This window comes from Myotis myotis, unplaced genomic scaffold (genome assembly GCF_014108235.1).
Source record: "Myotis myotis isolate mMyoMyo1 unplaced genomic scaffold, mMyoMyo1.p scaffold_m19_p_61, whole genome shotgun sequence".
Taxonomy (NCBI): Eukaryota; Metazoa; Chordata; class Mammalia; order Chiroptera; family Vespertilionidae; genus Myotis; species Myotis myotis.
In genome coordinates this window covers 349-67,097 of record NW_023416370.1, presented here as the reverse complement: position 1 = coordinate 67,097, position 66,749 = coordinate 349, and the positions used below count along the sequence as shown (strand labels likewise).

At 65.0% G+C, this 66,749-nt stretch overlaps 3 protein-coding genes across 5 annotated transcripts; 2 read left to right on the top strand and 1 right to left on the bottom strand.

Moving 5' to 3' along the window:
• Positions 1 to 25,803: 25,803 nt before the first annotated feature.
• CD81 (CD81 molecule) lies at positions 25,804 to 41,735 on the top strand. 2 transcript variants are annotated; one of them, XM_036315826.1, is made up of 8 exons: positions 25,804 to 25,950; positions 34,979 to 35,093; positions 38,238 to 38,335; positions 39,553 to 39,627; positions 39,848 to 39,952; positions 40,313 to 40,411; positions 40,957 to 41,043; positions 41,221 to 41,735. In XM_036315826.1, exons 1-8 carry the CDS (start codon positions 25,885 to 25,887, stop codon positions 41,281 to 41,283), a joined length of 708 nt encoding a protein of 235 aa, XP_036171719.1. In that variant the 5' UTR covers positions 25,804 to 25,884; the 3' UTR covers positions 41,284 to 41,735. The 2 variants fall into 2 exon arrangements, with proteins under 2 accessions (XP_036171719.1, XP_036171720.1); XM_036315827.1 differs by lacking the exon at positions 25,804 to 25,950 and adding an exon at positions 31,483 to 31,703.
• Positions 41,736 to 42,574: 839 nt separating this feature from the next.
• TSSC4 (tumor suppressing subtransferable candidate 4) lies at positions 42,575 to 45,460 on the top strand. Of its 2 annotated transcripts, none has more exons than XM_036315824.1 (3): positions 42,575 to 43,180; positions 44,089 to 44,253; positions 44,326 to 45,460. In XM_036315824.1, exon 3 carries the CDS (start codon positions 44,344 to 44,346, stop codon positions 45,277 to 45,279), a length of 936 nt encoding a protein of 311 aa, XP_036171717.1. In that variant the 5' UTR covers positions 42,575 to 43,180; positions 44,089 to 44,253; positions 44,326 to 44,343; the 3' UTR covers positions 45,280 to 45,460. The 2 variants fall into 2 exon arrangements, with proteins under 2 accessions (XP_036171717.1, XP_036171718.1); XM_036315825.1 differs by lacking the exon at positions 42,575 to 43,180 and adding an exon at positions 43,189 to 43,557.
• Positions 45,461 to 46,086: 626 nt separating this feature from the next.
• Positions 46,087 to 60,272, bottom strand: TRPM5 (transient receptor potential cation channel subfamily M member 5). The gene is given in 24 exon segments (XM_036315829.1): positions 46,087 to 46,246; positions 46,249 to 46,298; positions 46,517 to 46,583; positions 46,846 to 46,918; positions 47,436 to 47,568; positions 47,765 to 47,946; positions 48,364 to 48,517; positions 50,617 to 50,791; positions 50,866 to 50,998; positions 51,135 to 51,253; positions 54,201 to 54,459; positions 54,562 to 54,654; positions 54,816 to 54,928; positions 55,240 to 55,385; positions 55,622 to 55,745; positions 55,849 to 55,989; positions 56,061 to 56,363; positions 56,725 to 56,843; positions 57,145 to 57,247; positions 57,646 to 57,837; positions 57,924 to 57,988; positions 58,830 to 59,013; positions 59,514 to 59,680; positions 60,143 to 60,272. Coding segments are annotated over 24 exon segments (3,279 nt in total). The 3' UTR covers positions 46,087 to 46,192.
• Between the last annotated feature and the right edge of the window lie 6,477 nt (positions 60,273 to 66,749).

Genomic DNA, 66,749 nt, shown 5'->3' with positions numbered 1-66,749 from the left:
CATGCACGGAGGCTTTTGCATATGAAAGGCCCAGTCCTTTGTAATCTGAAAATTACTTAACAAACTGCAGCTGCCCAAGGCCCCAGGGCAACTTGCATTGCTTTACAGCTGGCTTCTGCAGGGTAGCCTCAGGCAGAGACTAAATTAGCACCTCCTTAGATCCAAGAGCCAGTGTACCCAGAGGTCAGAGTGGGACCATCCAGATTACAACTCCTCAGATCCATAAGGGACACACTCAGGGGGCAGACTCAGTGAGCACCAAAGCCCCACTGAAGCAAGTCTTGCCCCAGAAGGGTGTCTCCAGCACAGAAGTCCTCCCACTATAACCACAGCTGATTCTCACAGCCAATTGGCCTGGAGGTCAATTCCTCCCAGTGATACCTACAACAATCAAGGCATAACTACAACAAGACTGTGCACAAAGCCCACAAGGGGGTGCACCAAGAGTGTCCACCTCAGGTAACTGGGGAGGCTGAGCCACTGGGCCCTATAGGACACCAAGCACAGAAAGCCACTCTATCGACACAGGGAAGCATAAAAAATGCGGAAACAAAGCAACAGGTCACAAATGACAGAAATGGAGGAAAGCAAACTACTGGATATAAAGTTCAAAACCACACTTTTAAGGTTTTTCAAGAACTTTCTAGAAACCGCCGATAAATGTAGTGAGATCCTCAAGAAATCTAGTGAGACCCTCGAGGTTGTGATAAAGGACCAACTAGAAATTAAGCATACACTGACTGAAATAAAGAATATTATACAGACTCCCAACAGCAGACCAAAGGAGCGCAAGAATCAAGTCAAAGATTTGAAATGCAAGAAGCAAAAAACACCCAACTGGAAAAGCAAAATGAAAAAAGAATCCGAAAATACGAAGATAGTGTAAGGAGCCTCTGGGACAACTTCAAGCGTACCAACATCAGAATTATAGGGGTGCCAGAAGAAGAGAGAGAGCAAGATATTAAAAACCTATTTGAAGAAATAATGACAGAAAACTTCCCCCACCTGGTGAAAGAAATGGACTTACAAGTCCAGGAAGCTCAGAGAACCCCAAACAAAAGGAACCCAAAGAGGACCACACCAAGACACATCATCATTAAAATGCCAAGAGCAAAAGACAAAGAGAGAATCTTAAAAGCAGCAAGAGAAAGACAGTCAGTTACCTACAAGGGAGTACCCATACGACTGTCAGCTGATTTCTCAACAGAAACTTTGCAGGCCAGAAGGGAGTGGCAAGAAATATTCAAAGTGATGCATAGCAAGAACCTACAACGAAGATTACTTTATCCAGCAAAGCTATCATTCAGAACGGAAGGTCAGATAAAGAGCTTCACAGATAAGGAAAAGCTAAAGGAGTTCATCACCACCAAACCAGGATTATATGAAATGCTGAAAGGTATCCTTTAAGAAGAGGGAGAAGAAGAAAAAGGTAAAGATACAAATTATGAACAACAAATACACATCTATCAACAAGTGAATCTAAGAATCAAGTGAATAAATAATCTGGTGATCATAATAGAATCAGGGACATAGAAAGGGAATGGACTGACTATTCTTGGGGGGGAAAGGGGTGTGGGAGATGCGGGAAGAGACTGGACAAAAATCGTGCACCTATGGATGAGGACAGTGGGTGGGGAGTGAGGGCGGAGGGTGGGGCGGGAACTGGGAGGAGGGGAGTTATGGGGGGAAAAAAGAGGAACAAATGTAATAATCTGAACAATAAAGATTTAATTAAAAAAAAATTAAAATAATAAAATTAAATAAAGAAACCTCCCTCTGCAGGAGAAACCGAATGCTTGGTGCAGGACATCCCAACACAGCTCCAGGCCTTGCCCGGGCACCGGTACCCTTTCTGCACGAAGCCCCTACACGACGTTCCTTTTAAAAGGGGGCGTGTGCCCCGGCCGCGTGGCTCTATTGGTTGAGCGTCGCCCTGGGCACTGAAAGGTCGCCAGTTCGATGCCGGGTCAGGGCCCGGGCCCGGGTTGCGGGTTCCGTCCCCCGTTGGGATGCGTATGGGAGGCAACCGGTCAATGTTTCCCTCTCACATGGATGTGTCTCTCTCCCCCTCTCCCTTCCTCTCTCTCTAGAATCAAGTTTTAAAAATAAAAGGGGGGGCTTATAATTCCACGTAGGAGCCCCTGCAATTCTCCTGTCCTTCCCGTAAAGACACCCAGTGGAACAGGATGGAGGTTTGCACCAGACCTCGGAGCTATAAATAGGCTAGTTAATCCCCAACATCCTGGGGCTCCAAATCCGTGTACCTGATTAGCGGCCCGTCCTGGGCCTGCCGGTGTTTTTCGCTAATAGGCTTACGTGGCGTTAGCTCCGCATTCCGGTGGGAAGACGGTCCATGCCGCTTTGCCTCCACCTGGGAAGATTACAAGTTTGCTCTCCTCTGTCCGGCACCAGCATACGGAGAGTCCCGCCTACTGCCTTAGACCAAGCGTGTCAAACCCAAAGGCTCCCACGGGCCAAACCAACAAGGTTTACGTGGATGTGGCCGCAAAAAACCAAAAGCTTCAATCTTCACAGAAACGTCGGTTTATTCCGATAGAGACACGCTGAATGCAAAGGGCTGACATAAACGAGTCACCGTTCACATAAAATAACAGAACATTGTAATAAAAAGTAACATTTTTTCCTGAACATTCACTTACCAGACACTGACTAACTGCACAAATTAATAAGCATCACGCAAATAAACCTATTTTTCTTGTGCTCTGAAAGCGAAATATTTCCTGTTGCGCACACCCAACAAGTCAGTACTAGTGGCCATCGGCCGCTAAAACATTCGCTGCCGGTGTCAGTGGAGAGAAATGGTGCGCCTGCGCGTGAGGCACGTGAGGGGAATGAATGCAACGCGAGGACAGTCATCAGTCATTCGCGAACGTTGTAGCTCGTTATCAATAATTATATATGACAGGATATTGTAAAATTAAGTTAGAAATTTTTATTAAGACGTTTCTTACATATGTTATATCGGCTGGGCCGCAAAAACCTTCCTTGAGGGCCGAGAGTTTGACATGCTTGCCTTAGACACTGAACGCTGCCCTAAGTGATGCTAAATTCCCTAGATGTTCCACTCGAATCCCACCCGTGAGCTATTTAGCTTTATGCTCTAGAACAGCGGTTCTCAACCTGCCTACTGCTGCGACCCTTTCATACAGCTCCTCATGCTGTGGTGACCCCCAATTTCATTGTTACACATTGAACATCATGAAAGCACAGGGATTCATCACAAAAACAGTATGTAATTATATCTGTGTTTTCCGCTGGTCTGAGGCGACCCCTGTGAAAGGGTCGTTCGACCGCCAAAGGGGTCGTGACCCACAGGTTGAGAACCGCTGCACTAGGCGATCGCTAAAAGGACGCAGACTGCCTATCACAACAGCTGGCTGTAAAGGGCCACGGACGGCAAAGGACAAGCTCTGGTTCTGGTCGCCAGGTAAACACTCTGGTTCTAATATAGACCCATGGCCCGGCCGGGAGCTCAGCTGGGTAGAGCATTGTCCCAGGACCAAGGTTTCAAGTTCGATCCCCGGTCAGAGCGCAGACAGGAATCAATGAATAAATGCGTAAGGAAGTGGAGCAACAAATCGACGTTTCTAAAATCAATCAATCAATCGATAAACACGGTTACTAATTAACCCTGAAAGACTCAAACAACAAGAAAGCCAGCTTACAGGATTTCTGGGTTTGACTGAATATTGTCACAGCTGGGTTCCAAATTCTCCATTAAGGGCCCCGCCTGTACATGGACCTGATCCAATTCAGTGGCACCCAGGAGGGAAACAAGCTATGAAACCGCTGAAGAACGATCCAGAACAGCCGTTCTCAACCTGTGGGTCGCGACCCCTTTGGCGGTGAACGACCCTTTCACAGGGGCCGCCTGAGACCATCCTGCATGTCAGATATTTACATGACGATTCATCACAGTAGCAACACGACAGTGATGAAGTAGCCACGGCAATAATGTTATGGCTGGGTCACCACATGAGGAGCTGTATGAAAGGGTGAGGAAGGTTGAGAACCGCTGATCTAGAGCGTCCACCCTGAGGCACCTTCATGAGAGAAACTTGAACTCCAAAATTCAGAGGCCGCCACAGACCTGCAGGCTCCTGTAGCCAGCAAGTCGGGTCAGAAGCCGGGGGCCCCGCCCTGCCTGACGCCGGCTCTGCTGCGGACACGGCCTGAGCCAACGGCAGACAGCGACGGGCTCTCCTCGGTGACGGGGCTCTCCTCCCATCCAACACCCGCCCGCCGCCTGGCTCTGGCCCCTGCGGCCACCGGCACTCACACGCAGCGCAACAGGCTGAGCCCGCAGCTTCGCTACTCGGTTTGCAGGACAGAGACACGCGTGGTTGCGTGTTGCCGACGGGCCCTGCCTCTTCCCAGGGGTGGTGCACAGGCAGCTCCTCGGCGATGCTGACGGCACTGGCACGGGTTTCGAAAGGCTGCGCAGGAATGCGCCCGATGACATCATGGAAGGTTCCCATTGACCAGAATAAAACCCGCCCCCCGGGCCTCATTGTTCTCACTCGGCTTGTCAAGCGGCCAAAGATGAAGTCATGGCCAGTATTTGCCGTGGTGGTGGCTATGCCCCTGGGGTAGCTCACACCTTCAGAACGTTTCGGAGGCAGCGAGGCTTCTTAATTTTCTTTTGTTTCTTAAAAATATATATGTATATATAATTTATTGATTTTTTACAGAGAGGAAGGGAGAGGGATAGAGAGTTAGAAACACCAATCAGCTGCCTCCTGAACACGCCCCACTGGGGATGTGCCCGCAAGCAAGGTACATGCCCTTGACCGGACTCGAACCTGGGACCCTTCAGTCCACAGGCCGACGCTCTATCCACTGAGCCAAACTGGTTAGGGCTTGTTTTTTATTTTATTTTTTTAAAATATATTTTATTGATTTTTTACAGAGAGGAAGGGAGAGGGATAGAGAGTTAGAAACATCGATCAGCTGCCTCCTGCACACCCCCCAGTGGGTATGCACCCACAAGCAAGGTACATGCCCCTGACCGGAACCAAATCTGGGACCCTTCAATCCACAGGCCAATGCTCTATCCACTGAGCCAAACCGGTTAGGGCTTAAAATATATTTTTATTGATTTCAGAGAGGAAGGGAGAGGGAGAGAGAGAGATAGAAACATCAATGATGAGAGAGAATCATGAATCGGCTGCTTCCTGTGCACGCCCCACCCTGGGGATGGAGCCAGTAACCCGGGCATGTGCCCTGACCGGGAATTGAACTGTGACCTCCTGGTTCATAGGTCAATATTCAACTGCTGAGCCACGCCGGCCAGGCAGGCTTCTAAATTTCCTAAGGCAGCCATAAAGAACGGAAATAGGTTGCAGACTTATTAGATGCCGTACAGAAATGAAAACAGTGGGCAGCCATCACAATTCCAGGACATTCTGAAGCAGCCACCGAGGCAGCAAGAGGAAACTGTTCAGCTGATGCTGCGGCCAGACCTGCTTCACCATCCCCAAGGGAGAGGGACAGAGGTCCCACACGTCCAAGCCGTGAGGCCTCAGGTCGCCCCCAGCTGGGCGCTGTCTGTAACCCCCAAATGGACCCAAATGGGAAGGAACATTCCCAAAATGGGTGAGTGGGTTTGTCTGTCCGCCAACAGTGTTTGGGTGCCAACCCAACTGTTGAGGTAAAAAACAAAAGAAAACCTTAGCCAAACGCGAACAAACCCACTTAACTGACTTCGGCTCGTCCTCTCTAATTGTGCCGGGCCAGCTCAGCCAAGGGCTCGGCGAGCCTCAGGGGAACGCGGCGAAGGAGGTAGAAAAGGCAGACAGAATAAGCTGGGTCTAGGTGGACCTCCTGTGCCTGGCTGAGGCCACAGAGGGAGGTCCAGAGGCAAGCTGCGCCTTTCTTCTACAGCCAGAGGTAAACAAGGTGGTGGTCACCATCGTTACAATGTTCTTGTGAGTTTCACTTGTTTTGGCAGCACTTGCTGCACCTCCCACAGCTAATTAGCTTCCTAGGAAGGATCTAGGGAGCGTCATAAGGTCAAGCCTAATTATGCCAAGAGGACTGTGCCCTCTAAGCTGGGACTTGTTTGTGGCTTTGGCAACAGGTCAGTCTGAGGCTTAGCCCCATAGCCGCGCTCTACATAAATTAGTAAATCCCATCAGCCTTGCTGACTATCTAGACCAGCGGTTCTCAACCTGTGGGTCGCAACCCCTTCGGGGTCGAACGACCCTTTCACAGGGGTCACCTAAGACTAGCGGAAAACACATCTATAATTACATATTGTTGTTGTGATTAATCACTATGCTTTAATTATGTTCAATGTGTAACCATGAAATTGGGGGTCACCACAACATGAGGAACGGTATAAAAGGGTCGCGGCAGTAGGAAAGTTGAGGACCACTGGTCTAGATATTCTGCAATAACGTGAAACACTGAGACACTGATTGCTAGACAGGTCTCGGTTCCCCTGCTTTTGCTTTTGTCGCCGGGAGACTGTGGTGTGGGTTTGTAGCTGTTGATGAACGTCTAGTGCTTTGTTAGAGGCGTCTTTCTTGAAAGCGAGTGTGTTTGCCAATAGAGGCACCTACGTCTCTAAAGGTTATGAAATGGCCCAACCAGCATGGCTCAGTGGTTGAGCATCAATCCAGGAACCAGAAGGTCATGGTTCGATTCCGGGTTGTGGGCTCCATCCCCAGTGTGGGCCGTGCATGAGGCAGCCCCTCAATGATTCTCGCTCATCATTGATGCCTCTCTCTCTCCCTCTCCCTTCCTCTCTGAAATTAATAAAAACATATTTTTTTAAAAGCCCAAACATCAGAAATAGGTGGCCACCCGGAGACACCAACAGGCCTGTATACCTGTAAATTAATGTTGAACTTTATCTTTTTATTTGATTGTCTTTATCTGTCTGCCAATATTAATGACTAGAGGCCCGGTGCACAAAATTCGTGCACGGGGGAGTGGGTTGTCCCTCAGCCCGGGCCTGCACCCTCTTGCAATCCAGGACCCCTCAGGGGATGTCCCACAGGGATTAGGCCTAACCTGGGAGTCGGACATCCCTCTCACAATCCAGGACCGCTGGTTCCTAGCTGTTTGCCTGCCTGCCTGCCTGCCTGATCGCCCCTAACCCCTCTGCCTGATCGCCCCTAACTGTTCACCTGCCTGCCTGATCGCCTCTTACCACTCTGCCTCTGCCCCCTGCTGCTGCGGCTTCGTCCAGAAGGATGTCCGGAATGATGTCCAGAAGGTCATTCAGCTGTCTGGTCTAATTAGCATATTATACTTTTTTTATTACAGATTATTATTATACTTGTCCTTTAGGCTCTTCTCAAACCTTGTGTGTATAGCCCAACTGTTGTAATTGCTGAAGGTGCATAAGATAACTTTTCTATTACCAATAATATTCTTACGGTTTTTCTTTTGAAATTTTGAAGAAATGCTGTTGCAAAAAGTTAGTGGAGCCCGGCCGGTGTGGCTCAGTGGTTGAGTGTCGACCTGTGAACCAGGAGGTCACGGTTCGATTCCCGGTCAAGGCACAGGTCTGGGTTGTGGGCTCCATCCCCAGTGTGGGGCGTGCAGGAGGCAGCCGATCCATGATTCTCTCATCATTCCCTTCCTCTCTGAAATCAATAAAAAATATATATTTAAAAATAAGTTAATAGAAAAGAAAGATTAAGACAGGAATTTTACACATAAACACCAAAACCTAATTAACCAAAGGTGCTTATTCCCTACCAGTGGTCGGCAAACTGCGGCTCGCGAGCCACATGCGGCTCTTTGGCCCCTGGAGTGTGGCTCTTCCTAAGCCTTAGGAGGACCCTAATTAAGTTAATAACAATGTACCTACCTATATAGTTTAAGTTTTAAAAATTTGGCTCTCAAAAGAAATTTCAAGAAACAGAGAAACCAAGATGGCGGCATAGGTAAACACCGAAATTGCTGTCTCCTACAACAACTTTACAAATACAACGAAAAGACAAAATAGACATCATCCAGAACTACAGGAAGGCTGGCTGAGTGGAAATTCCACAACTAGAAGGAAAGAGAAAAGCACACTGAGAGTCAGAGGAGGTGCGGAAGTAAAGTGCAGAGGAACGGAGGCTTGCGTGCACCCAGAAAGGGGCTGGCACCTGAGGACATGGCTGTCTTTTTGAATCAGGAGGGAGTCTCAAGCTCCCGACTGCTCTGAACTCCGGTTCCGGGAAGTCTCTGGGGACCCAGGACTCATACGGGGAGAAACTGGACTGTCTGGCAGCGGGAGGAACTCGGAACTCCAGGGCGGCTTTCCCTCAGAGGTGCTTGCAGCAATTAAATTACCTGGACACTGAGACGTGGCCCCTTAGGACAGGGCTGAGGATCTGCCATAGCTGCTTGCTCTGCCCTGTTGATTCCTTGAGAGCCCACCCCACCCAGGCTGCCGCAGAGGCTTTTGCATATGAATGCCCTGGCCCTTTGCAACCTGAAAATTACCTAACAAATTACAGCTGGGCCAGACAGACCCAGAACTTCCAAGAGAAGGCCCAAGGCCCCACAGCAGCTTGCATTGCTTCACAGCTGGGCCTCATCTGGGCACCTCCAAACTCCAAAAAAAGGAAGGGGAATCTGCAGATCTTTTCGTAGCTCCTGCTGGGTAGCCTCAGGCAGAGGCTAGATTAGCACCTCCTTAGATCCAAGAGCCAGTGTACCCAGTGGTCAGAGTGGGACCATCCAGATTACAACTCCTCAGATCCATAAGGGACACACTCAGGGGGCAGACTCAGTGAGCACCAAAGCCCCACTGAAGCAAGTCTTGCCCCAGAAGGGTGTCTCCAGCACAGAAGTCCTCCCACTATAACCACAGCTGATTCTCACAGCCAATTGGCCTGGAGGTCAATTCCTCCCAGTGATACCTACAACAATCAAGGCATAACTACAACAAGACTGTGCACAAAGCCCACAAGGGGGTGCACCAACAGTGTCCACCTCAGGTAATTGGGGAGGCTGAGCCACTGGGCCCTATAGGACACCTAGCACACAAAGCCACTCTACCAACACAGGGAAGCATAAAAAACGCGGAGACAAAGAAACAGGTCACAAATGACAGAAATGGAGGAAAGCAAACGACTGGATATAGAGTTCAAAGCCACATTTATAAGAATTTTATGGAAACTGCTGATAAATTTAGTGAGACCCTGGAGGATATGAAAAAAGACCAACTAGAAATTAAGCATACACTGACTGAAATAAAGAATAATATACAGAGATCCAACAGCAGACAAGAGGATCCCAAGAATCAAGTCAAAGATTTGAAATACGAAGAAACAAAAAATACCCAACCGAAGAAGCAAAAAGAAAAAAGAATCCAAAAATATGTAGATAGTGTAAGGAGCCTCTGGGACAACTTCAAGCGAACCAACATCTGAATTATAGGGGTACCAGAAGAAGAGAGAGGGCAAGATATTGAAAACCTATTTGAAGAAATAATGACAGAAAACTTCCCCTACCTGGTGAAAGAAATAGACTTACAAGTCCAGGAAGCGCAGAGAACCCCAAACAAAAGGAACCCAAAGAGGACCACACCAAGACACATCATAATTAAAATGCCAAGAGCAAAAGACAAAGAGAGAATCTTAAAAGCAGCAAGAGACAGAAACTCAGTTACCTACAAGGGAGTACCCATACGTCTGTCAGCTGATTTCTCAACAGAAACTTTGCAGGCCAGAAGAGAGTGGCAAGAAATACTCAAAGTGATGAATAGCAAGAACCTACAACCAAGATTACTTTATCCAGCAAAGCTATCATTCAGAATTGAAGGTCAGATAAAGAGCTTCACAGATAAGAAAAAGCTAAAGGAGTTCATCACCACCAAACCAGCATTATATGAAATGCTGAAAGGTATCCTTTAAGAAGAGGAAGAAGAAAAAGGAACTCTTACCATTTGCCACAGCATGGATGGAACTGGAGAGCGGATAAATACCACATGATCTCACTCATTTGTGGAATATAATGAACAACATAAACTGATGAACAAGGACTGATCCAGAGAGGGAGAGGCATTGATGGGACTGTCGGGCCTTGGACGGAAGGTAGGGGAGGGTGGGGGTAAGGGGGAAAGATCAACCAAAGGACTTATATGCAAGCATATAGGCCTAACCAATGGACATGGACAATGGGGGAGGGGGGGTGAGGGCATGAGCGGGGGCTGGGGGATGGGGTAGGGGGTAACGTGGGGATAAGGACACATATGTAATATCTTAATCAATAAAAAATATATTAAAAAAAGAAATTTCAATCGTTGTACTGTTGATATTTGGCTCTGTTGACTAATGAGTTTGCCGACCACTGCCCTAACCCAACAAAGACTACTCACTATATTAACTCCCATCGACGCGGCAATGGCTCTGCACCCACAGCCTTCCCTGCTGAGGCACAGAGTTCACTAACGGGACGCGTACTGCCCTCCCGGCCTCCAGAGGCTTACACAACAGTTATAATTCACAGCATTATGTTGTTACGGCTTCCAATTGCACAACCAGCGGGAATCGAATTAACAGCATCATCACAGCGTTTCTAGCGGAACTGAAACCCATCTTGGGGTCAGACCATAAAAAACTGGAAAGATGGACTAGTGTGTGCTGCCCTCAAACTATAAGTGAATGCTATACTGGATGCAAAATATAGCACAGTGAGATGGAACAAAACCTGCATCGGTAGCTTAGAGATTAAAAGTCATCCACACAGGTTCTTTTAATAAAGGCCCCTAAGTCGGGTTGGTGTGGCTCAGTGGTTGAGGGCAACCCATGAACCAAGAGGTCCCAAGAGGTTCGATTCCCGGTTGGGGCACCGGCCTGGGTTGTGGGCTCGGTCCCCAGTGTGGGGTGTGCAGGAGGAAGCCGATCAATGATTCTTTCTCATAGAGGTTTCCATCTCTCTATCCCTCTCCTTTCCTCTCTAAAAAAAACCAATAAAAACATATTTAAAAATAATAATAAAGGCCAGAAGTCCTGACCGCCTCCCATTTACCTGCCCTTTGCAGAGAAAATCCAGCCTCGACTTGCAGCCAAAGTCACGGTCTTGCCCGGTGGTCCACTCTTCTGCAGGACAGATGCTGACACTGAGCCGTCCTAGGAATGAGCCCTCCTGGCGCCGTGGACTCCATTATCCAACCAAAGGGTTGGTCATCAGTGCAGCCTTTGGATTGATTGATTTGTGTTTTTTAAATATATTTTTACTGACTTCAGAGAGGGAGAGGGAAAGAGAGAGAGAGAAACATCAATGATTAGAGAGAATCATTGATCTGCTGCCTCCTGAACACCCCACACTGGGGATCGAGCCCACAACCCCGGGCATGTGCCCGGGAATCAAACCTGGGACCCTTCACTCTATCCACTGAGCCACACCAGCGGGGGCCTTTGGGTTGATATATGACCAAAAGGAGGACATGTGGACAAAAAGGGGCCGCCTGTTAACCCTGACAGGCTCAGGGAAGGCCTGCATGGCAGACTTATGAACTCAGAGCCCTAGAGTAGCCACAGAATTGTGACTGCATACGAAGAAGCTAGGAGAATTCCAGGACAAGCGGAATAGGGAAGCAGACGGATAGCTAACCAGCAGTTTGCAGCCCCCCAGCAAACCCCATCTTCCCTAAACCAAGGACACTTAAGAGCAAATGGTTTACACGTCCCGCCAACCAGAGGGTGAATAGCTAAACCACCTACTCGGGCAGACAGACAGCAGAAATCCAATGAAGTGCCACCTGCCAACCACAGCCACAGACAGGCAAACTAAGATAGTAAAGCTCATGGTGGTGCAACAGCATAAAACTGATGAATATTCTGGCCCTAGCCAGTATTGCTCAGTGGATAGAGCCTCGGCCTGCGGACTGAAGGGTCCCAGGTTCGATTCCGGACAAGAGCATGTACCTTGGTTGCGGGCACATCCTCAGTAGGGGGTGTGCAGGAGGCAGCTGATCGATGTTTCTCTCTCATCGATGTTTCTAACTCTCTATCCCTTTTCCTTCCTCTCTGTAAAAAATCAATAAAATATATTTAAACAAAAAAAACAAACAAACTGATGAATATTCTCTTGATCCTCCCCTAAGACTTCCCCTAATGCCTGTCGGAGCAGCTGCAGGAGCAGTGCGGCCTGCGGGCTGATGGCCCCGGGTGGCGGTGGGTCCAGTATCCTCCCAAGCCCTCCCATCCTGCTCGAACCCTGCCCCCTGTGCTGACTGTGGGAACTTAGTCCAAGGTCCTCCTCTCTCCTCTGCTCGCTACTCACAGGTGTCAGGTCTGAGCCCCTCTGCCTGGGGATGGACCTCCTGGGACGCCGGGTCTCAGACGGAGAAGCCACGAGAGGCTGTGGGTGTATAAGGATGAGTCCTTATTGCAGGAGCCAGTGGCCAGATCGCCCTCAGACAGAACAGTCCCCACAGCCAAGTCCATGCAGGCAGGCAGCGGGCATCGGCTGGTGAGCATACCTCTTCCCCATAAAGCAGCATCCGTCCCTGCACCCACAGCTTCAGCTGAGCAGCCGCATGCTGCCTCCTAGGCCAGTGGTCGGCAAAGCCAAATATCAACAGGACAACGATTGAAATTTCTTTTGAGAGCCAAATTTTTTCAACTTAAACTATACAGGTAGGTACGTTGTTATTAACTTAATTAGGGTACTCCTTAGCTGGCCTTTGCTAAAAACGCCCTCAATCTGATGGAGGTACGTTCGCCGAGGTCGACCCCTTCCACCTCTCCCATCCACACTCGTCTTGTAGACTTGTTTCGTCCGTCTCCTTCCGTTCATCCTCTCTGTATGCCCAAACCATCTCAGCATACCTTCCTCCATCCTCGACACTGCATCTTCTTTCACTCCACACGTTCCCTAAAATTAACTTAATAAACTTTACTTAAAGTTTTAAGTCAACTTCGCACTGTACGTGCGCGCCTGCACGTGGTATTTTGTGGAAGAGCCACACTCAAGGGGCCAAAGAGCCGCCTGTGGCTCGCGAGCAGCGGTTTGCCGACCACTGCCCTAGACTCACCGCCTCATGTCGTAGCTGCACCTGACCTCCAGCTCAGCAGCTTCTCCATCTCTCCATCCCAGCTGCTCTGTCCAGCAGACTTCTTCTCCCTCCATCCCAGCTGCTCTCTCCAGCAGACTTCTCCCTCCATCCCAGCTGCTCTGTCCAGCAGACTTCTTCTCCCTCCATCCCAGCTGCTCTCTCCAGCAGACTTCTTCTCCCCCCATCCCAGCTGCTCTCTCCAGCAGACTTCTCCCTCCATCCCAGCTGCTCTCTCCAGCAGACTTCTTCTCCCTCCATCCCAGCTGCTCTCTCCAGCAGACTTCTCCCTCCATCCCAGCTGCTCTGTCCAGCAGACTTCTTCTCCCCCCATCCCAGCTGCTCTCCAGCAGACTTCTTCTCCCCCCATCCCAGCTGCTCTCCAGCAGACTTCTTCTCCCCCCATCCCAGCTGCTCTCTCCAGCAGACTTCTTCTCCCTCCATCCCAGCTGCTCTCTCCAACAGACTTCTTCTCCCCCCATCCCAGCTGCTCTGTCCAGCAGACTTCTTCTCCCTCCATCCCAGCTGCTCTCTCCAGCAGACTTCTTCTCCCTCCATCCCAGCTGCTCTCTCCAGCAGACTTCTTCTCCCTCCTTCCCAGCTGCTCTCTCCAGCAGACTTCTTCTCCCTCCATCCCAGCTGCTCTCTCCAGCAGACTTCTCCCTCCATCCCAGCTGCTCCCTCCAGCAGACTTCTTCTCCCTCCATCACAGCTGCTCTCTCCAGCAGACTTCTTCTCCCTCCATCCCAGCTGCTCTCTCCAGCAGACTTCTCCCTCCATCCCAGCTGCTCCCTCCAGCAGACTTCTTCTCCCTCCATCACAGCTGCTCTCTCCAGCAGACTTCTTCTCCCTCCATCCCAGCTGCTCTCTCCAGCAGACTTCTCCCTCCATCCCAGCTGCTCTGTCCAGCAGACTTCTCCCTCCATCCCAGCTGCTCTGTCCAGCAGACTTCTTCTCCCCCCATCCCAGCTGCTCTGTCCAGCAGACTTCTTCTCCCTCCATCCCAGCTGCTCTCTCCAGCAGACTTCTCCCTCCATCCCAGCTGCTCTGTCCAGCAGACTTCTTCTCCCTCCATCCCAGCTGCTCTGTCCAGCAGACTTCTTCTCCCTCCATCCCAGCTGCTCTCTCCAGCAGACTTCTTCTCCCCCCATCCCAGCTGCTCTGTCCAGCAGACTTCTTCTCCCTCCATCCCAGCTGCTCTCTCCAGCAGACTTCTTCTCCCTCCATCCCAGCTGCTCTCTCCAGCAGACTTCTCCCTCCATCCCAGCTGCTCTCTCCAGCAGACTTCTCACTCCAGCCGACTCCAGCCAATGAGCGGGTCAGTACCTACTTTTACGCTATTTACAGAAAGAAGGCTTGGTGCCAACAGTGACATCAGTCACACTGGCCACAGAAGGGCACAGTGTGCCATGCGTCCTTGCACCGGCTCACGGTATCTTGGCCTGATAGGATTCCCAGGCTCAGAGTCCTTGAACATCCCGTTGAGGCACATGCCCAGCACGGCCTGTGGCCATTCTGGTGTGTGGATAACAAGGCCCCTGTGCTCCCACCGGCCTTGACTATCCAAGGACCTGGCATGGTTCCCACAATGCCCACCTTTACATATATATTTTTATTGATTTCAGAGAGGAAGGGAGCGGGAGAGAGAGAAAGAAACATCAATGATAAGAGAGAGTCATGGATCGGCTGCCTCCTGCACGCCCTGTACTGGGGATTGAGCCTGCAACCTGGGCATGTGCCCTTGACCGGAATTGAACCTGGGACCCTTCAGTCCGCAGGCTGACACTCTATCTACTGAGCCAAATCAGCTAGGGCTAAACGCCTGTCCTCGAAACCCCTGAAAACGAAGGTCCTAGTGTGGCCATTCCCTCCCCCGGCTCCTTCCCCCACAGACACGCATCTCCTAAACTTCAAGGGGCCCCATGAGACCTGCTCCCAGGGCAGCAGCGGGAAGCAGCAGCTTGTCCCTGGCTCACCCCTGAGCCTGACTTCCCAGTGAGCCAGAGCGGCCCAGCCTGGGCTCACGGGTGGCTTCTTCTTCGTGCTTCCCTGTCCTGAGTGTGTTTCTGCTGCAGCCAGTAAGGCCTTGCTTGCTTCCTTCAAGAAGACAAGAACCGCCCTGGCCCGTTTGGCTCAGTGGATAGCGCATTGGCCTGCGGACTGAAGGGTCCCAGGTTCGATTCTGGTCAAGGGCATGTACCTCGGTTGCATGCTGGAGGCAACCGATCGATGTGTGATGTTTCTCCATCTCTCCGTCTCTACCCTTCCCTTCCCTTCCTCGAAAAACCAACGGAAAAATATCCTCTGGTGAGGATTAACCCCCCCCCTCCATAAAAATTAGCCTTTAAAAAAAACCAAAAAGCAGAAGATAAGAACCAAGGTCTCTTCCTCTCCCTGGTAACAGGACGGTCTGAAACCAGAACTTTTAGACTAAAAACAGTTTATGGTGGGTGGTCATGCCCTAGGCCAGAAATCTTCCTGGACAAGGCGAATTTCCACCTTAACCAAGCCCCGCTGTGTCTGCTGTCTTCCTGCATCTGGATACCCTGCCTGTGGGATGTCACAGCAACTTCCTTTTCTTGGACCCTCAGGGCACAACCCGAGCCCCAGTGCGGAGACCACGGATGTTCTGGCTGCTGTGGCGTCAGCTGTTGACGGCTCACTCCCCGGGACCCACCTGGGTCAGGAAGAGGGTGTGGCCCGGGTCCGAGGCTCAGCTGGCTGCGTGTCCTCCAGGCACCGAAGGGCCCGGGTTGCGGGCTCCATCCTCGGGAGCGGGCCTGCAGGAAGCGGCTGGTGGCTGTTTCGCTCTCACGTCAATGTGTCTCTCCTTCTCCCTTCCTCTCGTCTAAAATCAATAAAGACATAGTAAAAAAAAAGAAATGTCTATCATTTTTCCTTTCATCCAGTCCCAGAGGTTCCCCACTTTGCTCTCTCCCGCCTCCCTGGTCCCTCCCCAGTGGGTTTCATGACACCCACTTACGCCTCCTCCTCTGAGCGCCATGCACAGAACGCGGGGAAAAACCGCCGTCCTCCGGGGCATCGTCTCAATCTGTTGAGATCCTGCCTCCCCACAATCGTCCACAGTTTGGCTCAAGCGCATACAGATTCTCTACAGGTCTGCATGCTTCTCACATTGACATGCGGTCACTTTAATGAATGTACGCACGTACGCTTTTAAAGTAATTACGGATATCATGATCCTCCGACCCTAAATAAATAGCTCAGCCAGGTCAGCATTTAGCTCCTGAAACAGAATACACCCTCCAACAAAACCGCAAGCCCACTGTCCATCCAGCTAAACCGCGTCCCTGACGGCACCAAAACCTAATCCATAGTCAACTGTCCCCACGTCCACGGTTATTGATGGCTGGTTCACACTGAGGTGCAATCAAGGCCCCTGCTGGTCACTTTAGTCTTTTCTCATTTGTGGCCCTTTCCTCGCCCCCACCCCCGCCCCCGCCCCGACCCCCCACCCCGGCCGTGAGCGCCTTCAGGAGCCCAGGCCCGGTTCAGGTGCTGAAGGTCCCTGGACGCCACGGCCACGTGCGTGGTGCCATGCTGTGTGCCGTCTGTCCCCGTTTTTCCTGTGACTGGAGGCTGGCGCTAACGGCTGGGTCAGGCGGGAGCTCACCCACATCGGGCACGTGGTGTCTGCGTGGCCCAGGCCGGCGGGGCTGCTTGGCTGCTGGGTGACCACCGGTGCTTCCACTGGAGACTCGTAGCTCTTCTTTGCAACCAGCCACAGGCTGTGCTGTCCCCGGTCTCCCCCCGCCCCCCCCCCCCCCCCACTAGTAGAGCTGGCCTGGCCAACTCTGACAGCCAGATAAGGTCAGAGTGATGGGTATCACTTGGAGATTCCCTCTCCTCTCCCTCTCTGCGCTCTCACCCGCCGGCTCTGCTGGGAGCCCACAGGAAACGGCTCTGCGCAGAGGCCCTCAGGCCAGGAACCCAGGAGGCCTCCAGCCCACATGCGGGCCATCCTGGGAGGGACCCTGCGCCAGGGCTCAGCACCGAGCGGGCTCCTGGCCAGCAGGAAGGAGAGGACTGGCTGCGGTTTTATTTATTTTTATTGTGTATATCGTTATTATTATTTAAACTAGAGGCCCGGTGCACGGATTTGTGCACCAGTGGGGTGCCTCGGCCTGGCCTGTGGGGATCAGTGGGTTTCCGCCACCGTAGCCCGGCCTTACCCGCCAGCACGTGGGTATCCAGCCCCCTGTCCCACAGGCGGCCGGGGAGGAGCCCGAGCTTGGGCTGGGCCCCTCGCCGCTCCCGCTCATCCTGCCCCACTGCGCCTGCCACCGCCGCTGCTCGGGGCACAGGAGAGAGGCTTGCACTGCGCAGCTGCACTCGCCAGCCGTGAGCCCGGTGTCAGGCGCCCGTCTGTCAGCTAAGCAGCGCTCCCGCTGTGGGAGGGCACTGACCACCAGGGGGCAGCTCCTGTGTTGAGCATCTGCCCCCTGGTGGTCAGTGCACGTCATAGCTACTGGCCAGTCGTCTGGTCGTCCGGTTGTCTGGTTGCCTAGGCTTTTATATAGAGAGAGGAAGGGAGAGGGAGGAGAGAGAAGCATCAATGATGAGAGAGAGTCACTGACCGGCTGCCTCCTGCACGCCCCCTACTTGGGATCAAGCCCACAACCCGGGCCTGTGCCCTTGACAAGAATCGAACCGGGGACCCTTCAGGCCACAGGCTGGCGCTCTATCCACTGAGCCACACCAGCCAGGGCGACTGGCTGCCGTTTCAAACCGCTAAGCTTTGGGCTGCTGACTCCCTCCTGTCCCTCCGTCAGCCCTTCTTCAGGAGGTCGGCTTCCCACACCCTCGGGCCTACTTGCCAGCTTGCGGGATTCCTAATTTTATTTCTTCCTCAGTCCTGTGTGTCCACTTAGCATTTTCTATCGACGTTTTCCTTTCATTGGGGTTCTCCAACGACATGGCCCAGAGCTTCTGTCTTTCTCACACTGCTTTGAAATTCTTCTAGACTCACAGGAAGTTGCAAAGAAGCGTCCAGGGAGGTCAGGCCCCCCTCGCCCGGGGCAGGAAGCCCGAGGAGGAACCTGCTGTCTCAGCCGCCCCTCCTGGCCTCACAGAGACGGAGAACATCCTCCTCCCCAGAAGCGGGGCAAGCGGGGGTGGGGGGTGGGGGGGAAGAGCGGCAGCCCAGGGGCGCCCCAGCTGTGCAGGGGTCAGAAGGATTTGATGAACAAACGGGCATTGTTGGCGCTACGCAGAGGGGTGCATGCAGCTCTCTCGAGGTTGGCGGGGCCAGGGGACCCCGTTCTGGTTCCCCCAACATTTAAGGGCCCCAGACAAGTCCGCTCTGTTACCGCAGTTTGGAGGGATTTAGACGCAGAAAGGTAGCGATTACAATGAGTTGGCGACCTGGGACTGCCTGGGGCAGAAATCGGGCAGCCTAGCCAGGACACAGATGGACGAAATGGCCAGGGTCCCTGTGCTCAACCCCCACTGGGGACCTCAGGCCTTTTCCACGCGAGTGGGTGCAGTGCCAGGGGTTGGGGGGCGGGGCGGGGGAGGCAGGCCCCAGGTCCTGCGGCCCTGCAGCCCTGAGGCACCAACACCTTCGGGAGCCCCACTCCCGCTAGGACCAGGCTGGGAGGACACGAGACGTGGAGAGGGAGGATTCCGAGAGCGGAGATGCGGGCCAGGCCTCCGCCTGCTGGCATTACGGGGTGCACACCAGAGGTCCTCTCCCCCCACATGCCTGATGGGACCTGAGACAAGACTCAGGAAACACACACACACAAACAAAACCCACCTTTGACCTCCTCCTTGGCGGCCTGAGGCCTGAGATGCAGGGCCTGGGAGGAGCTGCCATCAGGGATCAAAGTCCTCCCTGGTCCCCGTGAGAGCCGGCCCAGCAAACATTCGTTTAACGAACATTAACTCTGCCTCTCCCTGTGAACGGCCTTCTTGCTCTGAAATCCAAACCACAACCCAGCCACCCCCTCCTGAGCCCAGGAGCCCCCGTCCAATGGACAACCCGTCCGTCCGTCTGTCCGTCCACAACACACGTGGTCATTTCCTCTGTTGCGGTGCTGCCTGTCGCTTTGATTCCTAGTCCCACCGAGGCAGTTAGACGAGAAGAAGGAACATGGCACGTGTCTGGGGGGGCGGGGGCGGGAGGGGTCCCCTGCCCGGCCCGAGGCACGGACTCTCCCTTGGAGCAGACGGGGCCGGGGAAGGGGCCTGAGCCTCTCGCTGTGGGGCAGGAGCGGGTGCCCATAGGGCCAGGTCTCTGTGGTGGCCCTGCCTGGGGCGCACACGGGGTCCTGGCCGAAACCTGTGCGCACCCCCCCAGCAGCCACCGCGGGGACTTTGGAGGAGAGAACCTGGTGGGGGGCGGGGGAGGAGGGGGAGCTTGTTCGCAGACACTAACGGGAACTGCCCCGAGGAAGGACCCAGAACATTATGGAACCTGCCCCCCTGGCAGGCTCGTTTGGGGCCCTTGTTTTAGGATGTTGGAGTCTTCCTTTCTTTTTCTTTTTTTTAAAAAAAATATTTTTATTGATTTCAGAGTGGAAGGGAGAGAGAGATAGAAACATCAATGATGAGAGAATCACGGATGGGCTGCCTCTGGCACACACTCTTCTGGGGATCGAGCCCGCAACCCGGGCAGGCACCCTGACCAGAACTGAACCCGGCAGGCACCCTGACCAGAACTGAACCCGGCAGGCACCCTGACCAGACTGAACCCGGCAGGCACCCTGACCAGAACTGAACCCGGCAGGCACCCTGAGCAGAACTGAACCCGGCAGGCACCCTGAGCAGAACTGAACCCGGCAGGCACCCTGACCAGACTATGAACCCGGCAGGCACCCTGACCAGAACTGAACCCGGCAGGCGCCCTGACCAGACTATGAACCCGGCAGGCACCCTGACCAGAACTGAACCCGGCAGGCACCCTGACCAGAATATGAACCCGGCAGGCGCCCTGACCAGAATATGAACCCGGCAGGCACCCTGACCAGACTATGAACCCGGCAGGCACACTGACCAGAACTGAACCCGGCAGGCACCCTGACCAGACTATGAACCCGGCAGGCACCCTGACCAGACTATGAACCCGGCAGGCACCCTGACCAGAATATGAACCCGGCAGGCACCCTGACCAGACTATGAACCCGGCAGGCACACTGACCAGAATATGAACCCGGCAGGCACCCTGACCAGACTATGAACCCGGCAGGCACCCTGACCAGAACTGAACCCGGCAGGCGCCCTGACCAGAACTGAACCCGGCAGGCACCCTGACCAGACTATGAACCCGGCAGGCACCCTGACCAGACTATGAACCCGGCAGGCACCCTGACCAGACTATGAACCCGGCAGGCACCCTGACCAGACTATGAACCCGGCAGGCACCCTGACCAGACTATGAACCCGGCAGGCACCCTGACCAGAACTGAACCCGGCAGGCGCCCTGACCAGACTATGAACCCGGCAGGCACCCTGAGCAGAACTGAACCCGGCAGGCACCCTGACCAGACTATGAACCCAGCAGGCACCCTGACCAGAATATGAACCCGGCAGGCACCCTGACCAGAACTGAACCCGGCAGGCGCCCTGACCAGACTATGAACCCGGCAGGCACCCTGACCAGAACTGAACCCGGCAGGCACCCTGACCAGAACTGAACCCGGCAGGCACCCTGACCAGACTATGAACCCGGCAGGCACCCTGACCAGAATATGAACCCGGCAGGCACCCTGACCAGACTATGAACCCGGCAGGCACACTGACCAGACTATGAACCCGGCAGGCACCCTGACCAGACTATGAACCCGGCAGGCACCCTGACCAGACTATGAACCCGGCAGGCACCCTGACCAGAACTGAACCCGGCAGGCGCCCTGAGCAGAACTGAACCCGGCAGGCACCCTGACCAGGCTATGAACCCGGCAGGCACCCTGACCAGGCTATGAACCCGGCAGGCACCCTGACCAGACTATGAACCCGGCAGGCACCCTGACCAGACTATGAACCCGGCAGGCACCCTGACCAGAACTGAACCCGGCAGGCGCCCTGACCAGACTATGAACCCGGCAGGCACCCTGACCAGACTATGAACCCGGCAGGCACCCTGACCAGAACTGAACCCGGCAGGCACCCTGACCAGAACTGAACCCGGCAGGCACCCTGACCAGACTATGAACCCGGCAGGCACCCTGACCAGAACTGAACCCGGCAGGCACCCTGACCAGAACTGAACCCGGCAGGCACTCTGACCAGAACTGAACCCGGCAGGCACCCTGACCAGACTATGAAGCCGGCAGGCACTCTGACCAGAACTGAACCCGGCAGGCACCCTGACCAGACTATGAACCCGGCAGGCACCCTGAGCAGAACTGAACCCGGCAGGCACCCTGACCAGACTATGAACCCGGCAGGCACCCTGACCAGAACTGAACCCGGCAGGCACCCTGACCAGAACTGAACCCGGCAGGCACCCTGACCAGAACTGAACCCGGCAGGCACCCTGACCAGACTATGAACCCGGCAGGCACTCTGACCAGACTATGAACCCGGCAGGCGCCCTGACCAGACTATGAACCCGGCAGGCACTCTGACCAGAACTGAACCCGGCAGGCACTCTGACCAGAACTGAACCCGGCAGGCACCCTGAGCAGAACTGAACCCGGCAGGCACCCTGACCAGACTATGAACCCGGCAGGCGCCCTGACCAGAACTGAACCCGGCAGGCACCCTGACCAGACTATGAACCCGGCAGGCACTCTGACCAGAACTGAACCCGGCAGGCACTCTGACCAGAACTGAACCCGGCAGGCACCCTGAGCAGAACTGAACCCGCAGGCGCCCTGACCAGACTATGAACCCGGCAGGCGCCCTGACCAGAACTGAACCCGGCAGGCGCCCTGACCAGAACTGAACCCGGCAGGCGCTCTGACCAGAACTGAACCCGGCAGGCGCTCTGACCAGAACTGAACCCGGCAGGCGCTCTGACCAGAACTGAACCCGGCAGGCACCCTGACCAGACTATGAACCCTGCAGGCAACCCTGACCAGAACTGAACCCGGCAGGCACCCTGACCAGACTATGAACCCGGCAGGCACCCTGACCAGAATATGAACCCGGCAGGCACCCTGACCAGAACTGAACCCGGCAGGCGCCCTGACCAGAACTGAACCCGGCAGGCGCCCTGACCAGAACTGAACCCGGCAGGCGCCCTGACCAGAACTGAACTGAACCCGGCAGGCGCCCTGACCAGAACTGAACCCGGCAGGCGCCCTGACCAGAACTGAACCCGGCAGGCGCCCTGACCAGAACTGAACCCGGCAGGCGCCCTGACCAGAACTGAACCCGGCAGGCGCCCTGACCAGAACTGAACCCGGCAGGCGCCCTGACCAGAACTGAACCCGGCAGGCGCCCTGACCAGAACTGAACCCGGCAGGCGCCCTGACCAGAACTGAACCCGGCAGGCGCTCTGACCAGAACTGAACCCGGCAGGCGCCCTTCGGTCCGCAGGCGGAGGCTCCATCCACTGAGCCACGCCGCTGGGCGAATTCTTCCTTTTCTTAAAAGAGTGTAACGCTGCCTCCTGGGGGCACCTCCCCGCGGTGGCATTCTCTGTGCCAACAGCTCTGTCTCACTGTTTTGGGTGGTCTTTGTTTATTTCCACAGGAAACCGAGGCACAGGGCGGGGCTCAGCCAGTCCCCCCAGAATGGGAGCCCCAGGGGAGCCGTGAGTCAGCAGGCCCTGGAGCTGGGCTTGGCACAGAGGCCCCATCCCAGCGGCTCAGAAGAGGCAGCCCTGCTCCGTGTCCTCTCGCACACCCTCACGTCCAGCCCCCCCCGTGTCCTCCCGCACACCCTCACGTCCAGCCCCCCCCGTGTCCTCCCGCACACCCTCACGTCCAGCCCCCACCCCCGTGTCCTCCTGCCCACCCTAACGTCCAGCCCCCACCCCCGTGTCCTCCCGCACACCCTCACGTCCAGCCCCCACCCCCGTGTCCTCCTGCCCACCCTAACGTCCAGCCCCCACCCCCGTGTCCTCCTGCCCACCCTAACGTCCAGCCCCCACCCCCGTGTCCTCCCGCACACCCTCACGTCCAGCCCCCACCCCCGTGTCCTCCCGCACACCCTCACGTCCAGCCCCCACCCCCGTGTCCTCCTGCCCACCCTAACGTCCAGCCCCCACCCCCGTGTCCTCCCGCACACCCTCACGTCCAGCCCCCACCCCCGTGTCCTCCTGCCCACCCTAACGTCCAGCCCCCACCCCCGTGTCCTCCTGCCCACCCTAACGTCCAGCCCCCATCCCCGTGTCCTCCCGCACACCCTCACGTCCAGCCCCCACCCCCGTGTCCTCCTGCCCACCCTAACGTCCAGCCCCCATCCCCGTGTCCTCCCGCACACCCTCACGTCCAGCCCCCACCCCCGTGTCCTCCCGCACACCCTCACGTCCAGCCCCCACCCCCGTGTCCTCCTGCCCACCCTAACGTCCAGCCCCCACCCCCGTGTCCTCCTGCACACCCTCACGTCCAGCCCCCACCCCCGTGTCCTCCCGCACACCCTCATGTCCAGCCCCCACCCCCGTATCCTCCCGCCCACCCTCCCGTCCAGCCCCCACCCCCGTGTCCTCCCGCACACCCTCACGTCCAGCCCCCACCCCCGTGTCCTCCCGCACACCCTCATGTCCAGCCCCCACCCCCGTGTCCTCCCGCCCACCCTCCCGTCCAGCCCCCACCCCCGTGTCCTCCCGCACACCCTCACGTCCAGCCCCCCCCCCGCATGTGTCCTCTCGCACACCCTGACGTCCAGGCCCCCCCCCACGTGTCCTCTCGCCCACCCTCGCGTCTAGGCCCTCCCCACGCCCACACCCCCATGTCCTCTCGCCCACCCTCGCGTCTAGGCCCTCCCCACCCCCCCACCCCCGTGTCCTCTCGCACACCCTTGCGTCCGGGGCACCACTGCAAGTGGGAAACCGAGGAACCAGTCTGAAGTCACACGGAAGGAAGACATGGCGCCAAACCCCGCGGGGCAGCTGGCCCCATCTTCCTCACACCCTCAGCCCCGCCTGTCCTGGGGGTGGGCAGAGGGGGCACAGGGAGGGGTGCCCCATCCCAGGCATGGCCCAGGCAAGCCACACCTTCCCCCCCCCCCCCCCCCCCCCGTTCTCTAACGCAGCCCAGCTGGGCGCTTGTCCTCAGTGAGTCTCGGGGCTCAGCTCCACCCACAGGGGAGCCTTACTCAGAAAGCCGCCCCTGGTGCCCGCCTGCCCTCGTCACACGGGCACATGCCATTGCTGCCGGTGATGCTTGGTGGCGTGTGTCAGTGTGACTGGCCATGGGGTTCCCAGACGGAACAGTGTTTCTGGGAGTGACCGCAGGTGAGATTAGCATTTGAGTGGGGGACTCGTGAAGCAGGTGTCCTCCCAGTGGGAGATGGGGGCTCGGCCTGAGCGGAGCCAAAGGCGGAGGAGGGAGGAATTCCCCGTTCCCTGCCTCAGCCCTGGGGCGGGACCTGCGCTTTTCTCAGCCTCCACCCGTTGGGGACTCACACTGCAGCCTTCCAGGGCTCTGGACTGGGGTGACCTACACCCCCCGGGCTCCATAATCTCCTTTATAACATATATTACATCACTCACACACACACACACACACACACACACACACACGGTTCTCTGGAGAACCCTGACTACACGGAGGGTCCCCTCCAGGCCTCACAAGGTCAGTTGGTGGGCCACGGGGCGGGCACTTCAGAAGGGGTCCCCGGGCCCGCCGGCGTGGCTCCGTGGTTGAGCGTCGACCTATGAACCAGGAGGCTCGATTCCCGGTCAGAGCACTTGCCGGGGTTGCGGCTCGATCCCCAGTGCGGGGCGTGCAGGAGGCAGCCGGTCCGTGATTCTCGCTCATCGTTGATGTTTCGCTCTCTCTCCCTCTCCCTTCTTCCTCTCTGACATCAATAAAAACATATATATTTTTAAAAATTAAGCAGGAAACAAGTGGGGTGCAGACAGACACGGGCCATGGTGGCTCCTCGGATTCGAACCACAACGAACCACAATGAACAGCCCAGTTCTCGCCGCAGCGCTGGCCGCCGGTCACCTCGCTGCAGGCCGGCCGGTGGGCATGGCACCCCCAACGTGGGCGTGAAAAGGACGCCCTGGGAGGCTCCCTCGCAGGTGGCTTGGGCTTCTGGGCGCTCCACGCTGCTCTGGGGGACACCCGCTCGGGGGCCTTTCCAAACGCAGGCTCAACAGCGGTCAGCAGCTGCCCGTCCCCCGGGCTCGGGGCCTGGAATCGCCTTGCAGAACCCGCGGCGGAGGCGCCGGACGCAGCCTCCTCGCCCACCCGGTTCCGCCGCGGGAGCCCGAGAACAAAGCGCTGCTGTCCGGGCTCAGCCTCGGCGGGCACCTCCCCGCTTCCAGGGGGGCCTCCGGGGCGTCCCCGGCGCCGGGGGCGGGTCGGGGAGGGGGTCTCCCCTGGGCTCCCCGGCTGCAACCCGTCCCCAGGCGCAGCCTTGGGGCGCTCGGAGGGCGCCCCGCGCAGCGCGCCCCGGCCCGACCCTGGGCTCTAGCTGCGCCGACGCCCGCCGGTGCCCGCGGTGGGCAGGGGGCGGGGCCTCGCGGCCGGGGGCGGGGCCTCGGCGGCGCCGTATAAAGAGCGGAGCCGGGCGCGCGCCCGGGCAGAGAGCGAGCGCGCAGCGGCGGCAGCGACGACCTCACGTGTCCGGACCGGCCTCCCGCGTCACTCTTCCCCGCGCCCCCCGCGCCCCGCGCCCCCGGCCGCCGCCCCGGCCCCGGCCCCGGCCGCTCGCCAGGCCCCGACCCCGCGCCCCCGCCCAGGACCGGCCGCGCCCGGGCCCGCCGCGCCGCCATGGGGGTGGAGGGCTGCACCAAGTGCATCAAGTACCTGCTCTTCGTCTTCAATTTCGTCTTCTGGGTGAGCCGGGGGGGCGGGGGGGTGGCTGGGGGCGGGGGAGGGAAGAGGGGGGAGGGGGGAAGGGGGCGCCCCAGCCCCGCAGGCCGCGCGACCCGCTAGGCCCCGCCGCCGGGGGGGGGCGCAGTGGGCCGCCAAGTTGCGGGGCCACCTGTGCGCGCGGGGCGCGGGGTGGGGGCGTCCTGGGCGGGCAGCCGGCGAGAGGGGGGTCGTCCGGGCCCCCGCGCCCCTCGATGGCGGGCGGGGGGCGGCGAGCTGGGTTGGGGGGGCCTGTGGTCAGTGGGGTCCGGAGCCCCGCGGCCGGGCCGGGCCGAGGCATCTCGGGGCCTCGGGTCTGTCCCCGCGCGGGGATGGCGGCGGGAGCGGGGGGTGCGGGCTCCGCGGGCTCCAGGCGGCGCACCCTGCCCACCCCGCCCGCTGGCTGCAGAGCCCGGGACCATCCTGCCTCGCGGGGACGGAAGGGGGGCTCGAGGGCGGGGCTCACGGCGTCCCGCCCCCATGAGCTCATCCGGCCGCCGCCCCTGGGTGGGTGGCTGGTCGGGGGGTGCAGAGTCTAGGGACCGCCCACCCCACCCTGGGCCCAGCCCAGCGCACCCCTCATCCGGCTGCCACCGCCCAGGGGACCCTGCGGGGGGTCCCGGCTCATGGGGCCTGGTGTGGCCGAGGGGCTGGGGGGCCTGCACCGTGGGGGCCCCTGTGGGGAGCCTGGTCCCCCGACCCCGTCACCCAGACCAAGGCTGCAGCCTGGCCTCGCGCGGGACCCTGGAGGCCCTGAGGGGTGCGGGGCGGCGGCAGCCCCTCCAGCTGGCACAGGGCAGCAGCCGGGGGACCTGGGCGTCCCCATGGGCCCGGGGCCAGCCTCAGGCACCCACTTGGGAAAGAGGCGCCCACAGGACGGTCCCGTGTGGGTGCAGGAGGGTCTGAGCCGTTTCCTGACCCGGGTCTCAGCTGCCGCCAGCGGCTGGCTGGGCTTGCACTTTTGTTCTCACTTCCTGTTGGTGCGCAGGGGCCCGGAATGGGTGGGGGTCACCGCCCCCCCACGGCCATGCCCTGCCTCCCCTGGGCAGTGACCGGGACCCTCTCCCAGGCCCCACGCTGCCGGCTGCTCACCCTCCACGGAGAGGACAGGATGCGTGGGGTGGAGGGAGTATTCCTCAAGTGGGCGCAGGAAGGCAAACTTTTAGGGTGGACTCCGGAAGGTGTGGGGTGAGGACACCCACCAGCACAGCCGGGGGCCCAGGGTGAGAGGGCAGGGACGGGCGGGACTGAGCTCCAGCTAGGGGTGCAGTGGGGTGTCACTTCCACCCCGGGACGGGCCTGGCATGGCCCCAGGCAGGCACCAGGGCCTTTGCCGAAGAGATGGTGTTGTCGGACTTAGCGTTTGCCTGCTCTGGCCCTGGGGTAGGGGTCAGGGGGCCACCCCGACACCCCTCTGGCCCCTGAGCTGGATGTGAGGCCGACGACGCTGTCGGGAAGTGGAGGGTGGAGGGTAGGCGGGGGAGGGGACTTCTCAGGAGTGGGTGCTTGTCCCTCCCACCTGCCCCGCTGGGGCCGTCTCCAGGGGAGCCCATGCCCGTCAGAGCCCGCAGGGTGGCCCGATGGTCTCCAGGCAGCGGGTGGAGCACGGCACGTCCCCCGGGCATACGTATGGCGGTGTTTCTAGGGCCTCTCTCTCCTGGGCCCCAGCAGAGCTGAGAACTGCATCCGTCCACGGTCGCCTTGGTCCCACGCACCCACGCGGGGGGAGCGCTGAGCCCTGCGTGCTGGGGGGTACCCTGAGGAGCCCCTTTGCGCCCCCTGCGTCACCTGGCTGCTGCATGGCGCCGTGGAGTGGACCTGGGTGGAGGCCCCACCGGGCGGCTCTGGTGCTGGCCCTCAGCCTCCCCCTGAAGTGGGGTCCTCTGAACCCCGTCTCCGGGGTGTTGGTGGGTGAGCTCACCGAGGGGCGAACTCGGGAAACGGGTGTTGGCTGTGCAGGCCTGGCCTGGGGCACGGGCCTCGGGCGCTGGGTGGAGGGAGTTCCCAGTGCCCAGCCTGACGTGCTCGCTGGGCATCCCGGCCACAGGGCAGGAGTGGGTGCCGAGGTGGGAGCCCAGAGAAGAGGGTGACGCGGGCGTCTGGATCCGGGAACATTTTAGTTACGTCTTAGAGAGTCAGAGGCCCCCACGGGGAGTGGCCTCAGGCGGCCTGGCAGGCGGGTCCGGGGAGGAGCGGTCACCCCCACGCCCCCTCAGCATGCCTGCCCTCACCCTTGCTGCCACCCTGGGCCCCAGGCGGCATCCTGGCCTGCTCTGGGCTCCCGGCCGGCCGGCATCTGGCTGTGAGGCGGGGACACAGTGCCAAGCAGTGTGGAAATCCCCCGCTGGGGTGGGCCGGGAGCTTCCTGCCAAGGTGGCCGGGAGCCGAGCTGCTGGGGCAGGTCAGCGAGGCCAGGCTCCGTCCCTGCTCACCAACCGAGCCGGTGGCCTGGGGCAGGTGTGACCTGGGCAGGCGTGATCCGGGGTAGGTGTGACCTGGGGCAGGTGAGACCTGGGGCAGGCGTGATCTGGGGTAGGCGTGACCTGGGGTAGGTGTGACCTGGGGCAGGCGAGACCTGGGGCAGGCGTGATCTGGGGTAGGTGTGACCTGGGGCAGGTGAGACCTGGGGCAGGCGTGATCTGGGGTAGGCGTGATCTGGGGCAGGTGTGACCTGGGGCAGGTGTGACCTGGGGCAGGTGAGACCTGGGGCAGGCGTGATCTGGGGTAGGTGTGACCTGGGGCAGGTGTGACCTGGGGCAGGAGAGACCTGGGGCAGGCGTGATCTGGGGTAGGTGTGACCTGGGGCAGGCGTGACCTGGGGCAGGCGTGACCTGGGGCAGGTGAGACCTGGGCAGGCGTGACCTGGGGCAGGCGTGATCTGGGCAGGCGTGACCTGGGGCAGGCGTGACCCGGGGCAGGCGAGACCCGGGGCAGGCGTGACCCGGGGCAGGCGTGACCTGGGGCAGGTGTGACCTGGGGCAGGCGTGACCCGGGGCAGGCGTGACTGGGGCAGCGACTGGCCTCACCCGGGGGTAGGTAGGGTGCTAGCCCTCTCCTTGGGGGCTGTCCAGAGAGCCCCGGAGGTGCCACCGGTCCTTGGGGGCGGAGCGCGGCGAGCGTGCCCTGCCTGGGCCTGGCGGTCCTCTCTCTAATGCAGCCGGTGGCCGCGGTCCAGCGGCCGGGCTGCCAGGCCTGGCGGGAACGAGGCTGATGAGAAGCCTCGCTAACGGGCATTTAATTTTCGCTTCCAGACAGCACATGACTGTCTGTCCCTTAGCGGTGCTGTCACCTTCCTTCCGGGAGAGGGGGTGGCCCTGGAGGCTGGGGTTGGGGGGCGGAGATTTCCTGCAGCTCTCTGGGGGGGCTCTGGGATGGGCGAGGGGATCCTAGGTGCCCCTGGCTGAGAAGAGGAAGTCTGAGGTCTGACCCTGGGACCCGCCGGCTCGGGGAGGGTGTCCTGAACGGCCCGTAGCGCCCTCAGCATCAGCTCAGCTCTGCTTCCGGCTGTTGAGTTCAGCTTTGTTTTTATCTCTTGCTGCTTCCTTGTCTGGACGGAGGGGCCGCCCCAAACCACTGCCCCCCAAGACCCAGCCCCCGGCTTCCACTTCACCTGAAATCCGTGAAGGGGAAGAAATCGAGTCCTCAAATCAATGAGGTTCGCAGCCCAGGAGCCCGTGGGAGAGAGATGGGCCCTTTGGCACTGGCCCCGTGTTTTGGAGGGGCCCGGGGTGGGGGAGGGAGCCCAGCTGCTGGTTCTGGCCCTGGCACCCCAGGACCCGGCTGGGCACTCGCGAGGGCTGGGTGACCTTCAGCCGGGAGACACCTGCCCGGGGGCTGGACTCTGGGTCCCAGACAGGAGACCGGCCTTGCCGTTTCCCACCTGCCCAGCACAAGGCGGCTTGAGCCAACACGCCTCCAGAAGCTTCTGGACCTCTCAGCACCCCCCCCCCCCCCCACACACACACACACTCTGTACTTGGGGGCCTGGCCCCAGCCCCTCCTCCCAATGGCAAAGTAGGTTTACATGAGACCACTTGGGGGCCTCCACCTGGGCCCTCAGGTGCTCCGGGAGCACCCGCCAGCCGGCAGGGGCCATGCCCAGGGGGCTGGCAGCTGGGTCCCCATCCCAACTGGCCCCCAGCGCGGGGCAGCGAAGGCGGTGGCCAGGAGCCCAGGCACAGGTCCTAAAGGGGCTCGGAGGCTGGGGAGCAGGGCCCGCCTGCCCTCGTCCTTAAGGCAGTGCCCCGGCTGCTGACGTTGGATGTGCTTTTGTTGTTGTTGTTTACTGATTTTTTCAGAGAGAAGGGAGAGGGCTGGAGAGAGAGAAACATCGGTGAGAACCACGATCGGCTGCATGTGGCCTGGCTGGGAACCGAACCGGTGACCTCTGGGTTCACGGCCGACGCTCAGCGCGGAGCCACACCGGCCGGGCTCTGCTGCTGACCTTGCAAGTTACTGGGGTGACGTGATCATCGCCCGGAAGGCGAAGGGACAGGAAGGCAGGGCTGGCCCGCCACGTGGAGCAGGTGGGTGGGTGACCCTACGTCCAGAGCCAGCTCCTGGTGGGGGGGCGTGGAGACTTGGGCCGAGACCCTTGGGGTTCAAGACACCGGGCACAGCTGCGAGAGCCGGAGAGAGGACCCAGGTGGCCCGCCTTCCGGGGGCTGGGAGGCCTGAGCCCAGAGCTCTGTGCTGGGGGCCCGGGTGCGGGGGCCTCTGAGGTCAGCGGTTGGGAACCAGTGGCTGCAGCCCACCCGGGGCTCCCAGCTGGGGCTCTGCTCCCCGCCCGGGGCCGGCCCCGCCCTCTGCACGCACAGCCGTTCCCTCGGCCCCACCTGGTAACAGCCCAGCTCCCAGGAGGTGGCTGTTCCCACGGCAGCAGGCGCTGGGCTGGAGGTCGTCCCCTTTGCCTCCTCCCGGGGCCGAGCCGTTACCACTGGCTGGCAGGACCCCAAGATTCCCGGCGGCCACAGGAGGAAGTGGTGGGCAGGCCGGAAACCAGAGCTGGGGCCCCGCGGCTCCGGGGCCAGGCTCCCCCGGGGCAGGTGCTGTGCCTGGGTGGGAGCAGGTGCCAGCCCTCAGCCAGCAGGTGCCAGTCAGCTTCCCGGTGCCGCTGGCCAGGGCCCTGCCTGAGCTGCCCGCCCCCACCACCCTCCTTGTCAGACCTGCTCCCTGCCCTGCAGATCACCGGACGTCCGTGTCCACGTGGCCCCCAGCAGGGCCCTTCCAGCCAGTCGGGGGTGTGGGGTGGGGAGCAGGGCCGGCCCACCAGGGAGGGTGGCAGGCCCGGGGTCTGGCCCTGGGAGAAGCTGGGCCCCGGAGAGGCGGCCGGGGCCCTCTTGGTGGGAAGTGGCACCTGTTCTCTGCCCGTGGGATCCGGAGCAGGCAGTGCCCTCCCCCCGACTCCCCGCCCCTATTTTTAGACGCCTCGCTGGCGGCTTCCTGAGATTGAGGGGCCGACGGAGGCTTCAGCTTCCTGTGAGCCCAGGTCCCCTGCGAGCGTCCTTCCTGCCTTCGCAGGCCTGGGGCAGCCGCGCACCCCGAGGCCAAGGGGCCGGTGCCCCCAGGGAGGGGTCTGCCCCGTCCCCTCGTGGGCAGAGCGAGGGTCAGCCCGCAGGCACCTCCGTTCCCCGCCTCCTCCGCGGGCATCTCAGCCGGGAAGGGGCTTTGAAAGGGGCTCCAGGCGCTTCCTGCCTCCGGCTTCCCCTCGGCCTTCACCGCCCGGGCACAGTCTCCAGGTGGGTGTTGGCCGTGCCATTTCTCAGCAAGATGTGCCCCCTTGGCTGGCGGGTGAGAGTGGGGGAGCGGAGCCCGGGCCGTGGGTGTCCCTGCTGGCGGCCCACCCTGCTCACGTGGGGCTGCCCTCCCCGAGGGGGGCTCCGGGCTCCGGGCTAGACCAGCGTCCCTTCGAGGGAGTTGTCCTGCCGGCGGTGGAATGCGTGGGCAGGACTCGGGGTGGCGCCGGGCCGGCCGGGGGGGGGGGGGGGGGCGGGGGGCGGGGGGGAGACGGGTGGCTGGGCTCCCTGGCAGGTGGGGGCCTGTGTGCTGGTGGGGGTGGCCCCCTCTTGCCTGTGTCCCTGCAGAGGGTGGGGCCGCTGGCTGGGCACCGGCTTGGCGGTGAGGGGGCCTCGGGCCTCGGGCAGCACCCCTCCCTCGAGGCGGCTTCTTGGAAATGCAGGGCCGGGCAGGAGCCCAGCGCGCTTGGCAGCCCCTGCTCAGCCAGCGCCATCAGCATGAGTCTCAGGAAGGGGGAGGAAGGAGACACACAGAACCTTCCCGCAGGGTCACGCACGCCCCGTGCTGTGCCCGGCGTGGGCCCGCCCCACAGGGTAGCGGCTCAGCCCGGAGAACTGCTGGCCGAGCAGGCGCCCCTCCCCACGGCCGGCTGGCGGGAGCGGTGTCCGTGGCCCACGTGGACGGCCAGGGCCCCCGATAGGCCGGCCTCGCCGCTCCCGCTGGCGTGATGAGCTCGGCACCGTCTCCCTACGCGGCCTCAGGCCCGGCGCCCACGGCGGTCAGCTCACACACCCTCCTGTCCGGGTGTCACAGACGAGGCGGCTCCTCGCCTCCGTGGACGCTGGACTCTGGTGACGGACGTGCGTGCGTCCTCGGCCTGTGGGCGGACAGCGGGCCCAGCGGGCCAGTGGCCAGAAGTTTGGGGTGACTTGTGTGGTGTGTTTTTTTTTCAAGTTTTATTGGACATAAACGGCAATAAACGTGTGTAACCCGTACAACGCGTTGAGTTTTGACCCAAGTAGATGGCTGAGAAGCGGCCCCACCATCAGGACGGCGAGCGCAGCTCCAGCCCCGTCTGCTCCCCCACCCCCACCCCACGCCAGGCAGCCGGCCCCGTGTCTGCCCCGAGTTTGCGTTTCTTGTGGGGCTGCCTCGGGGGTCCCCACTCTCGCTGGGAGGGTCCCCAGTGCTGCCCCACCTTCTGCTTTGTTCCTGCGTCCAGGCCCCTGAGGGTGGGCGTCTGGGCTGTTCCCTTCGGAGCTGCCCCTCCCCCTGGCTGGAGGTCCGTGTTCTCCTCGTCCAGCGGCCCCTTGGGGCGGGGCGGGGGGTGGGGGGCCGGGACTTGGTGGCGTTCCCCGACGCCCGTGATGCCCTCTCTTTCCACGCGAACTGGCCGTGGGTTCTTCTCTCTGGTGAGGCCGTTCACAGCGTTCGTCTGTCGGGAAAACGGGGCCGTTTTCTTACTTTGAGGCTCGAACATGCTTCCTGGACTTTGAGAACCACCGGCTCAGCCAGCCGCCCGCCCAGTGGGCAGCTCCTCTCGGGGAGCAGGCTTGGGGGCGGGCACTGTTTCAGGGCCCTGGCCTGCCTCCTGGGCCGAGGCTGTGGGGTTCTGGGGCCCCAGGCGCCGTTCACCCCTCCCTCCGCTCTCCCGTTGTGGGCGGCCAGTCGTGCAGGAGACGTGCCGGGAGGAGGCGGCTCGCCAGCCGGGCCCTGCCCTGCACCTGCCTCCCGGTTACTCTTGGAGGGCAGGTTGGGCCACGGGAACCGTGGGGGGAGGGGGGGCTGGTGAAGACCCACCAGGAGCACTGGGGGTGGGTCCCGGTGACCCTAGACTGGCTTGTCCCCTCAGCTCCTGGGGCGAGGGCCTGGCTGCACAGAAAAGGTGGGGGCGGCCCCAGCCCAGCCAGGCGCCACCCCACGCTGAGCTGCCCTGGCCGCGGACACTGAGGCCGGCTCTGTGACCGCAGAGGGAGGCCCCGGCAGCTCCCCCTCCCCGCTGACTGGACGTCTCACAAAGCGGCTCTGGACCACACTTTGCAAACAGAAGAAGTGATGTTTTCAGGCCAGAGTTACCACGGCAACCCTCAGCCTCCTCTGGAGGCGCAGATGGCAGCCAGCTCAGAGGGGAGGACTCGGGCACCCGCCGCCCCGCCCCGCTCTCCCCCTCCCCCTCGGGGTGACAGGCCCCATAGAGCAGGGGCAGGGTGCTGGGGCCTGGGACCCCACATGGGTCAGGCCTGAGGCTGGCCAGCTAGTTCCTCGAGTCTGTCTCTTTCTCTTTTTTTAAAATTTATTTTTACTGATTTCAGGGAGGAAGGGAGAGGGAGAGAGATAGAGACATCAACGAGGAGAGAGAATCATGGGTCAGCTGCCTCCTGCACGCCCTCCTCTGGGGATCAAGCTCAGAACCCAGGCCTGTGCCCTGACCGGGAACCGAGCCGTGACCTCCTGGTTCAGAGGTTAACGCCCAACCGCCGAGACCCGCACTGGACACGTGCCCGCGGGTCAGTGGGGCCGGCGCCTGGAGGTTCCCAGCGCTGGGATGGGAGGCCGGGCTCAGCGCGGCCGCTGGAGGCAGAGGCAGCCGGGAGCGGCCGCGGGGCCAGGCCTTCCCACCAGAGCCCTGCAGCTGCGGGAGCACAGCCCCTTGGAGGGCACCCAGGCTGGCCAGGTGCTCCGTGGGCGCAGGCCTGGCCGGGCCCGTCTGGCCTCCTCACCAAGGGCAGACCCATTGCCGCCCTGGGAGCCCCGTCACTCACCAGGCTCTGAGGGGGGCCTCCTTCCTGCCCCATCGGAGCGCCGGCGGCTTCCTTCCTCCCGCCACCTCCCTCCGCCCCTCTCCGCGGGCTCCCATGTGCTCAGGACTGTGGGCAGTGCCACCCCCAGAGGGCCCGGCGTCCCCTGGGCGGCTACAGGCCAGAGCAAATGCACATAAGGGCGCCCCCTGAAAATGCAGGCACCCAGGTACCCCCAGCTTCAGATGCACAGCGGGCAGGCTTGGGCACTCAGCATGGCCCGCGGGTTTAGGGGGCACGCACTGCAGGGGCGGGTGGGGACCCGCATTGTGGTCCCTGATGGCTGCTGGGTCCCGGAGACCCAGGCCTTCCTGGGGCACCTCAGCACCCCCCGGCAAAGCAGGCGGCCGGCGGCTGCGGAGGCCCTCGGAGCCCTGAGCGGCGGAGGGGAGCCCGGCCTCCGGGAGCTCCGTGTGTTGTGGTTTGCACCTGCCCTGCGGCCTGGGCCACAGGTAACACCTGCCCTGTCCCTTCCCCAGCTGGCCGGAGGCGTGATCCTGGGCGTGGCCCTGTGGCTGCGCCATGACCCGCAGACCACCAACCTGCTCTACCTGGAGCTGGGCGACAGGCCTGCACCCAACACCTTCTACGTCGGTGAGTTCTCCTGGCCGCCTGCCGCGGGGGGGGGGGGGGGGGGGGGGCGGGGGGGGGCCTGCACAGTGGCTCAGTAGGTGTCTGGTCATGAGCTCAGCAAGGCCAGACAGGCAACCAGGGAGGGCTCCCAGGAGGAGGCGGGGCTGAGTGGGCTTCCTCTGTGCGGGTTGGGGAGGAGGAACCAGAAAGGGTTCTCTGAGCAGGAGGGAGAGACGGAGCCAGAGAGCCCAAGGGGTGAGGTCAGCCTGGGGCCTGAGGGCCTGGGTAAGGCCTTGGGGCCTGGGTATCCCCCACCCATGTGGTCCAGGGAAAGCAGAACTGAGGGGGTGTGGCTTGTTGGGCCCCTGGTCGCCAGAGCTGGAGGGCAGGGGCTGAGTGGGGCGGGGAGCTGTGTCCTGGTGGGTATTTTGGGAGGCTCCCTGGGAAGGGGGGCCGGATGCCCGGGCAGCCAGCGCCTGAGACTGGGGGGTGGAGACTCAGGCCCAGGAGGAGGGGTGGGGGCCGCTGCCTCCCGCCACCCACAGCCACACCTTGCTGCCTTACTCGGCTGCCCGTTGGCCTGTCGGCCTCCCAGAGGCACCAGCTGTCCCTGGCGATGGGGGGAAGGGGAGGCCTCTGTGGGTCCCAGCCAGCGGGTGGGAGGCGGGCCTGGCCCTGCTGGGATCTGGGTGTTGGCAGAGCTGTTTCCTTCAAAGAAGGTGGGTGTGACCTCTGAGGGCAGCGCAGGCGGCCGCCCTGGCCTGGTGCCAGGCCTCGTCCGGGGCCCCACAGACCTGGGTGCACGCTCGGCGGCGCCTGCCCGGGTCCTCGCCCGGCCGGGAGGCAGAGGGCTGGGTGGCAGGGACCTGGACAGGCGCCCTCCTCCCTGGAGAGCCCAGCCTGTGCCTCGGGCCGTGGGTCCCTGGGGGCAGCCATCCCTGGGGAGGGCCTGAACCCCTATCTGCAGGCCCCCCAGATGGGAGCCCCTCACAGGCTGGTCTCGGGGGAGCCCGCCGCCCGAGAGCACACGTGGGTACCACCAATCCTGGGCCAGCCGCACAGGCGTCTGGGACTCGGGGGGATCCCCTGGGCCCTTGAGGGCTGTTTCTCTCCTGGGGGGGCCCTTGCAGGTGTCTCCTCCCCCTCCCCCCTCCCCAGGACTCTAGGCCACAGGCCCCCAGGCGTGACCCAGCGGGTCCCTGTCCCTCCAGATGCCAGAGGCACTGCCGCCCCCTCCCCGTCCCCTCTCTGGGGCCTGGGACTGGAGCCCGCCCTTGGGCAGGGGATGTGGGAAGGGGTCCCTCTCCTGGGCGGGAGGCTGCCCTGCTCGACGTCCGGCCTGGCTGGAGAGGACCTGAGGGCTCCCGGCTTCAGGCCAGGGCTGGGCGCAGGGCACAGGGAGCAGGGCACAGGGCGCAGGGGACAGGGAGCAGGGCACAGGCGGCCCGGGAGGTTGGGGGGGTCCGCGGGGGCCGCAGTTGCTCTGGCCCTGGCAGAAGGGTGGAGGCTCAGGGCTGTGCCCAGGCTCCATGGGGAAGTGGCCCCTGAGGAGGCCTGTGGGCAAGGCTGGCCTGGAGCAGGTGTCCTCCTAGGTCAGTGGTCGGCAAACTACGGCTCGCGAGCCACATGCGGCTCTTTGGCCCCTTGAGTGTGGCTCTTCCACAAAATACCGACTTCTGCGCATGGGCCACGAAGTTTCAATCGCACTGTACGTGGTATTTTGTGGAAGAGCCACACTCAAGGGGCCAAAGAGCTGCATGTGGCTCGGGAGCCGCAGTTTGCCGACCACTGCCCTAGGCAGGTGCTGCCCAGCTGCCCCGGCCTCTGCCCGTCTCCTGGCTGGGCAGCCGCCGCACTGGACCACCTGGCGGGCAGGGTGAGGGCAGGGCCTGGACCGGACTGGGCTTCTGCTGCCGCCGCGGGCACGGGCCCCCCAGAGCCCCTCTGGCTGCCCAGCGCCTGCCCCGCCAGGAGGCCTCGGCCTTCGGGCGCGTCTCACCGGCCCTGACGTGGGCTGGGCCTGCCAGGGACGGGGGCAGGGCTCTCCAGGACAAGAGCTCTTTGTGCGATGCCAGGACGAGGGGCGGGTGAGCGGGCACCCTCAGCACGGGCATCCCTGCTGCCTAGGCGGCGCCCGACCTCACCTGGGAGCTGGACGGGTCCCTGCCCTCGGGGGAGGTCGGGGCTGGGCCTGCGGGACTGTAGGTCGGGCACCTGCTCTGGGCCTGCTGGCCCCTTGCAGGACCCTCCACAGCCCTGAACACGACGTCTCCTCTGGGCCCCCTGCAGCATCTCGTGCACCTCACTGAGTCACTGAGGGTGCTGTGCCGGGAGCCGGGAGCCCTGAGCGCAGCCGTGGGGGAGGCGGCCCTCGGCCAGGCCACCAGGTGCCACCGGAGGCTTTGTCCTGAGCCCGGGGGGGCCCGGGCGTGGGGGGTGGGGGCTGAGCTGGGGTTCTGTCGGGAGAAGACGGGCTGCCCACATGTGCTGTGGCGGCCGACGGCTGGGGGACCCCTGCAGGGACGTGGCCAGCTCCCAAGGGCACCGGCGTCTGGTGGGCGAGGGCACCGGCGTCTGGTGGACGAGGGCACCAGGAAGGCCAGCGGAGCCCCTGGAGCCCCTGGAGCCCCTTCCCAGGGGGCCCGCCTGCCTCCCTAGGGTGTGTGCCCTCCTGGTGGGCATTCGGGCAGGTCAGGAGGACAAGTGTGCCATCCTCAAGCCGCCACACCCCGTCCTGGCGGGGGCCCTGCCGCCTGCCCCACAGCTCCCGCCACCGCACCCAGCGGTCTCCAGCGCGGGCCTTGGGCGAGTCCAGCCCCTGAGCTCCGACCTGTGGGGTGACCCAGGCTGCGCCACCTGCCCCACCTGCCCCCCCCCCCCCCCAGCCCACAGCGGGGCCCTCCCTGCCACCGCGCCCAGACAGGGCTGTGGGGCCGAGAGGTGCTGGTTGTCGGGGTCACACAGGGAGAGAGAGACAGCCCCACAGAGCTCGGACCATGTTCTCTGGGCCCTTCCCAGAACGCCTGGTGCCGAGAAGAGGAAGCAGGCACAGGCCTCCCTGGGGCCACTCCTCCCTGGGGGGGCGTGTGCACCCGGGGGAGAGGCTCCAGGGGACAGGGCCCAGGAGGCCCCGGGGGCGGGCGACTGAGCGCGTGTCCTCCGCAGGCATCTACATCCTCATCGCCGTGGGCGCCGTCATGATGTTTGTGGGGTTCCTGGGCTGCTACGGGGCCATCCAGGAGTCGCAGTGCCTGCTGGGGACGGTAGGTCGCGGGTAGAGGTGAGGGGTGTGGGGGGCACAGGGCTGACGCCCCAGGAAGAGCCAGGAGCTCGGGAGGCTGTGCGAGGTCAGGAGCCGGGGCGCCCCGTGCCCAGCCTGGCCCGGGGGGCGGGTCACGGCAGCCGGCACCTTCCCCGAGGCCGGTGCCCACGACGTCTGAAATGCCACCGTGGCTGCGGGCTGCTCTGCCCGGCCCCTTGTCCCAGTTCCAAAGCGGCTCTTTCTCTTTAAAATGCCGCAGAGACAATAAAATGGGAGTCCCACCCTCGGGGGTCCCGGGACGTGCTGTGGCTAACGCGGCCCTGCGACCGGCTGTGGCCTCCGGTGGGGGAAACGGAGGCACCGCGGCGACCTCCCTGCGGGAGGGGAGGAAGGCACCTGTGCGCCCGCCCGCCCAGCCCTGGCCTCGCCTCCCTGCCCAGCTGCCCGCCCTGCAGAGCCCGCCCCTGGCCACCAGGAGAACGTTGGCCAAGCCTTAGACTCTGTGCCACCAACTCCATGGGGCTCACTCCCAGGCGGGAGGTGGGTGGGGGTCCTGCCAGCCCCGCCCCCCCCACGCCCAGTGGTCACTTGGATGTTGGTCATCTGTGGAAGTCCACCCCACGCCACCGCCACTGGGCTGGCCTCTGAAAGCCCCAGGTGGTCCTGGCCTGCCCTGACCCTCCTCTGCCCTGACCCCCCCTCTCTGCCCTGACCCCCCTCTGCCCTGACCCCCCTCTGCCCTGATCCCCCTCTGCCCTGATCCCCCTCTCTGCCCTGACCCCCCTCTGCCCTGACCCCCCTCTGCCCTGATCCCCCTCTGCCCTGATCCCCCTCTCTGCCCTGATCCCCCTCTCTGCCCTGACCCCTCTCTGCCCTGACCCCCCTCTGCCCTGACCCCCCCCCTCTGCCCTGACCCCTTTTGCCCTGACCCCCCTCTGCCCTGACCCCTCTCTGCCCTGATCCCCCTCTTAGCCCTGACCCCCCTCTGCCCTGACCCCCCCTCTCTGCCCTGACCCCTCTTTGCCCTGACCCCCCTCTGCCCTGACCCCTCTCTGCCCTGACCCCCCTCTTAGCCCTGACCCCCCTCTTAGCCCTGACCCCCCTCTTAGCCCTGACCCCTCTCTGCCCTGACCCCTCTCTGCCCTGACCCCCCTCTGCCCTGACCCCCCTCTTCCCTGATCCCCCTTTGCCCTGACCCCCCTCTCTCGGCCTTTGCAGTTCTTCACCTGCCTGGTGATCCTCTTTGCCTGTGAGGTGGCCGCCGGCATCTGGGGCTTTGTCAACAAAGACCAGGTGAGCTGGGCCCTGGGGATGGCCAGCCCCAGCTGGGTCCTCAGGGGGAGGGAGCAGCACCCCCTGCCAGGTTGGGGGACAGTCAGGCTGCAGGTGCTCTCAGGGCTCCTCCTGGGGCCATGGAGGGCTTTCGCGGAGATGGCCTGGGTGGGCTGGGGGCTGGGTCTGTCCTGCGGAGCCCGCGAGGCCGGGCCCTCACTCTCGGGGCTCCCCTCCCCAGATCGCCAAGGACGTGAAGCAGTTCTACGACCAGGCCCTGCAGCAGGCGGTGGTGGACGACGACGCCAACAACGCCAAGGCCGTGGTGAAGACCTTCCACGAGACGGTGCGGGCCGGGGTCGGGGCGCTAGGGACGGGGCGGGGGAGGCGGGGGGCTGGGGTTGAGTCTGGCCTCAGCTCCGACCTTGGGAGCAGGAGGGACCTGGCAGCCCCGCTCCTCAAGGACCGTGGGCCCCCCTATAAGCCGGAGGTGGGGGGAGAGGGGAGGCTCCTCTGGGACCTGTGGCCCTTGGTGTGGGGATCCGATAGGCCAGGCCAGCCGGGGTGCTGCGGTCTCTGAGCAGCAGAGCTGAGCAGGAGGGGACCTTCCCAGGCCCTGCCCTCGCCCACGCCCAGCGGGTCCTTGGCCCTCCCCTCGGGTCGCTGCCGCGTGCGGGCTGACCGTGGCCGCCCTCCGTCTCTGCAGCTCAACTGCTGCGGCTCCGACGCGCTGACCTCCCTGACCACCTCCATCCTCAAGAACAACCTGTGTCCCTCCGGCAGCACGCTGTTCACCAACCTGGAGGTGAGTGGGCCCTGCCCGCCCCGGTCCCGGTGGTGCCACGCTGGGTGCCGAGCCCACGGGGAAGGGGACTGTGCACCCGGTCTGGTTCCTGACGGGGCAGCTCTGCGTCCCACTGCCAGAGCTGGAGGGCACCCTGGCTTCCGGTCAGCGCCCAGGTCCTGCTGCGGATTCCGAGTGGAAGAGGGCGCAGCACGCTGCTTCCACGTTTGTTTTAAAATAGGTTTTATTGATTTGAGAGAGAGACAGAGAGACACACACACCGGCCGGCTGCCTCCCGCACGCCCCACACGGGGGACCCAGCCCGCGGCCGGGGCCTGTGTCCTGGTGGGGAATCGACCCGGGACCTCCTGGTTCCTAGGTGGATGCTCAACCCCTGAGCCTCTTGGTCTGAAAACCTCTGTCAGACCCAACACGGCAGAGGCCTGTTCTGAGGGGCAGGGGAGCGCCCCCACCCCTGCTCTCTGTGCAGTGACCCTGCTGTGTTGCTGGGGAGGAGGGGGAGGGGAGGATTGGCACGCCTGACACCCCGCCCCTGCCCCCCGCAGGCGGACTGCCACCAGAAGATCGACGACCTCTTCTCCGGGAAGCTGTACCTCATTGGCATCGCGGCCATCGTGGTCGCCGTGATCATGGTGAGTGGGCGGGTGGGTGCCGGCCCCCCAAAACCGGGAGGCGGGTGCTGACGCCCCCCCCAAAACCAGGAGGCGGGTGCTGACGGCCGCCCCCCCCAAACCGGGAGACGGGTGCTGACAACCCCCCCCCAAACCGGGAGGCGGGTGCTGACGACCCCCCCCCCCCCATCCCTGCAGATCTTCGAGATGATCCTGAGCATGGTGCTGTGCTGCGGCATCCGGAACAGCTCCGTGTACTGAGGCCCCGCCCGCCGGCCGCCCGCTGCCCGAGGCCTGGACGTCCCCAGGGGCGGGCATCGCCTTGTAGATAGCCTGCCCGGTATTACTCTGCTACACTTCTTAGCTTTTTTACTTTGGAGGATTTGCTCCCCATTATCTTTCGGGGCTGACAGCTCCTGTAGGTGGCATAGGAGTAGGCCTTGGGGACCGCAGGGCAGGGTCCCCTCTGCTGCTGGGGCCCCGGGGGGGCTCTGCCTGCTCAGCCAGGCCTCTGGGGTCGGGGCTGAGAGCACCTCCCGCCGCCCCCACAGGCTCCGCCTTTTTTAATCCTGTTCCCTTCCTGCCGCCGGCCTCAGCGCTGGGTCTGTGAGCAGCCTCTGCCTTCGACGCACCTGTCCTTTCTAATGCGGCACCTTCCGTTGTAACTACACCTTGAAAGTCACTCAATAAAGGAGGAGAAACTAGGCATGTAACACGCCACCGCCTGCCTGTGCCGCCGTGTGAGGTCGGGGTGTGGGGGCCCCAGGGAGGGCAGGAGCTTGGCACGGGGCTCAACTCTGTGGTCCTTGCTGGGCCCAGGGGTGCTGCCCACCCGTTGGGCGGTGATGGGGGCCTGGGGAGCGCCCCATATGCCCCCAGAAACATCCTCCCCCAACCTCACCCCACCCCCACCCCTGTGCACCCGGCCTGGGGGGGGCTGGAGGTGCTGAGCTGGGGCGGCCTCTGCAAGACCCGCCTTCCCCCTCCTGCCCCTCCCAAGTCTCCTGCCTGCCCGCCGGGGTGCCCAGAGGAGCTGGGTGGCTCTGGCCAAGCAGCATCTTGCAGGGCTGGAGGGGGCGTCCACCCTCCGACCACAGCGGACTCAGGCCAGCGCGTCCTGCCGCAGGGCTGCTGGCTGCGGGGACGCTGGGGACGGACCGGGCTGCTGGCCGTCACCGTGAGCCTCAGGCAGGCTCCCACCATGTGTACGTTAGATGGACCCGAGGCCAGACAGCCTGGCCGTGGATCCCGTGGGCGGCCTCGTTGGGGGCTGATTCTGGAAACTGGCCCGGCGGGGCCGCCATGCGGAGCCCTGGGGCCTCGGCAGGTCTGCCCTCCGCAGCCTGTGCCCGTCGGGCCGGGTGGGAGGGCAGATGGCCCAGCGCTGGAGGCCGTACGTCCTGCAGTGACCCGGACCCAGTGCTGGGGCAGGCGTGGGGGCCTGGGGATGAGCCGTCCAAGGGTGCGGGGAGGACGGGCGGGGGGTGCAGGGAGGACCGGCCGGGGGTGCAGGGAGGATGGGCCGGAACCCGCACTCCCGAGGCGCCGGGACAGAAGCCCGGGGAGGGCGCGAGGGGGCAAGGTCCCCGCACTTCGAGGGCAATACGCGGGGCCACGCGGCCTGTACCCGGGGGCTGCCATCCGCTTCGGGTGCCCCTCCTGAGCGGGATGCCCCGGCTGCCGCCTGACCTGACCGCCCAATCCGGGCCCAGAACCCTGGAAGGCGCGTCGGTCACTTCCGGCCAGGACCGGAAGTCCGCGAACGGCGCCCGCCTCGCGCTACGACGCACTTCCGGCCTGAGGGGCCGCTGTCCTCACGGCCTCCAGTAGGGGGCGCTAGGGCCTCGGTAACAAGGCGAAGGCCTTTAGCCCTCGCGCGTTCTGAGAGTTCGCAGTCCCCACCCCTAACCCCTCTAATCAATTCCGGGTCCTTTTCGCGAGCCAGTGACGCCATTTCCGGGGATGGGAAGGCTAGGAAGAGAGCACAAGAGTAATGATTACATGTCCCGACAGGCCTCGGGAGTAGCGGCCCAGTGCCTGGTGGGAGATGTAGTTCATCGGGCACAGCAGCTGCGGCGCTCGGCCGGCGAAGGACTCGGTTTCCCAGAGGGCCGAGCACGACGCAAGATGGAGACGGCCGGGCCGCGGTAACCCGCAGGTTTGTGCTGAGCGCGCACGGCGGCGCGGGCCCGTGGCCCCTCGGGGGGCGCCTGCGTCTCCCGCGCCTCCGGCCCTGGCCCTCGAGTCTCGTGAGGCCCGGGCCGCGGCCCCCGAGACGCCGGCCTCGGGAGGGGAGAGCCTGCTGCGCACGGGCCGGGCTGCGGGGGGAGGTGCACGGAGCCGGGGTCCGCGGCCCGGACGTGGCGGCGCTGCCCTCCTCCGAGCTCCTCCCGCTCTCGGTTCTCGGAGACCGCCCCCCCTCCGCCCCGACTGTCCCGGCGTCTGTCCGCGCCTCCCGGGCGGCGTGGGCGGCGTGGGCAGCTCGGAACCGGCTCCGCCGACAGCGCACCGTGCGCCCCGCGGACGCCGCGGCGGGTGCGACGTCCCTGGGAGGCGGGTCGGAGATGGAACCCTCGCCGCGCTGGGCTCGTAGCGGGGCGGGCGGCCGAGAGCGGTGCCGGGGGCGAGTCTGGCCCCGGGAGGGGGGGCGGGAGACGCGCCCCCGGAGCCGCAGGGACTGGCCTCCGCCCCGCGGGGCTCCTGCAGGTGCAGGTCGGCGCCCTGTTCCTGAGCCGGACCCTCCGACGCCCGGGACGTGGCCGCAGACACCGGGGGGGGCTCGCGGGCAGCTCCCCGCCGACAGGAGCCCCGTCCTGCGGGCCGGCGGGTGGGGAGGGCCCGAGCGGAGCCCGGGCTGCTTGGGGCCGCGGGCTCCCCCCCTTCCCCCCGCCCCGTCCTCGCTGCATTTGGACTCAGCCTTGGGGTCTGGGTGCGCGGCCCTCCCCCGGCCTGTGGGCGCTGAGTGAGCTGGCGGTCCGAGGCCCCGAAACCCGGCCTCTGCCGCTCGCTGGTCGTGGCGCCACTGGGCACATTCACTGTCTGACGTCCACCCCCCCTCCCCCCCAGCCTCCCTGGAGCAGCTGGAGCAGGTGGAGCAGCTGGAGCAGCTGAGCAGGTGGAGCAGCTGAGCAGGTGGAGCAGCTGAGCAGAGCCGCGCAGGGGTCTTCGTGTTGAGGACACAGCCCGCCTCTGGCCGCGGGGCTCGGGCACCGGCACCGGGCACCCAGGAAGGTGAGGAGAGGACGTTTGGGGAGGGTGGGCCCTGGCAGGGCTGAGCCCGGGCCTCACGCAGTTTGGGTCTAGGTGTGCGGCCCAGGACGCATGGCGGAGGTGGGGGCCGGCGAGCCCTCCCCTGGCCTGGAGGTCGAGCAGGGGACGGAGTACGACGTCCTGTCTCCGCCCACCGTCTCCCTCAGCGACTCCGACTCGGACTCCGACCTCAGCTGGCCCGGCAGCGCCCCGCTGGAGGCCCTGACCCCCGAGCGGCTGCCCGGGGAGGCCCAGGGGGACTCGGGCCCCGACAGCCCCCCCTCGTCGCCCAGGGGCCCCCCCGCCGCCGCCGTGCAGCCGTTCCACCTGCGGGGCACCAGCAGCACCTTCTCTCAGCGCAGCCACAGCATCTTCGACCGCCTGGAGGGGGCGGCCAGGCAGGCGCTGCCCCCCGAGGGCCCGGCGGGCCTGGGTGACGGCGGGGGCTTCAAGCAGCCCCGGGTGCCCTCCAGCCGGCCCCGTCAGAGCCTCGTCCCCCCGAGGGTGCCCCCCGTGCCCGACTACGTGGCCCACCCCGAGCGCTGGACCAGGTACAGCCTGGAGGACGTGGCCGAGGCCAGCGAGCAGAGCAACCGGGCGGCCGCCCTGGACTTCCTGGGCTCCCCGCGTGGGGCTGCGCCTGGCAGCTACGAGCCCTCCTTCAACCAGGACCCGTCCAGCCGCGGGGAGGGGAGGGTCGTCTTCTCCAAGCCCACCCGCGCCGAGGCCAGGCCCGCCAGGCCGGAGAGGAAGAGGGTCCTGCCGGAGGCGGGGGGCCCCGTGGAGCTGGCGCACCTGGCCAGGCCTGGGAGCCCGGAGGCTGAGGAGTGGGGCGGCCCCCACGGGGGCCTGCAGGAGGTGGGCGTGCCTGAGGGGGCCCCCCACAGTAGGCCGGCGGCAGGCCCCCCGGCGGTGGAGACGGTTGGCTTCCACGGCAGCAGGAAGCGGAGCAGGGACCACTTGCGGAGCCAGAGTGCGGCCCCCGAGGCCCCCGGTGCTGAGGGCTGACAGCGAGACGGCCCCCAAGTCAGGAGCCCCACCCCGGGGGCTGGGAGCCAGGCGGGCAGCCTGTAGGAGGCGCGTGGCCTGGTTGGGCTCAGGCAGTGGCTTTGGGGCTGGGACCTTGCCAAGGGGACTGGAAGCTGGGCCTGCGGTGCCCCTGGAGGAGCAATAAAGGTTTTGGGTTTTACTCGGGCTCCGTGTCGCTCTGAACCCGCCCCCACCCGGGACTGGGCGGCGGGACCTCCGCTCGCAGGCCCCCCGAGCACGCTCCCACGCGAGCCTCCCGCGGCCTCGGGCTCAGAGGTCCGAGTCGCCCTGCGTGTGCAGCGGTGGGTCTTCCCGAGGGACTGGGTGGCTGGCCTCGCCTCGCATGGGGGCGGGGGCGCCTTGACCCCAACCCACGGCCAGGGAGCCTTTCTCAGGGCACACGGTCCACAGCCCGGCGACCCGAATGCCTCCCAGGGCCACGGGTCTGGGGGGCCACCCGGGTGAGGCCTGTTCTCCAGGCTCCGTCCCCGGGGAAGCCGCCTTCAGGGGGGACGGTGTCCTGGGCTGCCCCCGGGCCGGACTCACTCCAGCCTCCCTGAGCTGCTGGGGGCGCGGGCGGGAGCCGACAGGCACAGGCAGACACCACAGCACGTCAGAGCCGGTCACTTTCTTAGCAGGTGGGGCTGGGTAGGGGTTAGGGGCTGGTGTGGGCCCCGAGGCGGGAGGCGGGTGGGCTCGGTGCACGCTCGCTGTCCTGGCGCAGGCTGGCGGGCGGCTCTGAGGCTCCTTTTGATGAAGCCACTGGGGGGGCGGGGCGGGCACAGTGTGGGTTGGACCTGGGATAACTCGCCAAGGGCCGTGGCCCCCCACCCACCCCGTCTGGGCCTAGGGCTCCGGGAGAGGGGGCCCGTGTGCTGACGGTCCAAGTGGCTCAGGTGTCCGAGAGCAGCGGGCTGGCCTCTGGGTGGTCTCTGCTCCCCCGGCCCCTCCACGCTCAGCAGGGGCCTGCCGGCTCCCCATGGCCAAGTTCCAAGAGTCTGGGGGTGGGGTGGGGAGGGCTGCTCACCGCAGTGCCCAGGGAGGGAGGGGGAGGGGCCGAGTGGAGGGAGAGGTGACTGCCCGGGAGCCTGGGACCCCTCAGGGGCTGTGAGACCACCTCAGGCCTGGCTGGGTCAGGGGCTTGGCCAGAGGGCATCTCTGCACCTCAAAGGCGGGGCAGCAGGGGGCAGGGACAGGGCCTCCCAGACACACTTACTGTGGTGGGCACTGCCCATGGGCAGCCTGTCGGCCACGGAGGCCAGGAGCACCGTGCAGTAGTTGACCTGCCAGAGGGAGAGGCGTGAAGGGGAGCCCCGGGCCGAGCCCCAGGACCCTCCCCGCCCTCTCCTGCCAGGACCCTGCTGCCTGGGACGCCCCCCGGCTGCACTCGGAGGAAGAGGGCCGGAGGCAGCTCCAGGGGTGTGTCGAGTGGACAGGATCCCTCTAGGGAGGGCCCCCTGCTCTAGGCGATGGTTGGGCAGGGGTGCTGAGTGCAGCCTGGGTGCGGCGTTAGCCTGGAGGGGCAGGGTCTGGTTGGCAGCCCACCTGTGACTCCAGGCCCCGGATGCGTTTCTCCTGCTCTCTCAGCCCCCCGAGCTGCTTGGCTATGACGTCCACCCTGTGGCAGAGCAGGGACAGCAGGCACCGTTGGCCACAGGGCCTCTGAACCGGGGCTCTCCCGCCCTCCCTCGTCCTGCCACCCAGGCCCTTTGGGGTGGGCGGGGGCCGCTGAGGCCTCTGGTCCCGAGTCAGGGTGTTCTGGCCGTGCCCCCGCCTCATCTGGGTGCACACAGCGCTGCTGCGCCCTCCAGGGGGCAGGAATGGCCCACCCGCAGGCAGGCAGGCACCGAGGGCTCAGGGAGGTCTGGGGGGCACCACCTGGGGCACCTGGGGAGGCAGGCGAAGGGCAGGCTTCCGTTCGGAGACCCCGGAGCAGGGAGGACACCACACAGGGCCCTGTCCCCCAAACACGGGGCAGGCAAGGCCCCAGAAGAGCCCTGTTCGGGCCAGGAGGTGGGTGCGGGGCCCTCGAGATCCGCCATAGCCCACGCCTCTCTCCAGCCTCAGCGTCCCAGCTCGTCCTGAGTGCAGGGGCCGCGGCGCCCGCGAGCGGCCCCTCTCCGGCCGCCTGGCACCTGTGGGCGGTCCTCCGCAGCACCTCCGCCTCGCTGTCCCTCCTGCTGCGCTCCAGCCGGCTCAGGTGGCTCTCCTTCCGCACCGCCTCCCACGTCACCATCTTCTGGTCCAGGGGCTCCGGCAGGTCTCTCTCTGGGGAAGCGGGGCGGCCGAGGGCTCGACACAGCCAGGTGGGCCTTGGCAGGGAGCCGGGGCAGCTCCGCCGGATCCCGCCCAGGGGTGCCACCCGCAGGCCCTCCCAACCCCCCCCCATCAGTGCAGCCGCGCCCGGGGCCCCCCCCCGGCTCAGCCTGTGCCAGCTGCCCCTCCTGCCCACCGGCGGCCTCACCCAGGCGTGCCCGCTTCTGCCCCGCCTCCTTCTGGAAGACCCTCCTGAGCACCAGGCCCAGGTGGCTGAGCAGGATGAAGGGCGGGGCCAGGGCGGGGCGCTCCTGGTACTCCACGATGAGGTGGTAGCGCTGGAACCTCCAGAACATGTCCGCGTTGCCCTGCACCATCTGGAAGGTGTAGCTGCAGGGCCCGGGCGGCTGAGCGAGGCTCTCAGAACCCGAGCCCCCCTCCCGATCGGCTCCAATCACTGGGTCCGGGGGGGGGGGGTGTCTAATGTGGGGTTCACTCATCCGGGTCTTCCACTGCCCCCGCTGCCGCCCCGACACCTCCAAACCCTCGGCCTCCAAAGGCCCTGGCCCTGCTGGTGTGAGGGGCGGCCCCCGGGGCAGGGGTTTGGGAAAGCCTCTCCCACACCCCTCCCTGGTGCGGGGCGGGGGCAATCTCGGGGTGACCGCCCCCCTCCAGGCCTCTCCCCGTGGGGCCCAGGTCTGGGGGTGACCACCCCCTCCAGGCCTCTCCCCGTGGGGCCCAGGTCTGGGGGTGACCGCCCCCCTCCAGGCCTCCCCCTGTGGGGCCCAGTTCCTGAGTCCCGGGCACCTGAACATGGCGATGAGCAGGTTCATGAGCAGCACGTTGGTGACCAGCAGGAAGGTGACCAGCAGCAGGATGACCAGCCAGTTGGCGTAGAGATTGGGGCAGGCGGGTGAGCCCTCTGGCAGCAGCGGGTGCACCGAGCAGTTCACACGGGCTTCTGAAAGGGGAGGCTGCTGCTGGGCGGGCGGGCGCGCCAGAGCTTCCTGGGTGGCTGGGGGACCCCCCACCTGGCGCTCCTGGAAGCCCCATCACCGGACACCCCAGGCCAGGCCGCGGCCACGGGAAGCACAGGCTCTGGGGGCAGAGGCCCCGTGTCTGCTCCGGGATGAACGCTGCCCCCCCCCCCCCCCCCCAGGCTCGGCTCCAAGCCGATGGGATGGGGAGCTGGCAGGAGCAGTCCCCGGGCAGGACTTCTCGGCTTTTCTGACACCAATTCCCGTCGGGGGAGCACATCTGGGACGGGCTGGGCTCCCGCCCTGGGCAGAGGCGGCCGTGGGGGTCCCAGGTGCCAGGCCCTCGGTGGGCAGCCTGTGGGGGCGTGCACGATGGGTGGACCGTTCGCAGGTGACACGGAGGTCTCTGTGCCGTGTCCCCACCACTGCACGCGTGGGGGGCTGGGCTTGTTCCGTGGGCCGTGCCCTCACTGCGCCCCCCTCCTTTCTCCCAGTGACCTAGGGGCAGCGCAGCGACCTCCCTCCTGCCCCCTCTCCTTCCGGCTGGTTCCTGATCCCGCTCCCTGCCGGTTCCCAGGGGCCGCAGCCCGTGGAGTGTTTGTGAAGCTGTAAATCTCGATGAAAGCGGCTCCGGGTAATGAGGCCGGAGCTTCCTGGCTCACCCAGGCGCCGCCAGGCCGGGCTGCAAATTAACTCGTCGCCGTCACAGCTCAGCCCCGGCTCCCCCCGCCTGGCGCCGAGAGCAGGGAGGCTGCCCGAGCCTCAGTTTCCCTCTCGGCCCTCCTGTCAGTGAATCACTGCCCCCACAGCCTGGCGGGCTCCCCACAGTGGCCGGGGTTGCTGAGCCCGCGCCCTGATCCCCGTCCCTTTCCCCTGCGGGCGGGTCTGCCCAGCACGGCGGCAGGTCCGGCCTCCCCAGGGGGCCCCATGCCACACCTCTTCCCCGGACCAGCCTGTGCTGGGACAGGCGGCCAGGGATGTGGTCACGGGCTGGAGTGCCCCCCGCACACTGGAGGGGCCCCCTCGCTCCCCTCCTGCCTGGGGGTCGTGGCGCCGTCCCCCAGCCGGGGCCATGGCGAGGGCAGCGGGTCTGCTGAGCTAATGGCCTGGAAAACGAGGCTGCGGGTGAGCAGACACGGAGGAGGTGCAGGGCCAGGAAAACAGCCCGCAGAGCCGGCTCTCGGGCGCCAGCTGGGGGCACGTCCCTGACGCGGCCTCCCCTTCCTGCCCGACTGCGCTTCCATCACGCGCCTTCCTCTGGGCAAACATTTACCGCACGGCTCTGCCTCATTAGCTGGAAGGTCAGGGTCAGCCTCTGCGACCCAGTGAGCCCGTGACAGCCCGGGAGTGCCCTCGGGGGCTGGTGTCCCGGGCCCTCCCCTGGCACCTGGCTGCAGCCCACCTTCGTCCAGGGGCCGGCCCTGTCCCCCCTCTCCTCCCTCACGGACGCCAGCCACCCCAGGGCCTGTGCTGCTGTCCCGGTCCCCACCCCAGTTTCTCCTGCAGCTCAGCCAGGCAGCTCTGTCCCCACCTGGTCCCTGTTGTGGGAAATGCTCAGAGCCTCAGGCCCCCGCCAGGCACAGGGGCCAGCCCCCCACCTCAGGGAAGGCGCACAGTGGGTGACCCTGGGAGAGGGAAGGCGCACAGGGGGTGGCCCTGGGATGGAGGCCTTTCCAGCAGGCGGGCATGGGCCGGTGGGGGGGGGCCTGGGTGGGGGTGACAGGAGACTCGCTGCCCAGTGGGTCGTGCAGGAGGGCGGACGCCCAGGTTCGTGGGGCCAGCCAGCGGAGCCCAGACTCCGGCCATGGTCAGGGCGGGCTGGGGTGGCCTCCGCTGCTTGCACACCTGTCCCCTGCTCGGCCTGCACAGAAAGGCCGCCCCGCAGGAGACCAGCCCTGGCCACCTCCAGGCCTCCTGGTGTCTGTCTCCAGCCCAGGCCTGAGGTCGGGGCTGTGCCTGCCCTGGGCGTGTGCAGGGGCCGAGGGCCGGCTCAGGACGTCCCTGCTCGGCCAGCTCCGGGCTGGTCTCGAGGAGGAACCTGGTAACCTGGTCGCAGTGCGACTGCCCCCGGGCTGGTGCTCACCGTCGATCTCGTCCAGGGGGATCTGCCCGAAGATCTGCAGGTAGGGCCGGTAGAGCACGCGGCGGAACACCCACTCCAGGCGGCCGTCGTGGGGGTGCAGCAGCGCCTGGGTGGCCACGCCGTAGGCCACCAGCCACACACTCAGGAAGAAGAGGAAGAAGAAGACGTCCTTCATCTGGGGCGGGAGGAGCGTCGTCAGCCCAGGCCAGCTCGCCCTCCCCCCGGGACGGGGCGCAGGCCAGGGCGCACCATTCGCTCCACGATGATGATCTTGGGGCCCAGCTGCTTGTGGATGGCAAAGATGTGGATGAGGCGAAGCGTGAACACCATGAAGTCGATGGCGAGGACCGTGCGGCCAGCCTCGAACGCCGAGGGCAGCATCCTGCGGGCACGGCGGGCGGCGGGGGCTGCTGGTGCCAGAGGGCAAGGGCCCCCAGGACAGCCCAGGCGTTGGGGGAAGCGGGGTTCCTGAGGGCGGCCCTGCCCCCTCCCCCTCGGCCACCCCTTGGCCCCCAGACCTGCAGGTGACGCCCACGAGGAACAGGAAGATGGCCACCATGTCGCACTTGTTCCAGTTGTCCTCAACGTAGAGCATGAGCTTCTTCCCCAGCTGCGTGTCCTCGTCCGTGAAGAAGCCCTGGGGAGGGCAGGCAGGCCCCTCGCTGCACGCCGCCCCGACCAGCCGGGGCTCGGTCTGGAGCTGGGATCGGGGCTCGGTCTGGAGCTGGGATCGGGGCTCAGGGCTCGGGGCTCGGTCTGGAGCTGGGATCGGGGCTCAGGGCTCGGGGCTCGGTCTGGAGCTGGGATCGGGGCTCAGGGCTCGGGGCTCGGTCTGGAGCTGGGATCGGGGCTCAGGGCTCGGGGCTCGGTCTGGAGCTGGGATCGGGGCTCGGGGCTCGGTCTGGAGCTGGGATCGGGGCTCGGGGCTCGGTCTGGAGCTGGGATCGGGGCTCGGGGCTCGGTCTGGAGCTGGGATCGGGGCTCGGGGCTCGGTCTGGAGCTGGGATCGGGGCTCGGGGCTCGGTCTGGAGCTGGGATCGGGGCTCGGGGCTCGTTCTGGAGCTGGGATCGGGGCTCAGGGCTCGGGGCTCGGTCTGGAGCTGGGATCGGGGCTCAGGGCTCGGGGCTCGGTCTGGAGCTGGGATCAGGGCTCAGGGCTCGGGGCTCGATCGGGAGCTGGGATCGGGGCTCGGGGCTCGGTCTGGAGCTGGGATCAGGGCTCGGGGCTCGGTCTGGAGCTGGGATCGGGGCTCGGGGCTCGGTCTGGAGCTGGGATCGGGGCTCAGGGCTTGGGGCTCGGTCTGGAGCTGGGATCGGGGCTCGGGGCTCGGTCTGGAGCTGGGATCGGGGCTCGGGGCTCAGTCTGGAGCTGGGATCGGGGCTCAGGGCTCGGGGCTCGGTCTGGAGCTGGGATCGGGGCTCAGGGCTCGGGGCTCGGTCTGGAGCTGGGATCGGGGCTCAGGGCTCGGGGCTCGGTCTGGAGCTGGGATCGGGGCTCGGGGCTCGGGCTCGGTCTGGAGCTGGGATCGGGGCTCGGGGCTCGGGGCTCGGTCTGGAGCTGGGATCGGGGCTCGGGGCTCGGGGCTCGGTCTGGAGCTGGGATCGGGGCTCGGGGCTCGGGGCTCGGTCTGGAGCTGGGATCGGGGCTCGGGGCTCGGGGCTCGGTCTGGAGCTGGGATCGGGGCTCGGTCTGGAGCTGGGATCGGGGCTCGGGGCTCGGTCTGGAGCTGGGATCGGGGCTCGGTCTGGAGCTGGGATCGGGGCTCAGGGCTCGGGGCTCGGTCTGGAGCTGGGATCGGGGCTCAGGGCTCGGGGCTCGGTCTGGAGCTGGGATCGGGGCTCAGGGCTCGGGGCTCGGTCTGGAGCTGGGATCGGGGCTCAGGGCTCGGGGCTCGGTCTGGAGCTGGGATCGGGGCTCAGGGCTCGGTCTGGAGCTGGGATCGGGGCTCGGGGCTCGGTCTGGAGCTGGGATCGGGGCTCGGGGCTCGGTCTGGAGCTGGGATCGGGGCTCGGGGCTCGGTCTGGAGCTGGGATCGGGGATCGGGGCTCGGTCTGGAGCTGGGATCGGGGCTCGGGGCTCGGTCTGGAGCTGGGATCGGGGCTCGGGGCTCGGTCTGGAGCTGGGATCGGGGCTCGGGGCTCGTTCTGGAGCTGGGATCGGGGCTCAGGGCTCGGGGCTCGGTCTGGAGCTGGGATCGGGGCTCAGGGCTCGGGGCTCGATCTGGAGCTGGGATCGGGGCTCAGGGCTCGGGGCTCGGTCTGGAGCTGGGATCGGGGCTCAGGGCTCGGGGCTCGGTCTGGAGCTGGGATCGGGGCTCAGGGCTCGGGGCTCGGTCTGGAGCTGGGATCGGGGCTCGGGGCTCGGTCTGGAGCTGGGATCGGGGCTCAGGGCTCGGGGCTCGGTCTGGAGCTGGGATCGGGGCTCGGGGCTCGGTCTGGAGCTGGGATCGGGGCTCGGGGCTCGGTCTGGAGCTGGGATCGGGGCTCGGGGCTCGGTCTGGAGCTGGGATCGGGGCTCAGGGCTCGGGGCTCGATCTGGAGCTGGGATCGGGGCTCGGGGCTCGGTCTGGAGCTGGGATCGGGGCTCAGGGCTTGGGGCTCGGTCTGGAGCTGGGATCGGGGCTCGGGGCTCGGTCTGGAGCTGGGATCGGGGCTCGGGGCTCGGTCTGGAGCTGGGATCGGGGCTCAGGGCTCGGGGCTCGGTCTGGAGCTGGGATCGGGGCTCGGGGCTCGGTCTGGAGCTGGGATCGGGGCTCGGGGCTCGGGGCTCGGGGCTCGGTCTGGAGCTGGGATCGGGGCTCAGGGCTCGGGGCTCGGTCTGGAGCTGGGATCGGGGCTCAGGGCTCGGGGCTCGGTCTGGAGCTGGGATCGGGGCTCGGGGCTCGGTCTGGAGCTGGGATCGGGGCTCGGGGCTCGGTCTGGAGCTGGGATCGGGGCTCGGGGCTCGGTCTGGAGCTGGGATCGGGGCTCAGGGCTCGGGGCTCGATCTGGAGCTGGGATCGGGGCTCAGGGCTCGGGGCTCGGTCTGGAGCTGGGATCGGGGCTCAGGGCTTGGGGCTCGGTCTGGAGCTGGGATCGGGGCTCGGGGCTCGGTCTGGAGCTGGGATCGGGGCTCGGGGCTCGGGGCTCGGTCTGGAGCTGGGATCGGGGCTCAGGGCTCGGGGCTCGGTCTGGAGCTGGGATCGGGGCTCAGGGCTCGGGGCTCGGTCTGGAGCTGGGATCGGGGCTCGGGGCTCGGTCTGGAGCTGGGATCGGGGCTCGGGGCTCGGGGCTCGGGGCTCGATCTGGAGCTGGGATCGGGGCTCGGGGCTCGGGGCTCGGTCTGGAGCTGGGATCGGGGCTCGGGGCTCGGTCTGGAGCTGGGATCGGGGCTCGGGGCTCGGGGCTCGGTCTGAAGCTGGGATCGGGGCTTGGGGCTCGGGGCTCGGTCTGGAGCTGGGATCGGGGCTCAGGGCTCGGGGCTCGGTCTGGAGCTGGGATCGGGGCTCGGGGCTCGGTCTGGAGCTGGGATCGGGGCTCAGGGCTTGGGGCTCGGTCTGGAGCTGAGATCGGGGCTCAGCGGCGGGGACGGGCCCACCACTCACCTGCCGGACCTCCTCCAGCACCAGGGTGAAGACCCAGAAGTAAAGGGTGACCTCAGGCCCTGACGGCCCCTGGGGGGGCGGCCTGAAGTCCCCCAGCAGGACGTAGGTGAACAGGAAGAGGAAGGCGAAGTACATGACCACGTTCCCCAGGAACACGGTCACGGGGGCGCCCCAGAACTGCCGCCAGCGTGTGGGCAGGAAGGCCGCCCGGGGGTCTCGGCGGCCCTGCATCCTCCGTGCCTCCGCCGGCTCCCCCAGCCTGCTCCGCAAAGGGGGTCACAGCCAAAGGTGAGGCAGGGCCAGGGGCCCCGGGATACGCTGCCCCCCGGGCCGTCCGCCCACTCGCCCTCCAGGCCCTCACCCGCCGCCCGGGCTGTCGAGCAGGCTCTTCTCCGTGTCCAGGCTGTCCAGCTCCTGCAGGTCCTCCCGGCCCGTCTGCAGCGGGGCCTCCTCACTGCAAGCACAGGGCACCCTCAGGGCCATGGGAGGGCCTAGAGGTGCAGCCAGCAAGGGAATGTGGGGTACATGGAGAAGGCATGGGGGGCACGTGGGGCCTGCCTGGATGCTGGACTAAGAGCCCTCCCCCAGCGGCTCCGCCAGCCGCCGCCCACACACCTGAAGGCGATGAGGCCCGTGTAGAGCAGGCCCGGGCACAGGAAGGCGCCCAGCAGCCGCAGCACCGGCGTGCCCGCAGCCATGTCCCCCCACCAGATCCTGGTCAGGAAGGCCTGGAAGAGAGGCACCCTGCAGGCCCCTGCTCCTCTGCCCGTGCTGCGCCCGGTGCCAGGCACACCCTTCCGGGCTCAGCTGCAGCCCAGCCCTGCCTCCTGGGGTCTCTATCCTGGTGGGCGGGGACCTTCCGTGCGGGGTGTGTGTGTGGGGGGCCCAGGCTGGGGGCCAGGAGGGACGCACTGAGATAATGGCACTTCCACGGAGACCCCAGGTGTGGGCTGGCCCCAGGCACGGGGACAAGGGCCCACCCCACAGGCCGGGACGCGAGAACGAGGGGCGCCCGCTGTCCCCCGACACAGCCACTCACCTGCACCCCTTCGTGGGCGAAGAAGGCCTTGGTGTCGGCCTCGGTGGCCAGGTGCAGGCAGGTGGTGCGGCTCCAGGAGCGGGTGCGGCGCACGAGCAGGGCGAAGGCCCGGTCCTCGCTGTTGCTGTAGCACTCAGAGAAGAGGCCTGTGCAGGGGCCAGCGCTGTCGCCAGGCGCCACCCGCTGCCCCGGGGCTGTCCCCGTCCGCCCGCCCAGCCCTGTCTCCCCTCAGAACCTCGGGAGCCTCAGTCACCCTGGGGTCCCTCCCACCACAGGGCCTGCGGCGCCAGGTGTGGGCTGTGAGGTGGTCGCGGGCCCATCTCGGCCCTCGGTGGGGATGGCCAGGCCCCTGGGGGAGCCCACAGGCCGGGCAGGGCCTCACCCAGGGCCAGCTGCTCATAGGATGCCACGCGCGCGCTGCGGTCCGCCTCGGCCTCCGCCTCCAGGTGCGACATCTCTCGCAGGATCTTGCAGGCGACCAGCGCGGTGGCCACGCCCTCCTGGCCCTGCGAGACGGTCTGAGGAGGCTGCACGCCCCCTGCCCGCCCTGGGGCCCTGGGGGACCTGGGGACCCAGGCCCGGCTGTGGGGCCCCGTGGCCACCGCTCACCATGGCCCAGAAGTAGGTGGCCATCTCGTGGCGGCTCTGCAGCACGGCCCACAGGAACAGGTCCCGCCACGGGTTCTCGCTCCTCTGGCTCAGGTCCAGCTGCCACCTCTGGCCGGTGGGCCTCCGGGCCGGGCCCCGCTCCTGCAGGACGACGGGATGGGGGGTCAGCCTCGGGGGGCCCGGCCGCACCCCCTCCCCGCCCGCCCGCTCACCTGGTAGAGCCCGCGGCAGGCGTCGTGCAGGAAGTCCTTGAGCACGCGGGCCACCTCCTGCAGCGAGAAGGCGGGCGGCCCCGCAGGCGGCCCCCGGGCGGGCAGCGCGGGGCGGCCCTCCTCCAGCTTGCGCTGCAGCAGCGAGAAGAGCAGGCTCTTGGGCGACACGGCCCGGTACAGCTGCTGCAGCCGCCCGTACGTCAGGAAGTCGGCCACGTCCGCGCCGTGGTCCACGAAGAGCCGCACGAACTCCGGCTTGTTGCTCACCAGCGCGTCCATCATCGCCTCTTCCAGGTCGCAGGACTGCGGCCGCCGGGCCAGCCAGAGCGGGGGACATGGAGGGTGAGGGGCTGGGAGAGGGGCCTTCGGCACACCCTCCGTTCCCGGGCACCCAGCCTGTCCCTCTGGGAGAGCGGGTACGGCAGGCGGGCAGGGCTCAGGGCTCGGGCAGGGGTGGCCGGTCCTGGGGCTGTGGGCAGGCCCACAACCAAGGGCTGCTCAGCACCTCCCGTGGGGACAGGGGGGACCTGGGGGAGCCGAAGAACCACCTGTGCTCTGGTCCCCCCTTGGCGACCCCGGGGAGAATGGACCGTGGCCCTCAGGACGCCGCCCGCCCCAGGCCCTCAACAAGGTGCCTGCCCTCCCCTGGCCCCAGGCAGGGCACCTTCCACTCCACATCCCCGTTGAAGATCTCGCTCCTGGCGATGTCCACGCGGTCCCAGGCTACCGCCAGCTTGAGCTCGTCCAGGTAGTCCTGCGCCTCCTGGCTGTGGCTCCTGCAGGCTGCGGGCAGGCGGGCAGGGTGAGGGCAGCGGGCCCCTCCCGGGCTCTGCTCAGCCCGCTCCGCCCTCGGAAAACCGCGAGAGGGGCGCACCATTGCCCGTCCCCGGAGCCAACGCAGGAGCCTGGCAGGACGCCTGCCTGGGTGCGCAGGACTGGCTGCCAGCGTCAGCCCCCAGGCACGAGCTCATCTGCAGTAAAAAGCCCACCCAGCCTCCATGGCCACGGACCGGTCCATCGACACAACCCCTCCCTGCGCCTGGCGCCCCCGGGCCTCGGCGGGCGGGCTGGCTGCCGCCCTCACCTTTCACCAGCGCCTTGAGGATGACCGTGTCCAGCTCCGCGGAGCCCTCCTGCTCGAAGTCGTGCACGGTGAGCAGGTGCGGGCGGGAGGCGATGCTCTGCAGCTGAGGCCGGACACAGAGGTGGCCCATGGGAGGGGGCAGGGTGGGGCAGTGGGAAGGCCCTGGGCAGGGCGGGGCAGTGGGCAGGGCAGTAGGCAGGCCCTGGGCAGGATGGAGCAGTGGGCAGGGCGGGGCGGTGTGTGAGGCAGGGTCCCCAGGCCAGAGTGCCAGTTGCCACCCTGTGAGCCTGACACCTACGGGCCTGGCACAGAACCACTGCCAACTGGGGGGCTCGCTCCGGGACCCCTGACGCTGAACTGAGTTTGGGGCTTTGCATTAGAAGGGGCTGGGCGTCCGGGTGGGAAGGCGGCATGGAGCTTCCCCAGGGGCAGCCCCGCCTGGAGGGGTTCACAGGGGGAGCGGGGCCCCTCCCGACTGGGCTCTGGGCTCTGGGCTCCTACCAGCTTCGTCCAGTGCAGAATGTCCTCCCAGGAGAAATGCTCGCCCGGGAACTTCTCCTTAAACTGCTTCTCGGCCACCTGGGGCACCAGGAGGTGCGGCTGGGCCAGGAGGGCGGCCAGCACGTCGGCGATGCCCCCCGAGCCGGCCAGCACCAGCCACGGGGCGGCCTGCTCCACCGCCCTGGCCATCCTCTGCGGGCGCAGGGGGGACCCCGCGTCAGCTCCCGGTGCTCCGGGCGGGGGGGCCTGCGGGAGGCCCCGCCCCCAGGCTGCCCTACCTCCAGGGTGCCGGGGTCGCCGTTGACCAGCAGGCAGAGGACGGGGATCTCGATGCTGCCGGTGCCTGTGGGGAGCGCCCGTGAGGTCCTACCAGCGCCTGCCGGGTGGGGAGCCTCCGTGTTCCAAGCAAACGGCGGCCAGAGGCCTCCCGGCGACGCGAGGGCTGCAGGCTGACGCTGGGCCTGCACCTGAGGCCCCGTCACCCAGGACGAGGACCCCGTCTGCCTCCCCTCCCCGTGTCCAAGGGGCGCGCTGTGGCTGTTTACACACAGAGTGACGGACGCCAGGGCCGTGAGACCCAGGCCGTCCCCACACTGACCGAGGGGTAACGGAGGGCCTGGGGGCACCTGCCCCCCAACACGGGCCAGAAATGAGACTGCCCCCCGAGACCCGGGACCTGCGGGTCTGCCGGGCAGGAGGCTCCCAAAGGTGCCTCCTGATGGGCCGCAAGGACCATGGGCCCCGCTTCTCCCTTAAAGGGGCTCCGTGGGCAAAGGCCACAGCAGGTCTGTCCCATGTGTGAATAGCACTTCGCAATCCAGCTCCCAGAGGCCCCCGGCCTGTCACTGGGCGGCGCTGCCCCTGGTGGCCGCGCAGGGAACAGGCCTCCCGAAATGTGCAAATCTCACTTCTCCCGAAGCCTGAGCCCCAGCCCGAGCCTCTGGCCAGGGAGGCCCAGTGGACGCGGAGCTGCCGCGGCTCCTGGCAGCTGGTCCTCCCATCCCCGCCCGCCCGGGGGTCCTCCCATCCCCGCCCGCCCGGGGTCCTCCCATCCCCGCCCGCCCGGGGGTCCTCCCATCCCCGCCCGCCCGGGGTCCTCCCATCCCCGCCCGCCCGGGGGTCCTTCCAGTCCCGCCCACACGCTGTGCCCCGCCCCGGGCCCCGGGCCTCCTGGGCGCCCTCACCCCCATAGCCCGTCCTCTGCTCCGCGATGTGCTTCTCCAGCCTCAGCCACAGCTCCGTTGGCCCGTCCCCCGACCCGGGGGCGTCCGGCTCCACCAGCACGAAGTGGGAGTGGCTGTTGTCCAGGGCGCAGAGGGGGCCCTGGCCGCCGCTCTCATCCGCGGGGTAGTGGACAGGGCTGTGCTCCTGGGCCCCATGCACACGGTGAGGCTGGGCCCGGCTCTGCCCAGGCCCGTGCCCACCCTGGAGGCTGGGGGCGGGCGACGGGCCCCCCAGGGAGAACTCGGGCTGCAGGGCTCCACTCCCCAGGGGCTGCAGGGCGACTCCTAGCCCTGCCTCGGACAGCCCTGGGTGGGAGGGGTGCGCTCGCCCAGGGTCGCCAGGTTTGTGGCTAAGCCTGGCCTCTGGGCACCGTCCTGGCTGGGTCCTCAGAGCCCAGGCCCCTGCCCAGGTCTGTGCCCCTGCCCACGCCCTTCCCTGGGCGATGCTGCCACCTGCTGGCCGTGTGCTGGGCACAGGGCGCCCCGGGCTCTGTCCTCCCTCTGCCTCACAGCCCATCCTTGAGAGCACCTGCCGGCTCGCTCCCAGCCCGGAGCCCAGGGCGGGCCCGGCCCGTCCAGCAGGCTGGCCCGGGAGGGACTCGGACGCCCGCTCTCCAGTGCACAGCCAGTGGGGCGGACACTCACCTGGGCCTGGTCCAGAAGCTGGCGGTGCAGCACGCGGCCCAGCGAGGCGATGCCGACGGCCACCACGCGGGCCTCGGTGGACGTGCTGGCCAGCGAGTGGTCCCGCACCGCCTGCCCCACGTGCCGGGCGAGGCCCACGCGGAGCGCGCTGGTCAGGATCCAGGCGCCTGCGGGCGTGGGGGCTCACTGTGGCCGGCGGCCCCAGGCCCTCCCGTGGCGCCCTCCCACCGCCGGCACCTGCTGGAGCCGCCTGCCCGGGGCCTGGGGCCAGCGAAGGGGAGGGGCCAGGCTCTGTCCACCTCCCGGCCCTGGCCCTCTTTCTGCTGCAGTCGCTGCAGGGCTGCTGGAGCTGAGCCGCCCCGTCCCGGCTGGGCTTTCTGCAGCCCTGGCGCCTGAGCTGCCCCGGGGGTGTGATTCCGGCCCCAACCACGCCACCCCCCGCGGAGGCACCGTGGGCCCCGGGTGGAAACAGTTGCTGTCCCCCGGGGGCCGCTCGCTGGGGCCGGTGGGCCCAGGAGTGGAGGCCCAGGGGGAGGCTCTGGGCCTGGGGGGACCCTCAGCCCCTCGGCCGGACCCCAGGCCATGCGGAGGGGGGGCCGTGGGGGTCCCGGGCCGGAGCTGGGCCTCACCTGTGCTCTGAGCCGCCTTCACCAGCCCTTTGCGCAGCACGTCCCGCAGCCACGACTTCATGGTGACGGGCCGCTCCGTGCCCACCAGGGACACCACCAGGTTGGGGGCCGGCAGGTGCCACTCGGCCATCAGGAGGTCAAAGAGCACGGAGGGGGCCACGTCGCTGGGCACCTTCACAAACTGCAGGGCAGGGGGCAGGGCGGGGCGCTGGGCACGGGAGGGGGCACTGGGCACAGCGTGAGGGGGCTCTGGGCACGGGAGGGGGGTGGACAGTCAGCCAGAGGCCGGGTCTCCAGCCTGTGTGTGTGTGACCAGTGCGGTCCCATCCCCAGTCTGGGCCTTGCTCTGCCTTGAGGAGAGGCCAGGCTGGATGGGGGAGGGCTGGATGGGGGAGGGCTGGATGGGGGTGAGGGTTAGATGGGGGAGGGCTGGATGGGGGAGGGCTGGATGGGGGTGAGGGTTAGATGGGGAGGGCTGGATGGGGAGGGCTGGATGGGGGAGGGTTGGATGGGGGAGGGCTGGATGGGGGTGAGGGTTAGATGGGGGAGGGCTGGATAGGGAGGGCTGGATGGGGAGGGCTGGATGGGGGAGGGCTGGATGGGGTGAGGGTTAGATGGGGAGGGCTGGATAGGGAGGGCTGGATGGGGGAGGGCTGGATGGGGAGGGCTGGATAGGGAGGGCTGGATGGGGGAGGGCTGGATGGGGAGGGCTGGATGGGGGAGGGCTGGATGGGGGAGGGCTGGATGGGGTGAGGGTTAGATGGGGAGGGCTGGATGGAATGGGGCCCAGGTTCCCATGATTGTGTGGGGCTGGGTCGCAGGGTGTGGGGTGTGGGGTGGGCTTACCCTGCCTCGCTTCTTCCCAGACCCTCCGAATTCGATCTCGCCCCGGCACAGGCCTGGCCGCCGCCCGGTTCCGGCTCCCCCAGGGACGGTGGGGCGCCTCAGGCAAGGTGGGGACTCTTGGTCATGAGCCCCCGCCATGTCCCCCCAGGTGTGTCCTGGCACCTGCAGACGGGCCCTCTGCCAGGTGAGTCATGGGGCCAGGCCTCCACCAGGGCCTGGGGCTCTCTGAGCCGCGTGTGCGTGTGACCGCGGAGGCAGAGAGGGGCGCCCGGGCCCCCAGAACCGGCAAAGGCGGGAAGGCCGTCCTGGGTGCGGCCTGCGACACCCCCATGTGGGACCTCCGGTTCCAGAACCCGGAGAACCAGTTCCGTTGCGTTCAGATGCCCGGTGTGTGGTTGGGGTGATGGCCACGGCGGGGCACTCAGCTCCCCACTCGGCGGCCTCGGGCGGGCGGGCCAGGCCCAGCTTGCCGGGCTGTGTGGCCACGGAGCCCCCCCCACCCCCCCCCGAGTCCCAGCAGCCGGGCCCCAGGGCTTTGGTACCAAGAGCCGGGGAATCTGGCCCTGGCCGGGTTGGCTCAGTGGACAGAGCGTCAGCCCGCAGACTGAAAGTCCCGGGTTCGATTCCGGTCAAGGGCATGTACCTGGTGGCAGGTCCCCGGCCCTGGTCCGGGTGCGGGCAGGAGGCAGCCAGTCGATGTGTCTCTCACATCAGTGCTTCTCTCTCCCCCTCCCTCCCACTCTTGCTAAAAATCAATGGGGAAGTATCCTCAGGTGAGGATTAACCAAAAGAAAGAGAAAAAGGAGACAAAGGAGCCACGGGCCCTGGGTGGGGAGGGCACGCGTCCCCGCTGCCGCCCAGAGCAGGGCTCAGGCCGCGCTGCTGCGGGGGGTCCTCACACCCTGGCTGGCGCGGGGGGACGAGGCCTTGTGGGGTGACCCGGGGCAGCCGTGACAAGGCCCCCACTCAGCACCCTGCTGTCCAGGGCCGCACCCTCCAGAGGCTCCAGGGGGGTCCTTCCTGCCTCTCCCGGCTCCTGGGGCTCCTTCGGGCTGCGTCTCTGCCCCCCCCCCTGCTCCCGTCTCTGCCCCCCCTCTGCTCCCGTCTCTGCCCCTGTCTTCAGTGGCCACCCCTGTGCCTCGGGTCCACCCCCTCTTCTCACAGGGATACCAGCCATCGCGTCCGTCCGGGCCCCCTCAGGACGACCTCCTCTGAGCTGCTCACGTGGATCAAGGCCCTCCCTCCAAGTAAGGTTACGGGTGGACATGAATGTGGGGGGACAGTCGTCAACCCCAATATACAGGCAGCGAGGTGGGGAGTGGGCTCCATGCAGGGAGGGTATGGGGGGGGCCAGGGTGCCCCTCACTCCCACCAGGCCCTGTCCTGCCTCCCCATCAGGGACTGCGCCCCAAGCAGGGGAGCTCGCTCTCTGCACCCCCTCCCGGGTGTGTGGGCGGTGGGCTCAGCGGCCTGGAGGACACCCGTGTGCTCACAGCCGGAGCCTCAGGCCGCTGGCGCGGGGGTCTGGTGGGACGGCCCCTCCTGGGGGGCCCGGGTGCTCCCAGGCCCCTCCTCACTGGGGGGCAGCTGCCTGGAGCAGGGGTGTGGAGGGCCAGTCTCGCCTTCCCTGGGGCCACAGCCAGCAGCCCTCACCCACCCCATGGCCTATGCCTGGCCCTTGGCTTCCGGGTCGGGCGAGGGGACACTGGGCGCACCATGGACACCAGGCAGATGGGCCCCGAGGGGAGGGGATGCAAATGGGCCGGAGGGGAGGGTATGCAAATAGGAGGGATTTGCATGAGCAGGTGTTCAGTTCCCAATGTCCCCTTGTTCCCGGAGTGGGGGGGAGGGGGCGGTGGGGCAGCCGGGGTCCGACATGCCCCCACTAGTACCTACCCCTATCCTGGGGGGCACAGGCCGTGTTCAGCCGCAGCCACCCCTCGTCCAGGCCACCAGGGAAGGGCCTGGTGTGGGCAGAGCCCTGCAGGGGACCCCAGCCCCTCAGCCCCTCTGGGCCCAGCCCCCCTCCCTGCGATGCAGCAGCCAGCACCGTGGCCGCTCCACCCAACGGTAAACTCGGGGGTCTCCCTGGAACGATCGTGGGCTCAAACTCAGGAGGGTCCTGAGGGCTTGCAGCCCCCCACCGCCCTGGTACACCCACCGCCCAGGTACCCCCACCGCCCAGGTACCTCCAGCCTCCCGCCCCACATGCCGCATCCAGGACCCAGGGTCGTGAGGCCGTGCCTCCCCTCCGTCCACCTGCCCTCCTGCCCAGGAGGAGGGCGCCCCACTCCTGCCCTCACCCGGGAGCTGACGGCCGGGGCACCTACCTGCCTGCCTTCTTCCCGGCGCCTGACACGCTGCCGCTCGCCAAGGAGCGGGTGGAGGCTGCCCACAGGACAGGCGCCTGAGCCAGGTCCGCTCCTCCTCTTCCCCGCCCACTGGCCCAGCCCCTGGGCAGCCAACGCCAGGACCAAGGTGGGGGCGGCGCCGTGTTCGGCACAGCCTGGCCTCCAGGCCTGCTTTGGCCAAAGCCGGGGAAGTGACCCATGGGGGGCAGGCTGCTGGGCCACTTCGCTGGCCATCGGGCCCCTGTGGGCTATGCCTGGGGGGCGGGGGAAGAGCGTGTCCAACCAGTGTCTCCCTGAGTCTCTGATTCCCACCCGGCCTCAGTTTACCTCTCCAACAAGTGGGCCCAGCTGGCTTCAGGGCGTGGGCCAGCGCCCATGGAGGACAGAGGTGCCCGCTCCCTCCGGGGTCCTGCTGAGCCACAGGCACTGGTCCCCGGGAGGGTCAGCACCCGGGAGGTGGCAGGCCTTGGGTGGCTGCTGGCCTGGGGACCTCCGCATGCCATCCCCTCAGGGGCAGGATGGGTGCCGGGCTGCCCTCTGGGTCCCGCAGTCCTGGGCTCCCTCCCCACAGCCTCAGCCTCCTCAACGGCCCTGGGCCGCAGTTTCTCCGAAACAATGGGGACCCCACCTCTGGGAGCTTGTGGGTAACACAGGGCAAGACCAGAGCTGCCCCTTCCCCAGAGAGACGCCCAGGCCCCTCCCAGAGGCCCCTGCCAGGGCCCCCTTGTCCGGAGTCGGGCAGGGGGGTGGGCACAGGGTCCGGCCCTGCCCTCCGGACTCCAGTGTCCTCGGGAGTCTGGCCCGGCAGCCACCAGAGGGCGCCCCTGGACCGCAGGCGGAGCCGGAGCCGGAGGCCCTGCCGGCTTTGTCCCCTGACACGGACTCGGTCAGTCCCACGGGGGCCACCTGAGGGTCATGCCCTCCGACAGCTGCCCCTGGCGCCCACCCAGGAGGGCGGCCGTCTGAGGCCCCGGAAATGGGACTCCAGGCCTGCGGCCCACAAGCCTCCGGGCGGGGTCTGAAGGGCAGAGGCTGATCTCGGGGACCCTGGCAAGGCCCGGGTGCTTCCCCTGCTGGCCTATGAGTCCTGCCAGTGTCGGGGCACGTGGAGAAGAGGGGTTCCCAGGCCTCAGAGACTTGCCCTTCCCTCCCTCTATTCCAGTCCTGCCCTCGGCCTCTGAACCCCCTCCCGGCCACCCCAGCCCAGAACCCGGCTGTGCTCCTCCCTGCCTACAGCCCTCCCGGCCCCCGGGGAGGACACCCTGGCTGACCCCACACTCTCGGGTCTTCTGCAGCCCCACCCCGGGGGCTCCGGGACCCAGCAGCCCCTCCTTCCCACCAGCCCCCCCCCTGCAGCGGTGCCTGATGGGGCCTCGTCCCCACAGCCATGGCCAGGGTCCTCTCCCAGGCGTGGCCCTCAGATCTCATGAGCCCTGGGTCCTGGTCTCCGACCTCGAGCCCAGGAGCCGACATTGGGAGGGGGAGGGCCGAGGGTGGCAGGAGCCTCTGGACTGAGTCCCGGCAGCCCCAGCCCCATGGCAGGGCCTGCAGGCGGCCACCCCTCCGCCCTGTGCCAGTCCTTCCCTCAGCCAGGAGGAGGCGCCCGCCCTGCCCCAGACGCGGGCACAGAGGCCCAGAGGCCAAGGAGGGGCTGAGCCCGGACTTGGCTCCCCCCCACCCACCCCCGCCCCCGCCACTTGGTCCCTGGCGGTTTCTGAAGGAGACCTGAGGGTGCTTGGGGTCAGACGCAGGACTGCAAACAAAGGCGTGCCTCCCTCCTCGGTCCACGTGGCGAGGGCAGCGGGCATGGGCACGGGCAGCAGGGAGTGTCAGTGTGGAGAGCGGGCGGCTGGCGGCCCGACCCAGGGAGGGCTCTCCGTCCTGGCTGCGCTGAGCCCTGGGTGTGTCAGTGCGACCCCAGGGGCTCCCTCAGCAGCTGGGGCCAGGGCCCCTGTGCGATGGGGATGAGCACGCCACCCCGGGGCCCGTGGGGCCAGGACGGGCACTCGGGACAGAGCCTGATCCGAGGGCCCCACCTGACGACCTGGGCTCCAGTGAGCAGTGTGCGCGGCCAGCGGGTGCGCGCGCGCGTGTGTGTGTGTATGTGTGTGTCTCTGTCTCTGTGTGTGTGTGTGTCTCTGTGTGTATGTGTACATGTAAGTGTCTCTGTGTGTGTGTCTGTGTGTGTACTAGTGTGTGTGTCTGTTGTCTCTCTGTGTATGTATGTGTGTGTATGTGTCTGAGTGTGTCTGTGTCTGTGTCTCTGTGTGTACTAGTGTCTGTGTGTGTGTCTGTGTGTATGTGTGTGTACTAGTGTGTGTCTGTGTGTATCTCTGTGTATGTATGTGTGCATGTGTGTCTGTGTGTCTGTGCGTCTCTCTGTGTGTGTGTCTATGTGTCTGAGTGTGTCTGTGTCTCTGTGTGCACTCGTGTCTGTGTGTGTGTATCTGTGTCTGTGTGTGTCTGTGTGGCTGTGTGTGTGTCTGTGTGTCTGTGTGTGTCTGTGTCTTTGTGTGTCTGTGTGTGTCTGTGTGGCTGTGTGTGTGTCTGTGTGTCTGTGTGTGTCTGTGTCTGTGTCTTTGTGTGTCTGTGTGTGTCTGTGTGGCTGTGTGTGTGTCTGTGTGTCTGTGTGTGTCTGTGTCTGTGTCTTTGTGTGTCTGTGTGTGTCTGTGTGGCTGTGTGTGTGTCTGTGTGTCTGTGTGTGTCTGTGTCTGTGTCTTTGTGTGTCTGTGTGTGTCTGTGTGGCTATGTGTGTGGCTGTGTGGCTGTGTGTGTGTCTGTGTGTCTGTGTGTGTCTGTGTGTGTCTGTGTGTGTGTGTCTGTGTGTCTGTGTGTCTGTGTGTGTGTCTGTGTCTGTGTGTGTCTGTGTGTGTCTGTGTCTTTGTGTGTCTGTGTGTGTGTCTCTGTGTGTGTCTGAGTGTGTCTGTGTCTGTGTCTCTGTGTGTACTCGTGTCTGTGTGTGTGTGTATCTGTGTGTCTGTGTCTGTGTGTGTCTGTGTGGCTTTGTGTGTCTGTGTGTGTGTGTGTCTGTGTGTCTGTGTGTGTGTGTGTCTGTGTGTGTGTGTGTGTATCTGTGTGTCTGTCTGTGTCTGTGTGTGTCTGTGTGGCTTTGTGTGTCTGTGTGTGCGTGTGTCTGTGTGTGTGTGTCTGTGTGTGTACTAGTGTGTGTGTCTGTTGTCTCTCTGTGTATGTATGTGTGTGTATGTGTCTGAGTGTGTCTGTGTCTGTGTCTCTGTGTGTACTAGTGTCTGTGTGTGTGTCTGTGTGTATGTGTGTGTACTAGTGTGTGTCTGTGTGTATCTCTGTGTATGTATGTGTGCATGTGTGTCTGTGTGTCTGTGCGTCTCTCTGTGTGTGTGTCTGTGTGTGTGTCTGTGTGTGTCTATGTGTCTGAGTGTGTCTGTGTCTCT

Bases quoted from the DNA above. Each gene is read 5' to 3' on its own strand.
- CD81 (XM_036315826.1), top strand. From the start codon at position 25,885: ATGGGGGTGGAGGGCTGCACCAAGTGCATCAAGTACCTGCTCTTCGTC. The intron at 38,336-39,552 runs GTAGGTCGCGGG...CGGCCTTTGCAG, and splicing joins CGCAGTGCCTGCTGGGGACG to TTCTTCACCTGCCTGGTGAT. The intron at 41,044-41,220 runs GTGAGTGGGCGG...CCATCCCTGCAG, and splicing joins TCGTGGTCGCCGTGATCATG to ATCTTCGAGATGATCCTGAG.
- TSSC4 (XM_036315824.1), top strand. From the start codon at position 44,344: ATGGCGGAGGTGGGGGCCGGCGAGCCCTCCCCTGGCCTGGAGGTCGAG.